The sequence below is a fragment of the Artibeus jamaicensis genome, unplaced genomic scaffold (assembly GCF_021234435.1).
Source record: "Artibeus jamaicensis isolate MK-2021 breed Jamaican fruit bat unplaced genomic scaffold, CSHL_Jam_final contig_1686, whole genome shotgun sequence".
Taxonomy (NCBI): domain Eukaryota; kingdom Metazoa; phylum Chordata; class Mammalia; order Chiroptera; family Phyllostomidae; genus Artibeus; species Artibeus jamaicensis.
Window position 1 is genome coordinate 577,089 of NW_026521327.1, and position 72,089 is coordinate 649,177.

Below are 72,089 nucleotides of genomic sequence, written 5' to 3' on the forward strand. Positions count from 1 at the left end.
CATTAACTGTTGAAAAACATGCTGCTACTACTACTACTACTACTACTACTCTCTTTAAAGAAATACTTTCTTTTTTCCCCTTCATAACTCTATATTACAACTCACTGACCAAGAATATAAGTTCATTACTATCAGTGAGAGTGAAGGACAGGATTTACATTTTAAGGAGGAAATGCTGTCTACTTAGATATGCCAGTACTATAGAGAAACCCATCAGGTGTTTTTTAAAAAGAATTAGACTATTTGGCATTTCATTGGAATGAGACCTAGAAATAATAGTAGGAAAGAAAAACCAACCAGCACCCTGTAAGACAAGGAAAGGAGACAGAGAGAGAAGAATGTAAATTGACATGAGATTTTAGAGGGTTATTTGGCAATATACATGTTAAAATTAACATACATACTCTGTCCTCCCTTTCCTTCCTGAAAAATTCCATTGTAAACCCATTAGGTGAGGCAGAGAAGGTAGGGATCTTGCCTACTTTAGTGGGGAATGTGGGGGGGGGGCTAGATTGGGGTGTCAAAGACCAAGCAGAGTGAAGAGGGTGTCCCTGTGGAGGGCAGCCTAGTACAAGGGACCAGAATGTAAGCAGCTTGATGAAAGAGTCTCCTGGATGGGCAACCTGGTGTGGAAAGTCAGAAACTGAAGGGGTTGACAAGGACATTCCCTGATGGAGTAGCAAGGTGGTGGTATCAGAGCCTGAGCAGGATAAAAAAAGAGTCTGTGTTGGAGGGGGCAACTGGTAGTGAGGAATGAGTGGCACCAAGCAGGGAGAACTGGCATAGTGTCAGGGAGAATGTCAATGGAAACAGGGGATTGGTTACTGTATTGCTTATCTCTTTCTGTGTAATAATTTACTGCACAACTCAGTGGCTTAGAACAACATTTATTACCTCAGTTTTTGTGTGTCAGGAGTCTGGGCACAGCCAGTCTGGCTCAGAGTCTCTCACACATTACAATTTGAAGACTCAGCTGAGAGTCTCTGCTTCCAAGCAAATTCATTTGGTTATTAAAAGAATTTTCACCCTGAAGAACGAAATCAAGGAAGACACAAACAAATGGAAACATATACCATGTTCATGGAGTGGAAGAATTAACATCATCAAAATGTCCATACTACCCAAAGCAATATACAGATTCAATGCAATACCTATTAAAGTACCAATGGCATATTTCACAGACATAGAACAAACACTTTGAAAATTTATATGGAACCATAAACGAGCCCGAATAGCAGCTGCTCTTTTGAGAAAGAAGAACAAAGTAGGGGGGATCACAATACCTGCTATCAAACTGTATTACAAGGGCACTGCAATCAAAACAGCCTGGTACTGGCATAAAAACAGGCACATAGACCAGTGGAACAGAACAGAGAGCCCAGAAATCAACCCAACTCTCTACAGTCAATTAATATTTGACAAAGGGGGCAGTAACATAAAATGGAGTAAAGATAGCCTCTTCAACAAATGGTGTTGGGAGAACTGGACAGCTACGTGCAAAAAAATGAAACTTGAGCACAGACTTACACCATACACCAAAATAAATTCAAGGTGGATAAAAGACTTAAATGTAAGTTGTGACACCATTAAAGTCCTAGAGGAGAACATTGGCAAGAAAATCTCAGATATTTCACGCAGCAACTTCTTTACTGATATGTCCCCTAGAGTAAGGAATATAAAGGAAAGAATAAACAAATGGGATCTCATCAAAATAAAAAGCTTCTGCATGGCTAAAGAAAACAGTATTAAATTAGCAAGACAACCAACTGTATGGGAAAACATATTTGCCAATGATACCTCAGACAAAGGTTTAATCTCCAAAATATACAAAGAACTTACACGACTCCACTCTAAGAACACACCCAACCCAATTAAAAAATGGGAAAAGGACTTGAATAAACACTTCTCCAAGGAGGACATACAGAACATTCAGAGACACATGAAGAGATGCTCAATATCGTTAGCTATCAGAGAGATGCAAATTAAAACCACAATGAGATACCACTTTACACCAGTCAGGATGGCTATAATAGACAAAGCAACAAACAACAAATGTTGGAGAGGTTGTGGGGAAAAGGGGACCTTAGTTCACTGTTGGTGGAATTGCAGACTGGTACAGCCATTATGGAAAATAGTATGGAATTTTCTCAGAAAAATAAAAATCGACCTGCCTTTTGACCCAGCAATTCCACTGCTGGGATTATATCCTAAGAATCCTAAAACATCAATATCAAAGAACCTATGCACCACAATGTTCATAGCAGCACAATTTACAATAGCCAAGAGTTGGAAGCAACCTAGGTGCCCATCAGTAAATGAATGGATCCAAAAATTGTGGTACATATACACAATGGAATTCTATGCTGCAGAGAGAAAGAAGGAGCTACTACCTTTTGCAACAACATGGATGGAACTGGAAAGCATTATGCTGAGTGAAATAGGCCAGGTGCTGAAAGACAAATACCATATGATCTCACCTTTAACAGGAAGCTAAACAACAAAACAAACAAGCAAGCAGAAAAAAAAAACAAAGACACTGAAATAGAGAACAAGGGGATAGTGACCAGAGGGGAGAAGGAAGGGAAGTTAAGGGGAAAAAGGGGGAGGGATTTGGAGGAACAAATAGGAAGGACACAGGGACGAGAACTAAGGGGGGTGGAAAAGGGAGGGAGGGGGGGAGCAAGGGGCGGGGGAGGCTGGGATGGGAAAAATAGACAAAAAACTGTACTTGAAAAATAACTAAATAAAATTTTTAAAAAAAGATTAAATTTAAATAAATAAATAAATAAATAAATAAATAAATAAATAAATAACAACAAAAAAAAGAATTTTCAGGTCCTCATAGGATGTTGGCTGAGGGCCTCAGTTTCTTAGAGACTGTTGTCCAGAAGCATCCCTCAGCTCCTTTGCACGTGGGCCTTTCCATAGGACAGGCAGCGAGGGAGGGAGAGAGAGAGAGAGAGAGAGAGAGAGAGAGAGAGAGAACTAGACAAAAGCCAGAGTCTTCTTATAACCTAATCTTGGAAGTGACATACATCATACAACTTTTGCCAAATTCTGTCATTAGAACTGATTCAATAGATCCAGCTCACACTCAAGGAAAGGTGATTTATACAAGTGGATTAATACCACTAGGCATAGATCATTGAGGGCCATCTTACAAAAATGTTCATACTACCCAAAGTGACTTATAGGTTCTATGCAATCCCTATCAAAATCTTAATGCTGTTTTTTTTTTACCAAAATGGAAAAAGTCATTCTCAAATTCATATGAAAACATAACAGACCCCAAATAGCCAGAACAATTTTGAGAAAGAATAAAAATTTGGAGGTGTGACATTTACTGATTTCAAAATATATTACCAAGTAACAGTAATTAAAATAGTATGACATTGGCATGAAAACAGACATATAGACCAATGGAACAGATAAGAAAACCCAGAAATAAACCCACAAATGTACAGTCCATAAAAGTGCCAAGAATACATAAGGAGGAAAGAATAGTCTCTTTAACTAATAGTGCTGGGAAAAGTAGATATCCACATACAAAAGAATTAAATTGGACTCATATAATACACAAAACCCATACAAAATAGATTAGAAATTTAAACATAAGACCAGAAAAAATACATTGAAAGCATGTATTTGCAAAGATATGTGCAGCCTTGTTTATTGCATCATTATTCATGGGGGCCAAGACATAGAAACCACTGAATTTTCCTTTGCTACATAATTGTATAAAAAAGAGGCAGTGCATACATACAACAGAATACTTACTCCTCAGCCATAAGAAAAGATGAAATACTGCCATTTGCGACAACATGGATGGATATTGAGAATACCATGCTAACAGAAATAAGTCAGAGAGAAAAATTATAAACCTTAAGATTTTACTCATATGTGGGATTTAAAACTGAAAGTAACAAGTAAACAAACAAGAAAAATAAAACCTCATAGACACAGACAACAGTATCATGGTTAACAAAGGGAAGGTGGTAAGAGTAGAAGTGGGTATAGGGGGAATAAGTGGTGATGGAAGAAGACTTGACTTTGGGTGGTGGGCACAACAATGCAATATATGGATGATGTATTATAGAAATGTACACCTGAAAACTATATGATCTTATTGATCAGTGTCCTCTCAATAAATTTAATTAGCCCTGGCTGGTGTAGCTCAGTGGATTGAGCGCGGGCCTGCGAACCAGAGTATCGCGGTTTGATTCCCAGTCAGGGCACATGCCTGGGTTGCAGGCCATTTCCCAGCAGGGGACGCATGAGAGGCAACCATACATTGATATTTCTCTCCTACTCTTTCTCCTTCCCTTCCCCTCTCTCAAAAAATAAATAAATAAAATATTTTAAAAAAGTAAATAAATAAATTTAATTAAAACTTTTAATCCAAAATTTTAAAATAAAAAAATATTGCCTTTATTCATCCAAAAAGAGCAGCTTGTTAACCCTTTGATATATGACCATCCAATCTATTATATACAGTATTTGCTAGTCTAGTTGAGATTATATTATACACATAATTTAGTATTCTGTTTTTCTTCCTTTCCATATGTCATTTCCTTTTAAAACATCTTTTTTCAACTCCTTTTAGAAATAGCCCGAGGTTCATTTTAGAGAGGAAGCAAAGTCATAAAACCCTTGGAAAAGAAAAGCATGGGGAAAAAAGATTGGAAGAGGAAAGTATGGATCTGCAATTACTAATAAATGGCTTACATATACTTACTTAAAACTCTAAAAATCTAAAGTCTATTTTTTCCTATTTTCTGTATCTGTATTATATTTGTCCTTATTCATATTTGGACAGTTTCGTTGGGGTCAGTGTGCTTAAGTGACTGTGTCTGGGGAACAGTGGGACATTTGGGAAAATTTTCCAAAAACCCAATTTTAGGGAAACCAAAAGTCAATTATTCCTGTTTTAAGTTACAAAAAAAGGATACAATAATGTTGAGTAGAGTATTAGAATGTTAAACCCAAAGTATAGAGATTATCCGGCCTAATTCCTCTTAATTTTATGGATGGAGAAACTGAGCCTCAGAGATGTAAAATAAATCACTGTAGGCCACGCAGTTTTTAATGACAGAGTCTGGACTAAATGTAGGTTTTCTGATTCCTAGATCACTCCTTTATAAAACTTCTGAAACCCTTAAAATCCATTAATTAGTCCCCATAAAAATTGAGTGAAGTAGGTTAATGTTATTTATTCTGACTTTAGAGCCATTTACTCAGAAAGTGATTAAATATCTGTAAGCCAAAATGATTCTATTGCAATTATGTTATTAACCACTCCAAAAAGCACAGACTTTTAATTGGGCTTATCATCTTAGGAATCAGCTTTTAGTTTCTTGGTAACCAGTTTAAAGATCACCACTTCTACCCTGGCTGGTGTGGCTCAGTGGTTTGAGTGGCGGCCTATGAACCAAAGGGTTGCCAGTTCAATTCCCAGTCAGGGCACATGCCTGAGTTGCGGGCTAGGTCCGCAGTAGGGGGCATGTGAGAGGCAATTGATCAAGGTTTCTCTCACACACTGATGTTCTCTCCCTCTCTTTCTCCCTCCCTTCCCCTCTCTCTAAAAGTAAATATATAAAACCTTAAAAAAAGATCACTACTTATCACCTAGCATCTTAAATCCCTCTTATATTAGGCATAAAGCCAGTATTTACTTACTAAAATAAAGGAAATACTGACTCATTATATTAGCTATCTCTCAGTACTCCTCCAAATGAATGAATGAGAATGGGGAGTGTGTCACCACTGGACTTGCATAAATTGTTAGAATGCATCCATTTTCCTATTTGTTTTCCTTCCAAATAACTTCCATAGGCTGCAGTTTTTTCTTTTAAATTATATTTTATTGATTATGCTGTTATACTTGTTCCAATTTTTCCCCTTTGCCCCGCTCCACCCAGCACCCCCACTCTCTCAGGCAATCCCTGCACCATTGTTCATGTCCATGGGTCATGTGTATAGGTTCTTTGGCTGCTCCATTTCCTATACTGTACTTTACTTCCCCATGGCTATTCTAAAACTATTTGTACTTCTTAATTCCCTCACCTCTTCACTCATTCCCCTCACCCACTCCCATATGGTAACCATCAAAACTCTCTCCATATCCATGATTCTATATCTTCTTTTTTTTTCCAAAAACAACTTTAGTCATGACACATATTTAAAAAAACCTCCACCTGCTGAAAATGAGCTAACGAAATAAACAAAATTCACCTCCCACCTCCCTGTGCCTACTTTCTTCCATTCCCTCTAAATAAAAGGGAGTAAAGGCAAAAAAAAACTGAAAAACAACCCTCCAACCGCCCAACAAGGTAGTGAATTTCCCCAGGGGGTAGGGGAATTTACACTGGAGCCCTGGGAGCAGAATGGAGATCTTCCTGCTACAGAAATCTGCAAAAAAGACACTAAAAACAGAAAAAAAAGGACACAAAATAGATCACCAGGCAATCTGGAGGAACCTGGGGCCAGAAAAGAGGAGTGGGGTGCATGGTTGACCTGGCAGGACAAGAGCAGGAAGAAGGGCACTGCGAAAGTGAGGGAGAGGATGGAGGGAAAAACAAAAACAAAAACCTTCCTACCATCCGTGCCTACCTAGCCTTGAGCAGCCCCCAAGAGGGTGAAGTGTGAGCACAGTTGAGTCGAGTCCATGGTGAATCCTCAGAGTGAATGAGCAGCCCCCTGCCCCAATCCCTGGGCCTTCCTCTATTCCCCAAAGCAGGTCTCTCCTCAGCAATTATTTATAGGATTCTCCCTGCTTCCACAGTGTATCTTTCTTAAAAATATTTTTTCCACCAAGGTCATCTTCTGTTTTTCTTTTTTTTAATTCTTTTTTTCCTCTTCTTTACTCTTTTTTTTCCTCTCCTAATACACATTTTTTTCCCTCACATTAGAAAGAGCTGCTTTGACTCCCTGTCTTGGTAGTGTGGACTAATGTAGTAGGTGTCCTGTAAGGTCCACTGGCACAGCCTCCCCTATCACCCAAGCTGGGTACTTGAGGTGCACCCTTAGTGTGGGCTGAGTACACCCTCCCCCTGTATTTGAGCCTTGGTTGCTGTTGGCAGATCAGTGGGAGGGATTTACCCAGGGCAGTCAGCTGCAAGGACACGCTGTGACCAGGAACCACCAACCTCCATCCTTAATGGAGGGTCAGCTGTTCAGGGGCAAAGTGGTAGTGCTCCAATATGGTCTGTAGCTGCCCACTGGGTGCACAGACTCTGGGGTTTCCTGGATGGTGCAGGACAGGGTCAGCCCCGACCTGTGTTCCACCCAGTACCACCCAGCATGAGCTACAAAGCAATCTGCAGATGGCTGCTACTTGTTTTGGGCCTGGAGGTTCCCCAGGTGAAGCCAAATGTGATCCAAAGCTGGCTGCTGCTAGTCTGGGCCTGGGGCCACTTAGACAGAAATATGAGGCTGGGGGTTCACTGAGGCTGGTTGTTGCTTGTTTCAGAGGATTTAGGAAGATATGAAGCCTAATCTGAGACCAGCTATTCCTATAGAAAAGCCACTGTTACCAATCTGAGTGGGCTATAAATTGGATGGGGTAGAACCTTAAGGATTCCCCAGGGTGGAACAAAGAATGCGAGCCAGGTTGATGAACTCTCAGATATGACACCCAACTCCTGGCTCTAGCTCTACTGGAGGAAGGCTCAGAAAAGGAACAATGGCCTCTGCCCAGCTCTCTCCCTGATGCCAGACACTTCCTTTCTTCCCCTTATGCTATTGGTGCCTTTCAAGCTGGTATCCTGGTGCTGGAGCTCAGAGGGAGTGAATATGAGTAAGTCCACGTGTAGGTTCTTTAAGAGGAACTGCTTGGGACTCCAGTAGTGCCTTTCACCAAATCACACCTCACAGGTTTTTATGTCCAGAAGTTATGAGGGTTTATCTTCCTGGCACTGGAACTCTGCACTGGGGGACCTGATATGGGGCTGGATCCCCTAGTTCCTGAGACATCCCTCTCTTATTTTTATTCACCACACATGGGTGTGGGATTAGCTTGTTCTATGTCTCTGTGTCTCCTACTACTCTAGATGGATGTGGTTTCTTTAGTTCTGTATTTGTTGGAATTCCATTCAACTTGATTTTGGAAGGTTCTGAGTGATGGTTGTTCTGTAGTTTATTTGTAAGTTGATGTGGTTGTGCAAGGGGGCGACCCATGTTTACCTACACCTCCATCTTGACCGGAAGTCTAGGCTGCAGTTTCTTATCTACCTTTTTGATATATGGAATAAGCAGGGTGCACAGTAGATTTCCTTATGCATTTTTGTGGTAATTATTGTCTGAATATGATAAAATACTTTGTCAAAGCAGATTTTAATTAAAGTGTGCATAGAAGATTCTTTAATCATTAAAGCAAATGAGTTGAAATTTTTAGTTCAAAATTTGAATTTAAGTGATTGTACTGTAGACCTAGGGAATTGGTAAGTTTGGAGTTCAGAGCTTCTTGAATTTCCTCTCTTGAATTGTCTTCCTTCTAGTATTCCCTGCTATCATGCTATCTGCTTTGGCATCAAAGAGAGTTTATCCATTCCAAAAAGCGCCTATAGTGCCTAAATTAGTTCCTGTTACCATGAAAATACCCAGATCCCCAGTGCCCTGGTCTCAGCCAGCAAGAGTAGAGGGATTGTAGACAGAGCATATAATTTGATTTTATTGACAGGGAAACTGAGGCCTAGACTGGCAAGGTCACTTGCTCAAGGTGAATGACAGAGCTGGAATTCAAGTATCCTGAGTAATGGTTTAACCTACATGAGTCTTAGCTTCCTCCCCTGGAAGATGGAAATCAAGATACATATTCAAGTTATTATGAGAACCAAGTATGACAAAAATAAGTGAAAATACTTAGAAAACTGCAATTTGGTACAGGTACCTTCAATTTTTTATTAATCTATGCTGCTTTCCTTATGCAAAATGTTAATAACTAGTAAATGTTAACATATGGCTCTTCCAAGTGACATTTTTAAAAATGTATTTTTCTATTACAGTTAACATAGAAAATTATATTAGTTTCAGGTGTACAACATAGTGATTAGACATTTATATAACTTCAAAGTGACCACCTCAATAAATATAGTACCCACATGGCACCATACATAGTTATTACAATATTATTGACTATATTCCCTGTGCTGTACTTTACATCCTTGTGACTATTTTTATAAGTGGCAATTTGTACTTCTTAATCCCTGTCACCTTTTTTACTCACCCCCCCTCAGCCCCCATCCCATCTGGTGACAATAAATTTGTTCTGTGTATCAGTTTGTTTCTATTTTGCCTGTTTATTTTGTGTTTTCTAGATTCAACTAAAAGTGAAGTCCTATAGTATTTATCTTTCTCTAACTTATTTCACTTAGCATAATACCCTCTAGGTCCAACCATGTTGTCACAAATGGCAAGATTACATTCTTTTCTGTGGCTGCGTAATATTTTATTGTACATATGTACTACATCTTCTTTATCTAATCGTCTATTAATGGGCACCTTGGGTTGCTTCCAGATATTGGCTATTGTAAATTGCATTGCAATGAACATAGGGTTGTGTGTATCTTTTTGAATTAGTGGTTTGGATTTCTTTGGATGAATACTCAGAATTGATTTTCTGAGCCATATGGTATTTCTTTTTTTATTTTCCTCCCTCCCTCCCTCCCTCCCTCCCTCCCTCCCTCCCTCCCTCCCTCCCTCCCTTTCTTCTTTACTTCTTTCCTTTTTGAATTCCTATTTCTTCATTTTCTTCTGGTTGAATGTTTCTTTCTTTCTTCTGCTCCAAACCTTTCATTGGAGTCCCAGTTTCCTTCCCATCACTGTTAGTTCCCTGTATATTTTTCTTTATTTCACATAATGCAACCTTTATTGCTGCTTGGGTCTTTTTTGTGCTGTTGAAGTACCCAGTGAGTTCTTGGAGTATCCTGATAACTAGTGTTTTGAACTGTGCATCTGATAGGTCGGTTATCTCTTCATTGCCTAGTTGTATTTTTTCTGGAGCTTTGAACTGTTCTTTCATTTGGGCCATTTTTTTTTTGTCTCGGTGCACCAGTTACATAGTAAGGGGTGGAACCTTAGGTGTTCACCAGGGTGGAGCAACTCACATTGCTGCATTGTGATGCTCTCTGTGAGAGAGGAGTTCGAGAGGGAACAATGGCTCTTGCTCCACTCTCTGCGGGTTTTCTGTCACTTCCCTGGCTACCCACAAACAAATTGGGCCTTTCTGATGCTGATTCCTGGGTGGGTGGGTGGGTATGTGTACATTCTAACACCCTGTGGGTCTCTCCCAGGAACTTTCCTGTGAGGCTGGGAGTTTCTCCCACTGCCACTTCAACCCCCACAGGTGTTTTCAGTCAGAGGTTTTGAGACTTTATTTCCCCACACTGGAATCCTGGGTTGTGTGGACTCTCTCACTTCTCAGTTGTTCCTCCTGGTTTATCTGCACACAAATGTGGGACTGCCCAGTTTGCAAGCCACCACCTCACCCAGTCCACCACCCACCACCTTGCCGCGAGTCCTCTCCACTCAGCTGCCCATCTCTGCCCTTCTACTAGTCTGGATGAATATTTCTTCTATAACTCTTTGTTTGTCAGACTTCTGTAACTCTTTGTTTCTTCTATAACTCTTTGTTTGACAGTTCAACTTTCTGTCAGTTCTGGTTGTTTTTTGTTTTTAAATTTGTTGTTGTCCTTCTTTTGGTTGTGCGAGGAAGCACAGTGTGTCTACCTATGCCTCCATGTTGGCCAGAAGTGTATTGTTTGTTTGGCTTTTTTGAGGAACTTTCATACTGTTTTCAATGGTGGCTGCAATTTACAAGCCCACCAACAGTGAACAAGGGTTCCATTTTCTCCACATCCTCACCAACACTTGTAGGTTGTTGATTTATTGATGATAATAGCCATTCTAACAGGTGTGAGGTGATAGGTTGTCATGGTTTTAAATTTTTTTGGTGAATTTATTTGGGTGATATTGTTTACTAAAATTATATTATATAGGTTCAAGTATACACTTCTATAATGCATCACCTTTAAATTGTATTCTGTGTTCACAATCCAAAGTCAAGTTTCCTTCTGTCACCACTTATCCCCCCCTTTACTCTCTTCTACCTGCCCCCACTTTCCTTTCCCTCTGGTAATCACCATACTGTTGTCTGTGTCTGTGAGCTGGTTATTTATTAATTTTTTCTTAATCCTCCCAATCCTTCTCTCCTCTGACAGCTATCACTTCGTTGTTTTTTTTTTGTATTTATGAGTCTGTTTCTATTTTCTTTGTTTATTTTGTTCATTAGATTCCACATATAAGTGAAATCATATGGTACAATATTTGTCTTTGTCTGACTGGCTTATTTCACTTAGTATAATGCTCTCTGGCCCTGGCTGGTGTGGCTCAGTGGACTGAGCTCAGGCCTGCAGAGCAAAGGGTCGCTGGTTCAATTTCCAGTCAAGGCACATGCCTGGGTTGCTGGCCCAGTCCCTGGTATGGGGTGCTCATGAGGCAACCAACATTGATGTTTCTTTCTCTCTCTTTTTCCCTCTCTTCACCTCTCTCTAGAAATAAATAAATAAATAAATAAATACATTAAAAATACTCTCCAGATCCATCCATGCTGTCACAAAAGGTACAATCTTCTTCTTTTTTTTAATGACTGAGTAGTATTCAATTGTGTAAATGGACCACATCATTTTATCCACTCATCTAATGGTGGACACTGGGGCTGCATCCAAATCTTGGCTATTGTAAATAATGCTGCAATGAACATGGAGATGCATATATTCTTTCAAATCAGTGTTTTGAGTTTCTTCAGATATATTCCCAAAAGTGGAATTGCTAGGTCATAAGGCAGTTTCATTTTTAATTTTTTGAGGAAACTTCATATTGTTTTCCACAGCAGCTGCACCAGTCTGCATTCCCACCAAGAGTGCATGAGGGTTTCATTTCCCCCACGTCCTCTCCAAAACTTGTTTGTTGATATATTGATGATAACCATTCTGACAGGCGTGACATGGTATCTCATTGTGGTTTTAATTTGCATTTCTCTGATGATTAGTGATGTTGAGCATCTTTTCATATGTCTATTGGCCATCTGCATTTCCTCTTTGGAGAAATATATATTCAGGTGCTCTGCTCATTTTTAAATTGGATTGCTTTAGGTTTTTTGATGTTCTGTTGTATGAGCTTTTCTTATAGTTTGGATATTAACCTCTTATTAGATGTATCATTGGTGAATATTTTCCCACAATTGGAAGGGTATCTTTTCATTGTTGATGGTTTCCTTTGCTGTGCAAAAACTTTTTAGTTTGATGTAGTCCCATTTCTTTTTTTCCCCCATTGCCTAAGGAGACATATACAAAATAATATTGCTAAGAGAGATGTCAAAGAGTTTACTGCCTATGCTTCTTGGATTTTCATTTTGAAAGAGGAGATCCTAAAGACACATTTAACCCTAGAGGAAAGAAAATGTAGGGATGGCTGGGGTGGGGAGGAGTGGTGGGGGGAAATGGAGACAAATGTACTTGAACAACATTAAAAAAATAATTTCAAAACAATGGACAAAGACTCATTCTGGCTACCCCTTAAATCACTTGACCATGTAGAGCTATATATCTTAACAGTAAGAACAAAGTCTGCTTTCAGAAACCAGTGAGCTAAAAACATTGTAAAGAGCCTGAAAAACTTTCCATGCAGTAGTTCTAAGCATTTGGGGTAGGGTTTCATGAAATAAACCTTAAAGTCCCTTTTAACAATGAAGTCCTGTAATTGTGTCATTCCAATTGCATGATAACATACAGTTCTGTTCATGTGTTTTATCTTCAGATCCCAGAACTATTAATGCCATAATATGCTACAAATTTCTATCCTGGTCTTCTTGTTTATAATATATATTTTGGTTGAAATATAATTGACATATAACACTACGTAAGTTTGAGGTGTACGTTGTGTTGGTTTGATTTATCCTGACCTTAAAAAGAAAAGTAAAAAGGAAAGAGAACCCAACACACTCACAAAATAAGGACATACTTTCACACATGCAGAATCTTTTGATAAGTTGGGTTTTAATAACTTAAAGTAAATGTGAAGGAAAAGAGTCATAACTTTTAGCCTTTGAACTGCCAAACTTAATGGAATGAGTCTGAATATTATTTAATGATACTTGTACAGAAGAGAAAAAATTAATTTTCCTTCTACCTTTCTAAGTTTGTTTGGCTGGTCTAATAATTAACTTAATTTGAGACAGATTAGCATAAGAGAATAATCAAATTCACTACATATGTACGTTCATATTTGGCTTCCCTAAGAATAAGGGACCCCAGGATAAAACAGGCAGTTGAGGCTTATATGCCATTCTGGACTAAAGAAGAGGCAGGGGTTTGGGACTTCAAAGGGAAAGCAGTCAATTCATAGGTAGATGAGAGGGAGCAATCATTTGATAAACATTCTTGCCCAGAATCCAGAAACAATGGGACACACCTTGTTTCTAGATTCCCCATGTGTCTGCCACACTTAGTTTTAATTATGCTTGCATGGTACTTCCCTTCCTTTAAGAAGGTTTTTTAATCTGAATCTCTTTAGGCAGATAAAGTGTGAGGTAAAAGGCTGTTCTTGAGTCTTTTGTTTCTTAAATAACTAGCTTAAAACAATCATTATGCCAAAAAGGCATATTTTAGGGTGGTAAACTCTGCTTCCCTTCACTTGACAAGGAAGAAAATCCCAATGTCAGTTTTCCCCAACTTTTTAGTTATTTGGATGAATCTGATGTCCAAACTGATCATTCCAATTGGCTGCCTGATGTGGCAATGGGAATGGAAGCAGAATTATTACACTCTACTTGGATGGAAGGACCAAATCAAAAATTTAAAAGTCACATTTTTATACCTCCAGTACTTAATGCATAGTGGCTGTTAAGTTAGATGTGTTCAATGACTAAATAAAGTACATGACTGTTGTAGGTCAGGACTAGGAGGGTAAGGAGCAGCTTACTCCAGACTTCGTATCAAAGGCTTAGAAGTGTGGAAGACCACACCTCATTTGAAAAACAACAGGGACTTTAGTTGAGCTGAAGTTAGAGTGCTCTGTGGTGGATGTGTAACAGCTAGAAATGAGGCTGAGCAGGTAAAACCAGATCATGAAGGGTTTTATATCCCATGCCATGGGTTTGGGATCTTATTCTGAAAGCAAAGGAGGAAGGGGTGACAGAAAGGGAGTAGAAAAGGCTTTGAAGCTATGGTCAGCTCTTTAGTTGGAGCATAATGACATGATTATATTTGTGTTTTAGAGATGATTCTTACTTCTGATGTAACATGGATGAGGAGAGGAGCATTGGGAAGCTAGCCAGGAGGGTGCGAACAAGATGAGGACCTGTGCAAGGCAGTTGTACCAAGCAGAGATGGAAAGATGTTTAGGACAGAATGAGGGGCAAAAAGGTGCTAGAAGGCAAAAGCTACCACCTTGACAGAAGAGAGCAAAATTACCACCCCTCATACAAACAAAACCCGATGACATTTGTCACTAACCAAGTAAAAAACAGCCCTGTGATAGTGGCTGTGGTGAGAAATAGCCTAGAGGTGAGTTGACAGTAAATCTGTGTCAGCCACATGATATGGCAGTGAAGAAAGCAAATGTCATCTTAGGGAGCTCAAGTAGAAAAGTCTAGTGTCTAGACAAGGGATGTGCCAGTCCTGGTGTGCTCTGTACAGAGGGGCCTTTGCCCTGGGGTTGGGAGCATGGGGAGGCGGTAGGATAGACTAACTTTCCACCTTCCATTTTCTGGTTGTAAACTCAGAGGAGAAATTTGAACCCAGGTCTTTGGAACAACACACTTTTCAACCATCCTGCCTCAGGGATGAGGTGAACAACAGCTCTCTGTTAGCTTTCTTTAAAAAAAAAAAGATTTTATTTATTTACTTTTAGAGAGAGGGGGAGGGAAGGAGAGAGGGAGAGAAACATCCGTATGTGGTTGCCTCTCATGCGTCCCCTGCTAGAGACCTAGCCCACAACCCAGGCATGTGGCCCAGCTGGGAATTAAACTGATGACCCTTTGGTTCACAGACCCAAGCTCAATCCACTGAGCTACACCAGGGCTCTGCCTTTTTATACTCGTTTATTCAAAGGTAATAGGGCGTGTGGAAATCTGCAGGCTAGGTATGTTGAAGCCTTTAAATGATTGTTACTTTCTGCGAGGGTTAGGGATGGGGGGAGCCCAGACAAACTCTGGCCATCACTGAGAGCAACCGCGCAGTAGCATAAACTTTGGCTCTGCCTTTGCTGTACGATGGAGGTGGGGCTACTTGAATGGTGTCTCAGGAGAAGGTGATTGGCCCTGTGGGAAATAGAAGGGGCGGGACTAGTCCATTGTTGCCATTGGTTCTTAGAGCAAGTTGAGGGTTGGCAGTGAGGGGGTGCGGCCTGTGCGGGGCCTCAGCTGGGTGAGGGGCGCACAGGACGTTGGCATCAGGGTGCGGGCTTGCGCTGCTGACTTGGATGCACTGAACGCTTGTGTCATTCAACAGCTCCCCTCGCAGACCATAGTCTCACTGAGCAACGGGAGCATCGCCGGTGCAACTGCAGCGGCCGGAAAGAGGTGACAGAGGCGGCGGCAGACCTGCTACCCCAGTGGTAACCTGAGTGGAGACGCAGTGGTTTCTTGAGGCTCCCGGTAAATGCCCTCAGCTCTGCTTGCAAAGAAAGCGGCCACGGCCCGCTACGCTGCCCGCCCTGGCTTACGGGAGCTGTGGGGCCTTGCAGACAGGGCTATCCTGGACTTTCGATGGGGATTAGGGAGGAGATGTGCAGGAGACCAGGCCACCCTGCTGGCTCCTGCAGAGTCAGGTTCTCCAGAGATGTGGTCAGGCTCTTCCCCTGGTCTTCTCCCTTCACCCTAGACCTTGCCTAACCTCCTCTGGCCCTGGAGCTGTACTAAGGGGTGCTTAGGCTGCTGCTCCAGCCGAGGTCACTCAGGGCACCCACCTGGGGTACACTGGCAGTGGTATGCCCTTAGTGGGAACTGAAGGTGCCCTCTCCTGTTTGATCCACAAGCCAGAGATGGGGGTGGGGGGCATTCACTATGCTACGGGGACCTTGACTACAAGGACACCTCAAGAGTCTCAGCTGGAGGTTTCTGGTACAGGTGTGCAATCAGACCTTTCTCCATCTGACTAAGGGAACACGTTTCACCCACGACCTGGGGTTCTGACTTGGGTTGCCGGTGAGCAGTGGAGCTAGGGGAAGAAGCAAGTTGGAGAGGCCCACACTGTAGGAGAAACTGCCATCCCTGCATGTGGAGGAATTGTGGAGTACTTGGGACACGCATCTTCTTTACTACGTTTGGGCTACTGTGTTTTGCAATTTTATTTAAAGCCCACAGCTATGGGAGAACTTTGCAATGCTGCTAATTCCGAGGAGTGACTTGTATTGGAAAATCAGGTTCTAGCACGAGAGACTGGTTACCCTTTGGGCCTTTTCATTTTCTCTTTCTTTTTTAGATTAGGAATGAGGTCTCAACTATCATCCCCATTTTGTACTGTTTTCCTGCCTACCTCTGATCTAACTTTGTAACTTCATGCTGTTGACACTGTAAATTTATATAGCACAACAGGTAGAGAAAACCACTCTATAGGACAACATAGTTGGCCCTTTCGATTTCTGTTTTTTCTTAAAAAATAAGGCATTCCAGTAATCACACTTTTTTTCTGTGTTTTGTTTGGGAGGGAGAGAATCACTCAAAACATGGGGTAACTTGAAGCGGGAAGTAACCTACACGAAGGTATTTTTACTCTGATTTTTGTTAAGCACAGAGAAGACGTGACAAGGGAAATAGGCCTGCTGGCACTGGTGCCCAAGGGATCCCAGCTGTGCCTATGAGAGGATGGGTGGGGCTGATTTGAGGTGGAGTTAACATTTAGGAGACTGGGCCAGCAGAGACCATCTTAGCTCTGGTGGGTCATGCACTTTCCATATAGTCCAAGCCAAAGATTACATCTGCAGTTGGCCCATTTATCTGGGTTCCTTATCATACACTTGTGTGAAGAGAATGGCCTTTTACTGGTTTTATGTGTCATTTCCAGCATCAGAAGGAAAGGTGAGGTACAGAGGTTTGGAAATGTGGAGATAATGGTGGTGGTGGTGGTAGTGGTGGTGGTGGTGGTGGTGGTGTGTGGGAAGGAGGGAGGGAGGGAGGGAGAGATTTCCTTCAAACGTTGAAGCAGCTCTGTGCCACAGACACTTGCCACATGTTTATCTTCCCAGCATGCATTCCTGCCTTTGCTAGGAAGAGGGACTTTTGCTGAGTTGTTTCAGAGGCAGGGTGGTGGTATGTGTGCAATTCTGATTTAGTGTCCACTTGGGTCTATATGAGGACTATGTTATATCCAATGTGCTCCTGGAACTTTAAGAAGCTTTAAAGCCAAGCTGGGGGCTGATGTAGACTAATGCCTGGGGCCCAGTCTGAGCAAACATGGACCGCATGGAATCCAGTCGTGCTTTGCTCAGAAAAGACAGTAAAAGGGCTGACCCACTTAAAGGAGGAGAAGAAGGTCACCCATAGTAATAACAAAGCTCATATTAATCGAGAACTTATTGGGGATTAAGTACTTTACTTGCATAATTTCCCTTAGTTCTTCAAAAATTCTATAATGTAGACCTTATTGTCATCTTCTGAAGCTCAAGGAAGTTAGATAAATCACCTAGCTAGTCAATGGCAGAGGTGGGACTTGAACCTAGGTCTGCCTGACATCAGCTCTTGAACTCGAAAGCATTTTACTAATTACTGTTGCAGAGAAGGTTTTGTAAAAGAGGTGGGAGAGGCCCTGAATCGAGTTCAGCCTTGGATGAGTGTGCTTCAGCCTGCACAGTGTTTTAAAAAGCCCTTCAATTAGGGGTAAACACTGAAAAACCAAAAGATTCTTTTTTAACATCAGGATTTCCACCTTCTGTTGAAATGCCAGAGGGCCTGGTCTATATTTCACCTGAGGAAAGTAGAGCTGTGTACTATTGACCTGTTTAGTTGGGGTCTGAGCTAAGGTCATGGCCCCAGAGTCTTGAAACCTACCTGACCCTGTAGGCTCCAGACCCCTACTCTGGGGAAACAAGACCCCACTTGCAAGGATTCTAATTCAGGATTAGCTTTTTGTCTTACTTTGTAATTAGGGAATTGTTGGAAATGCGGTAGAACTGACTGTGAAATATGAATAGTCTTTACACAGGATGCTGTGGACATCACTGGGGAAGGGCTGATGGCTAAAAACTAAGCATTATCCATAAGTGGTACCTGTCCTCTGGGCTGGGGTTTTGAAGCCTGCTGTGCTTGGGCTCCAAAGAGACATTCTGGCAAACCTTGCTGTTCCCCTTTATCCTTCATTTGGACTCAGTTTTTCTTTCTGCTGAAAACTTGGTGTGTATAGTATGTGGGTCAAAATGATAATAGTTTAGGGAAAGAAAACAACTCAGAAATGACTACCTAAAAAGTAGCCTGTTAAAAAAGGTTAATCTGGAAGTCCCTGAAATTTCTCCATATGTTCTTGATGGACAGAGAAAAGGCATTTCTGTATTGGTCTTTGGGGTGAATTCTTCATCATGCAGATGTGACTGGTGCTGTAGGTCATTTAGCATCTCTGGCCATCTGCCCACCAAATGGCAGCAATACCCCCTCTACACCAGTTATTGCGACAACTACAACCAGCTCTCTTTGTGCATGTCCCCAGACTCTTGAAGGTGTACTACTAGCACATTGAAAAGTACTGAAACATATTCCCAAAAAATTCCAGCACTCTTTTCATGTGGAGTGTTAAAATCATTATCAATTTTCTGTGGCTCACAGTATCCTGTGCTTCTGATGGCATTCACCATTTATTTCCTCAGGTTCCAGTTAATTGTGTTAACTTCTTTCTCTTTCTAGTCTTGGTTCTTTGAGAGTGACTCATCATTGTATCCCCTGAAGAGTCTTACATTGAGTAGATGCTTGGTATGTACACCTGATTGATCTCCAAGTTCACTGATTAATGTTGATAGCTCTCGGAGCCTGAAAGAACAAAGAGGCCTGCATTAGCATTGCACAATTCATCTTTATGTTCTATTATTACTATTTTCGCAACTATGTGCCAGGCACTGTTCTAGACTCTGAAGATAAAATGGTAAACCAGGCAGATGCAGTCCCTGCCGTGATGGAATTTTCAGATTGGGGGTGGAGAGGGTAGAGATAAAAGACATGAACAAGTACCCATGTTAATTTGATCGTTTCATTATTACGGTGAAAGTGAAATGGGTTGATATGCTGCAACATACAATATGGCAAGGGTGGCAGCAGTGCTGTTTAAGAGAGTGTTCAGGGAAGACTTCTCTGGGCCATGTGTGAAACATGAGAAGAAACCAGCCATGAGAAAATCTTGGGGGAGAGAGCATTTCAGCTGGAAGGAACCATAAGTGCAAAGGCCCTGAGGAGTGATGCTTTTAAAGAACAGTAAAAAGGCCAGTGTGACTGGGATGGACAGAACAGGGCAGTAGGGAGCAAAATGAGTTGAAAGAGATGGGTAGCGGACCACATTTTGAGGATAAGCAGTTTGGATTCAGTTCAAAGCATGGTGGGAAGCCACTGGAGGATTTTGAACAGAAGAGTGGCACAATCTGAATTAAGGTGTTCAGAAAAAGCATTGAACTGTTGTGTAGCATAGACTCTCTGGGGGCAAGGATGAAAAAAGAAGAAAGAGTAGTGTGGGAGGCTGTTGCAGTAATCCAGGTTAGAGATGATAGTGGCTTACAGCTGGAGAGTAGCAGTGAAGACGGAGGTGGATTTGGAATGTGTGGTAAAGGTGGAGTCAAATGGACTTGCTGAAGGATTGAATCTCGGGAAAGGGAGCAAAACTCCTGGCTTTGAGCTTGAGCACGTGGGTGGAAGGTGGGTCTGTTGGGGAGATAGGAATCACTGGGTGACTTCCAAGAGTTCTGTTGCACTTGTTAGGTTGAGATGTGAATGAAACATTTGTCTTGGAGATGTTGAAGAAGCAGTTGAATATCAATGTAATGGTTGGCTGGAGCTTCACCCTATATAAAAATTAAATGCAAATTAAAGCCACTTTAAGTTGCCATTATATACTAATAAAAGTAGCAGAAATAGAAATGATAGTGATCCAATGTCAGCAAGGCTGCACGGGCTGCATGGGAATTGGGCATTTTAATACTGCTGATACCATAAGTTAACTGAATCCTTCAGGAGAACAATTTGATAATATGTAATAAGCCATGTATACTTATTCCTACCCTTTGACATGGTAATATATGTTGACATGGAAATCATTTTTTTAATCCTCACCCAGGGATATATTTGTTGATTTTAGAGAGAGAGGAGGAGGAGAGAGATACCGATCAGTTTTTTCCTGTATGTGTCCTGACTGGGGATTGAACCCATAATCTAGGTATGTGTCCTGACTAGGGATGGAATCCCAACTTTGTAACTTTTTGGTGTACAAGGTGATTCTCCAACTAACTAAACCAGGGCTAGAAATTGTTTTTTTTAATTTGGACAAATATTTTCATAGTGGTATCCTTTCTTTTACTAGTGTAGAGTAGTAGTGGTACTCTTTTGGAAAGAGAAGTGCTCTTTCAAAATAAAGAATTGGAGCCCTGGCCAGCATGGCTCTGTTGGTTGGAGCATCTTCCCATAGTATCTGAAAGGGTTGGTGGTTTAATTCCCAGTCAGGGCACATGCCCAGGTTGTGGGCTCAATCCCCCTTTACGGCACACGCGTTGATGTTTCCCTCTCTTCTTCTCCTTTCTCTGCAATGAGAATAAAATAAACCTTTAAAAAGTCATCGGAAAATGCAAATCCCTATGAAGATGGAATATCTAACCAAGTATATAGTACCTACAGAGTTTCTGTAGCATTCTCTCTATATAGAATTTATACAGAAGTTTGTTATAGTCATGAAAAATGAGAAATGTATTCATGATATCAATATCTGAATTTATCAAACAGGTACAAAAACAAATCATGATCTATAACCACAGTGTGTAAATGTCAATGCTGTTCGTACAGAAAATTATAAATATATAGTTGTCTTATTTTTTAAACCACTTCATCCACTGCTTTTTAAACACAGCAAAGCAATACAATATTTATTCACCATCTCCAGCAACAAAGCTTTGGAACTGGGAAACAACCCTTTTGTGGAAAGCAGTCTCCTTCCCACCCACACCTGGTTATTGTTTATAAATACAAAGTATGCAGAACATCTGCTTTATGTGAGCAAATTTTAAAACATAGGTAGAGATATACTCCATTCTGTAAAGTATTTTAGTCAGTTAAGAAGGCTCATACTATCAAGCCTGTTAAATAAGATTCTTCCTGTATTATCTTTTGGATAAACTGCCAATATATATCTATATGTATAAAAATCCCCTCCTAGGAAGAATGAACTTGATTGTCCTCCAGTACAGGACAAAATAAATAAATAAGTGTAACCTAGGAACTTACAGGAATTTTAAACTATCTCTGAATATAAAACAAAATGAAGCAAAGCAAAGGGGAATTACAGCTTTTTAACCCTGAGCACCACTGCTCCACCTCTGGCACAGCAAACAACAAGGCTGTACTGTGCAGAGAAAAAAGGTGAAAGTGGCATCAATGGCAAGGATAGAAGCTCAAACCAGAGAAGAAAACAAAGAGAAAGTTAATAAAATGTGCTTTGAGTGCTTCTGGAGATACAAATGGCACAAGGTTCACAGGTCCTTCTTCAATACAATACTTCCAAACTCCAAGGAAGCAACATTTTTAGAAATACCTGGATTTTCCCCAAGTCCACCCTCAAAGTATCTGTAGCCAACACACATGGAAATTATTTACATCTCGCTACACTGAGGATACACTGCCAATACGTGGTCCTGAGATATGCAACTATATACTCATAATGGGAGTTCACATTCCAATTCAGTGACATTATCCTGTTCATCTTCAAAGTTATTCTCTACCAGTGCCTCAGTTCTATTTCAATACTAGAGCTATCCCTGGGGCTAGAGGTGCACTGATTGACAGCTCTCCTTTGGCTCAGATCAGGAAAGAAAATAATTGCTCTAGATGTCTATAGTGAACTATATGGAACACACCAGCCTCTAGACAGACTATTTCTATAACCTTACAAGTACAGGCTACATACACAGTACACTTTGAATAGGTAGGAACCAGTACATTTTCACAGGTAATGTATCCTCTTTTTCAGGTTAATCTTCTCCAGTTCTGACCTTAAAAGGCCATTTCTTACAATTCTGAATCCAGAAGCACAATGTTCCCCATGCCCTTAAACACACTGATTCGTTCACCACTAGTCCAGCAAAATCATGTTCCAAACCTCAGCTCAAGAACTTGGTAAGAAAAGCTTCCTTGACCCCTCTAGATAGACCTCTGTTTTGTTCCAACTTCACCACAGGCATTCCTCTACACAGAATAATTACATTGTATTGGTATTGCTTTATCTTAAGAGACTATACCATCCTTTAACTCCCAATATTCCTAGACCTTCCTCAGTACCTGCTTGCACATGGAAAGTATTGAAAAAGATGTTTGATGAATGAAAAGATTATTGTTTCCAACAGTGACACAAAAATTACAAAATACTGTCCATCAATAATCATATGCAGCCCTGGCTGGTGTGGCTCAGTAAATTGAGCACCAGCCTGCAAATCAAGGAGTAGCCAGTTCAATTCTCAGTCAGGGCACATGCCTGGGTTGCAGGCCAGGTCCCCAAGTAGGGGGCAAGCAAGAGACAACCACACATTGATGTTTCTCTCCCTCTCTTTCTCTCTCCCTTCCCCTCTCTAGATATAAGTAAGTAAAATCTTTAAAAAAATTATATACACAAGCCTGGACAGTATAGCTTGGTTGGGCGTTGTCCTGCAAACCAAAGGGTCACCAGTTCGAATCCAGGTCAGAGCACATGCCTGGGTTGTGGGTTCAGTCCACCATAGGGGCATGTACAAGAAGCAACCGATCAATGTTTCTCTCTCACGTTGATGTTTGTCTCCCTCTCCTCTCTCCTCCCCCCTCTCTAGAATCAATAAAAAGAAAAAAACCATACACACATATCTACACATCCTAGCTCTTCATTCTACATTGTCTTTATTTTTTCTTATTTATTGCATTTCATCTACTTTTGACTTTGTTACTCATTTCTCTAGTAGTGTTCTTTTGCCAAGATGCCATAACAGCAGTACACCATGAAGAGTTGACATGAATTGTGACTTCTCCAGTCTTTTCTCCCTTGACCACATTTTCACCATAAGGTATTGGGTAATATCTTATTCTGCAGGACTTGCATTCAAATAAGTTTACCTTGAGATTTTAAAAAGGTTGGGAAATATTCTTTCAGAAACGTCTTAATAGTGCTAAGCATGGCCCCATGTAAACGCTGCTTTTGCCCTATAGGTGGCGACTTGTGGGCAGGAAGTTTGCTGGTAATTTTCAGACTGGGAAGATAAAACAGAAGTAACGCTGATGACTTCATGATATACATTTCCCACAAATTACATTCTGACTCTTGAGTGAGTGAAGCAAAAGTATGGAATATAGTTAGCCACATTGTTTTAATTCCCTGATAGCTTTTGTGTTTTTAATGTGAAGAAAAGAAAACAATGAGTCTACTTCGGTAATATTGTAGTAAATTACTCCAAGTTATAAAGTGATATCCCTGGTTGGAAGTGTCTGAAGAGACATATTCTACAATAAAAGTCCCAGTGCTAACAAAAGGGCCAAAGACCAAAATGTTAGTCAGCCAGGTCTGCAACTGCCCTGTGTATATTTTAAAAATTGCTCCCTCCCTTGCCATCATGCAGTGACTCCCATACTCACCAGCAGACTTATATAAGTGCATTTGTACATAAAGGCCTAACACCTTTCTTTAGGTTAATTTATTTTTAAGCATTTTAAAGTTTTTTTTTTTATTTTTTAGAAACAGGGGAAGGGTCTAGAGAGAGAGGGGGAAAAAGGTAAATGTGTGGTTGCCTCTTGCGTACCCCCTACTGGGGACCAGGCCAGCAACCCAGGCATGTGTCCTGACAGGGCATTGAACTGGAGACCCTTTGCTTTGCAGTCCAGCACTCAATCCACTGAGCCACACCAGTCAGGGCTATTTTTATTAGCCCTGGAAACACTTAGCTTTCACAAACATAATCAATAAAGGAAACATTAGTATTATCTTTTAAAATAGGGCCCTGGCTGGTGTAGCTCAGTGGATTGAGCGAGGGCCTGCAAACCAAAAGATCGAGGTTCGATTCCCCATCAGGGCACATGCCTGGGTTGCAGGCCAGTTCCCAGCAGTGGACTCACCAGAAGCAACCATACATTGATATTTCTCTCCTTCTCTCCTTCCCTTCCCTCCTAAAGATAAATAAATAGATAAATAAATAAATAAATAGATAAACAAATAAATAAATAAAATAAGGAAGTAAAAACTGAAAATAAGTTGCTCAGAGATGAATTAACATGATTCTGGTTTTCTGCATTTCAAGATAAAAATTTCCCATTCTAAATTCTACTTTAGAGCAGGTTTTCTTTGAACGGTGGTAGAAGAGGTTTGCTCTCAGTAGGACATTCATATTTCATGGTCACAAATTCATCATTGCTAAATGGCTGCAGATCTCCAAAAGTCCCTTGCTTTCTGTTTCCAAAGCCCACAGTGTCCCAATAAGCCCTTTAGGACCATCTTAATTAGGGAATTTAGTCATATCATGGGTCCTGCCTTGGCTATATCATATTATCACAATACTGAGAGGGCCACTCATTTTAATAATGTGATTTCAAATTTTTTCAAGATCAGAGTATATGGTCAGCCTCGGTTTTAAAATTGTTTTTAAGGTTAATGGTGTGTCAGAATACATGAATGTTTATGCAAGACTTGTTAACTGAAGAGCCAGAGAATAGTTCTGTTTGGTCAAGACTTCTTGGGATTCTGTACTAGCAAAGAATTTGACAATTGGCTAGGTAGTTTTGACCAAAATACACCTTGGCTGCCCCACTAATTATAAAAATATGTTGATATAATTTTATATGTCTTAAATGCTTACATGACTAATTTTAAGGTTCAAAGGCCTGGAGAAAAAGGAAGTTAGGAAAGAACTACTTTGAAAGATGATGTTGAGTTGTGCAGGTAGGTTGTCCTGTTTTTCACTGGTTTTTAAAAAGAGCCTTATTCAAAAGTCCTTTCTAGCACTCTGACAACACATTTTTTTCTCTCTTTTTAAATATCGTTCAAGTACACTTGTCTCCATTCTCACCCCACCACAGGCATACCCACCTCCCACCCTCAATCCTTACCCCATTTGGCTTTCTCCATGTGTCTTTTATACACGTTCCTTAATGACTCCTTCCCTTCTTTCCACTATTTTCTCCCCCCCTCCCCTCTGGTTACTGTCTGTTTGTTATTTATTTCTATGTCTCTGGTTATATTTTGCTTGTTTGGTTTGTTGATTAGGTTCCACTTACAGGTGAGATCATATGGTATTTGACAACACATATTTTTTTATGAAAGTGAGAAAAAGGGAGAGAGAATGAATGGTGGGTATTTTACTTATAACTCAAATATTTTTAAAGTTTTAAGGTTATATTTCTGATAGTAAAAAACTCAGATATATCAGGAATTTCTGTAATATCTCCTGAAAAGAAAGAAGATATTGGAGTAACCTTGGATGCAGACTCTACAGAATGTGTTGAATTTTTACGGCAGCTTAAGACAACCATTTTAGGTTTATGAGAACATCTCAAGACTGTTTTCTTTTCTCTCTTCTCTTATTCTACTGTTATTGAAGTCAGCTATGCTACTAGATATAGAGGCAAAGAAGATGAGGTAGAGAGATGACTAGAGGAAGCAGACATATTCTCTGAAAATCTGTTAGAAAAGTTCTGGCATGGGGAGCATGTTGAGTGAAATGTTTTCATAAAGCTGTGTACACAAGATACTGCTGGAATGTGTACTGTAAACATTATTGAATAACTATAATGTTTTAAGGTTGGAGAAACTTTCATTTGCCTCTGCAAAGGTATGAAAGAATAAGTGATTTCAATAGTGTTGTTTTAATCAGGTGAGAAGAAGGATGTGTATACAGTGATGGTGGGGGATTGGGGAGGTCATAGAACATAATAGAACAGAGGAATAGTTAAACATTTTAAATTAAAAATCTAAGTTTTTGGCCGTAGCTGGTGTGGCTCAGTGGATTAAGTGCCAGCCTGCAAACCAAAGGGTCACAAACCAGTCAGGGCACATGCCTGGGTTGCAGGCCAGGTCCCCAAGTAGGAGACATGCAAGAGGCAACCACATATTGATGTTTTTCTCCCTGTCTTTCTCCCTCCCTTCCCCTCTCTCTAAAAATAAATAAATAAAATATTTTAAAAAAATAAAATAAAATTTAAGTTTTTGATAATATATGGAGGCTAAACTTTGGTTTTTGGCATTCTTTGCCATCAGGGCTTGGTTTATACTAGGCTCTTAAACCGTTGTTGAATAATCAATGTATATGACCATGATTGGTGAAAATGATGAGGAAATGTTTAATGAATCCTTCCATTGCTCCCAACTGAAGCACAGACGTATTAAAAGGGAATTTAGAGGGTTACTTAGGTTGTTTTAAGGAATCAGTTTTAAGTCATAGCATAATAACTTGATGTCACTGATTCCACCTCTTTTGGCATATGTATCTACTAAATAATATAGCTAATTTTAAAAAATATTTAAAATATGTTTATTTTGTTTAAATGAGGTTAAAAACAGGGATTGTGTGGGGATAAGAGCACATACCTTTTAAAATCTATTTTCAAGAGCAAAGTAAGGCCCTATGCAGCTTTAACTACATTCAAGGATTAGTACACTGGAACTTGGAGTTAAGAAAGGATCCTTATTTAGAATAAAGCATATATTGAAGTTGGGTATTGGATGTCACTGAGTATTTCCAGAAACATCTGTCTGTTTTTACTATAAGATAAATCAGCTATGACTTAAACATTCTGCCACCAGATCAGTGATCGCTGAGAGTGGGAGAAGGATTGCAAAGAGGCATGAAGAAAACTTTTGTGGGTGATGAGCATTTTCATTACCTTCACTGTGGTGATGGTTTCATAGATGTGTATTCATATGTCAGAATTCATCCAAATGTACACTTTTGGTACATGTACACTTTATGTGACTATATATCAATTATGTTTCAATTAAGCAGTTCTTAAAAATAACTTTATGCATCTAGTATTAAACTGGCCAACTGCTTTTTTGTTATTGAAAATCCTATTTGAATCTCACAGGGTTCAGTCATGACTCACACAATCTGTGGTTATGGGTTCAGATGCCTCTCAGCATTTACAATGATGGCAGATAGAGGGGATATCTAATGGTGGAGGGAGATGCTATTGTGTTACTCAGTTTTGATCCTTTTTTGTGCAAGTATATATTAGCAGTTGTGAATTGTTTCTTTTTAATAGTTTGCTGTTATATAAGTTAACCTTTTCAATAGAAGAAATCAATACAAAATTAACATGTTTATTGTAAACATTCAAAAACTGAAGCAACAAGATGTGTACAAGGTAAAATGGGAAAGTCCATTCCTCTTATACTTCCATTCCATTTCCCAGGGGAAATATTGTTGACAATTTGATGTACATCTTTCCAGACTTTGCATTTAGAGGGGTGTCTGTGTGTGCATGTGTGCACACACATGCACGGGGGCTAAAAATAATTTTCCTCCCACTTTCTAAATTCTTCTTGCTGGGTTAATAGTGAAATTAACATGAGACAGATTAACAGGAGAAAATGTCCAAATTTAGTTATAGATTTACATTCAGGGCCCTCATAAGCTACGAGACCAGAAAACACATTGGGCAGTTGAGGTTTACATGCTTTTTTGGACAAAGAAGGGGAACAAAACAGAGATATGGCACTTCAAAGGAAAAGTAAGCAATTTATAGGTAGACAAAGAGCAAATATGTGGTAAACAAATTCTTGCTGGGCCACTCAGAAACAATACACAAAGGAAAGTCTACCAAACAGGCTTTGCCAGAATTCTCCCTGTGCGCCACATTTAGTTTATATTATGATGTTAAGGCAATGCTCCCTTCCTTTAAGCAGGATTTTCTGTCTCTATTCCCATAGACAGGTAAGGGGGGGAGGGTCAAAAGTTATTTCTGAGTCTTTCATTTTTTAATAACCAGCTTAAAATCAGTATCCCAAATGGCACATTTTGGGGTGGAAAAGCTTTGGTCCTCCTCATATGTTTTATATTGCCTATATTTATTATAATACATTTACAAGAGCAAGATCTTATTACACATTATTATTATGCAACATTTTTCCCCTCTAAAAATACCGTGGGTACCCTTCTCTATCAGTAAGCACAGATCTGCCCTATCTTCTCTTCCCCCTTACCTTTCTTCCTTCTTTTCTTCTTTGTTCTCGCCTACTTCTCCTCCCTCTCCCACACCTTCTTCTTCATTTTATTTGTTTGTTTTGGGCCGAGGTCTTAAGGCAAAAGCACTGCAATGGGAATTATCACTACTGTGCACCTATATGTCAGGTACTGTCAAGTTGATGTTTAATGACCTGGCAGAAGTTGCCAATGATATTGCTATAGTATTGAAGCCATGGCATATGTAAAAAGCTTACTTCTTAGTACAGACTGAATCCTCAGTAATTTTTAAAAATAAGATGAGAAAATTAGGTCTTTATTCTAGAAGAGTATTTTAAGATGAAATATTGATAAACATTTAATTTTAAGATCTAAAGCCCATGAACAACTGGGGAAGATATCAAAAGAACAAATATTTATTTTGTTATTGTTGCTGCTGTTGGGAATCAGGAATTTGAGTTGAATATTTTAAGGGAGGCCAGCTTTTTTGTTTTTAAAAACAATTGGGTCCTTTTGAGAAAGTCAGAAAATAATGTTTCCTAATTGAGGTGTAGAGTCCTCTCACTGGAGAAATGACTGTGAAAACATAAACTATAAAGCAGAGGTTATGGACTGGCAAGCCAATGAGGCCTGCAGTTATGTTTATTCACACTTCACAGTGCTTTTAAATTGTGGTGATTGCTAACATCTCAAAATCAAATTTCACCTAAAGACACTTATCTTGGTCTTCTCTGAAATAATAGAACTATCTGGCCACACTAGGCCCTCCTTCCCTCATTGCAGCTAGAGCTGAGGAGCAATGCCCCTTTAGATGTGACATGTCCCTCAGTCTCTGTCAGCATTTTTTGCCCACCGAGACCATCTTGTTGTTCATGTGGTCATTAAGTTGTGACTTTTGCTGTAGAATTTACTGCTTATTTTTGCTTCCATGTGAAATGGAAATGATAGCTAACTTTTAATGTAAAAAAATATAGTAGTACGTCAAACACTGTAAAATGGTATTTGACTTATTTCTGTACACATTTGATAAGAACTTCATTTATACACTTCAGGAAAGCAGAGAGAGCTGGCTAAAATAGAGAAACTTCTTCTATTGCATAGAAGCCAACCTTGTGAAGGATATAAGGCATATCTTCAATCTCAAAAAATTGATTTTCAGTAGTCTTTGTGAATTTAATCTTAAGTAGAATAAGAAATTGAAGTTTTTTGTAAAATTTCTTTTCTTTTTTAGAGAGGGGTGGAGGGAGGGATAAAGAGAGGAAGAGAAACATCCATGTGTGAGAGAAACATCCATCAGCTACCTCTTGCACACCTCCAACCAGGGCCCTGGCCTACAATCCAGGCAGGTGCCCTGACCAGGAATTGATCTGGCACCTCTTCGGTTTGCAGGCTGGTGCTCAATACACTGAGCCAAACCAGCCAGGATGAAATGAAATCAATTTATATTGAGGATAACTTTATTTTATTTTTAAGTATATTTTATTGATTACACTATTATAGTTGTCCCAGTTTTTTCCCATTTGCCCCCCTTTTCCCAGTACCCCCATACCCTCCAGCAATTCACCCCTTAGTTCATGTCCATGGGTCATGCATATAAGTTCTTTGGCTTCTCCATTTCCTATACTATTCTTAACCTCTCCCTGTCTATTTTGTACCTACTACTTATGCTTTTTAACCCCTGTGCCTTTTTCCCCATTTGCTCCCTCCCCCTCCCCGCTAGTAACCTTCGTGTCATCTCCATATCTGTGATTCTGTTCCTGTTCTAGTTTGCTTAGTTTTTTTTCTTTTAAGGTTTGGTTGTTGATAGTTGTGAATTTGTTGTCATTTTACTGTTCATGTTTTTTATCTTCTTTTTCTTAGAGAAGTCCCTTTAACATTTCATATAATAAGGACTTGGTGATGATGAACTCCTTTAACTTTACCTTATCTGGGATCACTTTATCTGCCCTTCAATTCTAAATAATAGCTTTGCTGGATAGAGTAATTTTGGTTATAGGTCCTTGCTTTTCATGACTTTGAATACTTCTTGCCAGTCCCATCTAGCCTGCAAAATTTCCTCTGAGAAATTGGCTATTAGTCTTATGAGAACTCCTCTGTAGGTAACTCTCTGCTTTTCTCTTGCTGCTTTCTAGATTCTCTCTTTATCTTTAACCTTTGACATTTTAATTATGATGTGTCTTGCTAGGCCCTCCTTGAGTCCAACTTGTTTGGTACTCTCGGGGCTTCCTGGATGTGTATGTCTATTTCCTTTGCCAAATTAGAAAAGTTTTCTTTCATTATCTTTTCAAATAAATTTTCAATTTCTTGCTCTTCCTCTTCTCCTTCTGTCATCTCTATAATTCGGATGTTGGCACTTTTGGAGATGTCCCAGAGGCTTCTTATTCTCTCTTGTTTTGTTTCTTTTTTAAATTCATTTCTTCATTCTGTTGTGCTTGACTGTTTATTTCTTCTTCATGTTCCAAATCATTGATTTGAATCCTGGCTTCCTTCCCTTCACTGTTGGTTTCCCATAGATTTTTTTCTTAAATTTCACTTAGTGTAGCCTCCATTTCTTCCTTGATACTTTTGCCATACTCAATGAGTTCTCTGAGCATCCTGATCACCAGTATTTTGAACTCTGCATCTGATAGATTGGCTATCTCTGTTTCACTCAGTTATTTTTCTAGAGTTTTGACCTGTTTTTTCATTTAGGCCATATTTCTTTCTCTCCTCAATTTGGCAGCCTCCCTGTGTTTATTTTTGTGTATTAGGTAGAGCTGTTCTGACTTCCTGTCTTAGTAGCATGGCCTACTGTAGAAAAGGCACCTATAAATTGTGTGGGGCAGAGCCTTAGTTAATCACCAGGGTGGGGTAACCCACTTCACTACTTTACGGCTCTATGAAGGGTACAGCTCAGAGAGGGGACTTTGCAGCTGCCTGGCTTCTGAGGGTTTGCCCAGCACTTGCCCCATTTCTAGCCACTTCACCCACTCCCTGTATGCAACTGGCACCATTCCAACTATTGCCCTGGTGGTGAATCCCAGAGTGTGTGAGTTTGCATACATTTTAAGACCATGCTGGCCCTTTAAGCAAAGTTTGCTGAAAATCTAGTAGTTTTGTCTGCTGTCCCAACCCCCACTGGTTTTTAAAGCTAGAAGTTATGGGGATTTATCTTCCATGCGCTAGAACCCTGGACTGTGTGGTTGGGCCTGGGATTGAGATTGCTTGCCCCTATGGTACGCCTCCCAATTTTTATCCACAATGCATGAACATGGGACCACCCATGTCTATTCTGCTACTGCCACCACCTCCCCATACCACACCTGTGTCCTCACCTCTCTGCCCCATCTGCACATCTCCACCCTTCCTACCCATCTGGATGAATGTTACTTCTTTAAATCCTTGGTTGTCGAACTTCCATACAGTTCAATTCTCTGGCAGTTTTGGTTGTTATTTGTTTTGAGATTTAGTTGTAATTCCTTTTTGTAGTTGCACAAGAGGCAAAGTGTGTCTACCTCCACCTCCTTCTTAACAGGAAGTCCTAAATTCATTCTTTAGTCATGCATTTTGTCCAACATTGTTGATTCTAGATAATTTTTGTTGATTTCTAAACATCAAATCCATAATAAAAGAATTTTGAAACTGACCTCTATCAAAACTATTTAAAAGAAATGTAACCCAGACTTTGAAATCAATCCAAGGGAGGTATTCAGAAATGTTTAAAACAAAAGCAGTATCACTGAAATAAATGGATAGCATGACAAACATGATTACTTTGAGATGATTTACTATTTTGTGTGTGCTTTTGCTGGAATATTTTAAAACACTGCTTTCAATTAGATTATATAAATGCCTATTGACTATAGATAAATTTGTGGGTTCAGTACATCTTAACTGTATTCCAAATGAAATTTTCTCCTAAAGAACCTTAGTGTCAATTTTCACTTATGCTGCAAATTGCAGCAAACTTACTAGATTTTTTCTCTATTTTGCTGTTTAGATAATGCATTTGGAGAAAGAGAATACGTCTGTGCTCATATTGTGTCACTTCAATATTGCTATCATAAGGATTTCTAGAATCTAGTATCTTAAATACACTTTTGGTAACCTTTTAAAAATCAGTTTATGCAAACTCTGTCTCCTAAATAAAGTTGGCTTGGATTGTCCTTCAAAGATAGTTATTAAAGAAATATGTACATGTAATTTTAACCAAGATTCAGTAGTAAATTTGTGTTAGAAATTCCATCATGTAGCTTTATATATTTGGGTCTAAATGTCCCCAAAGTTGATATTAATGAGGAAATCAGTCGATGTAGATTCTGAATACATCCACTTTTAAGGGGGAAACAAAGTTCTTTTATTGGGAAGTGCTACTTCAAGTTAGCAAATAGAAGCAGAAATTTCTACTTCTGGCCAGGATGGAGGCATAGGAAGACACATTTTGCCTCCTCACACAACCAAAAGGACAATAACAAATTTAAAAACAAAAACAACCAGAGCTGCCAGAAAATTGAACTATATGGAAGTCCAACAATCAAGGTGTTAAAGAAGAAACATTCACTCAGATTGATTGGAGGGGTTGAGACAGGCAGCCAGATTGGAGAGGAAGTGTGCCAAGGTGGCAGCTGGAGGACCAAGCAGGCAAGGCAGGAGCTGATGGACCTCTGGGCAGTCCTACATTTGCTTGTAGATAAACCAGAAGGAACAACTGGAGAGTGAGACAGACTGTGCAACCCAGGGTTCCAGTATAGGGAAATAAAGTCTCAAAACTTCTGGCTGGAAAAATCTGTGAAGGTTGCAGTGGTAGGAGAAACTCCCGGCCTCACAAGAATGTTTATTGGAGAGACTCACAGGGTCTTAGAGCGTATACAAATCCGCCCACCTGGGAATTAGCACCAGAAAGGCCCAATTTGCTTGTGGGTAGCAGAGAAAGTGACTAAAAGCCAGCTGAGAGCTGAACAAGTGGCATTGTTCCCTCTCTGACCCCTCCCCCACATACAGTGCCACATTGCAGTGATGTGGATTGGCCCACCCTGGCAAATACCTGAGGTTCTGCCTCTTACAATGTAACAGGTGCACTGAGACAGAAAAATGGCCCAAATGAGAGCAAATCAAAACTCCAAAAATAGAACTAAGTGATGAAGAGATAGCCAACCTATTAGATGCACAGTTGAAAACACTGGTAATCAGGATACTCACAGAAATGGTTGAGTACGGTTGCAAAATGGAGGAAAATGTGAAGGCTGTGCAAAGTGAAATAAAGAAGAATATACAGGGAACCAACAGTGAAGGGAAGGAAACTGGGACTTAAATGAACAATTTGGGGCAGAAGGAAGAAATAAACATTCAACCAGAACAGAATGATGAAACAAGAATTCAAAAAAATGAGGAGAGGCTTAAGAACCTCCAGGATAACCTTGAACATTCCAACATCTGAATCACAGGGGTGCCAGAAGGAAAAGAGGAAGAGCAAGAAATGGAAAACTTATTTGGAAAAATAATGAAAGAAAACTTCCCTAATCTGGCAAAGGAAATAAACTTCCAAGAAGCTCAGAGTCCTAAAGAAGTTAGACCCAAGGAAGCACACACCAAGGTACATCTTAATGACATTACCCAAGATTGAAGATAAGGAAAGAATCTTAAAAGCAGCAAGAAAAAAGGAGACAGTTACCTACAAAGGAGCTCCCATAAGATTCAGCTAATTTCTCAAAAGAAACCTTATAGGCAAGAAGGGGCTGGAAAGAAGTATTCCAAATCATGAAAGTCAAGGACCTCTATCCAGCAAAGCTGTCATTTAGAATGGAAGGGCAGATAAAGAACTTCCCAGATAAGGTCAAGTTAAAGGAGTTCATCATCGCCAAGCCCTTATTATAGGAAATGTTAAAGGGACTTACCTAAGAAAAAGATGATGATAAAACTATGACCAGTAAAATGACAACAAACTCACAATTATCAACAACTGAACCTTAAAACAAAATGAAAAACAAACTAAGTAAACAACTAAAACAGGAACAGAATCACAGAAATGGAGATCATATGGAGGGTTATCAGTGGGAGGTGGAGGGGACGAATGGGGGGAAAGGTACAGGGAATAAGAAGCATACATGGTAGGTACAAAATAGACAGGGGGAGGTTAAGAATAGTATAGGGAGTGGAGAAGCCAAAGAACTTATATGTATGACCCATGGACATGAACTATCGGGTGAGAGGGAATACTGATGGGAGCAGGGTGCAGGTAGAGGGGAATAAAGGGGAGAAAAAATGGGACAACTGTGACAGCATAATCCATAAAAATATACTTTAAGAGAAAAGAAGCAGAAATTCCTAAGTCCCAGTATTAGTGAATATTATTTACCTTGGGATGGCTTAAAAGAGTTTGTTAATATGAAATGACTGCAAGCAATCATGTTTTGGGGATTTTCTAGTTCCAAAGTAGAAAACAAATTGACTTTGACACTTCTTAGAAGAGGTTCAATTTAGTTAAAATCAGTAGATTGGAGAAGTACAAATCAGTATGTGCATGTAAGACTTAAAAACCAACCTGGACAAAGGATGCTAAATTAGGTTCATGGGTTAGAAAAATCAGCTGGGTGCATGTTCAAGAATGTGCTTCATGTGTTTTACCTTTACCCTGTTTCTCTGCCACCTCCAGCAGGTTTTATGGGACTTTGCATTTGAGCTCTATTCTATATTAGATTGGAGATTTGGAATCTTAGGTTCTCAGTGTATGGGCAACTCATTTAGTTTTCCTGAATCTATCTGAATTTCCCTGTCAGTAAAACAGGCATGAAAATACCTACTCACAGGTTGCTTCACTAATCAAATGAGATAAAGTAGAATAAATAATAGTCATATCGTACATTGAGAACTTCCTGTCTGCCAGGCACTGTTCTAAAAATTTCTCATGTACTCGCCCATTTCATCCTCCCTGATATCCTATTATTTCTATTTTATAGTTGAAACTGATAGAGTATATGGAAAATCTTTGAAACATCTAAAACACATTAAAAATATAAGGTATTATTATTTTTAAAGATTTTATTTATTTATTTTTAGGAAGAGGGGAAGGGGGTAAGAAAGAAGCAGAGAAACATCCATGTGCGAGAGATAGATGGATTGGTTGCCTCTCGCGTGCCTGCAACCTGGGACCTGGCCTGCAACCCAGGCAGGTGCCCTGACTAGGAATCTAACTAGTGACCTTTTGGTTTGTGGGAAGACACTCAACCTACTGAGCCATACCAGCCAGGGCTAAGCTATTGTCTTAAGTCTCCCTATAGTGTGTTTTTTCCTCTCAATTTGACCTAAGTCCAGCAAATGGTGGCATCAAAGTCCAAATTTCTGTTATTGCTACATTTGTTTGAAAATGTTCCCTTTCACCCTCCAGGGTTTCCTGAGGATACAATGACAGTCACAGTGGTATATGATAACTCTGAGGCAACAGAGCTCTGTGCAGCTCAGCACCTCTACCTCAAGCCCATAGCAAAACTGATTATCAATGTGCTGCTCCCAGAGAGTATTGAACCTACAAGGCCTTTCTCAAACTGGGAAGTTCTTGACCAGCTGAAGAGCCTGATTTGCCCTGATCAGTTCACCACAGTTAGGCTCTCCAAGAGTACAAAGAACTTCATCCGATTTGAGGGGGAAGCTGAAACGCAAAGTTTGGTTCAGATCCTGAAGGAAAAATTACATGGGAAGATCATCAAGCTAAATGGTTTGAAAACAGACTTAAAAGTAGTGGCTACAGATGCCCAGGGAGAGTGGGAGCACTTACCCCAGGAACAGGAGGCCCCATCAAGTGATGGGGCTGATGAGCTGGACTGCAATAAGAGCCCACATTCCATACATTTCCAAGGATTGCCCTGCAAGTGGTTTGCACCTAAAGGTTCCAGTGGGGAGAAACCATGTGAAGAGATTCTTCGGGTGGTCTTTGAAAGTTTTGGGAAGATCAAGAATGTGGATATCCCTATGCTTGACCCCTATAGAGAGGTAATGACTGGTGGAAGCTTTGGGGGTTTTAGCTTTGGCTTGCAGACATTTGAGGCCTTTATACAGTACCAGGAGTCAACAGACTTCATAAAAGCCATGGAGTCCCTTCGAGGGATGAAGCTGATGCTTAAAGGGGATGATGGAAAAGCTCTGGCATGTAACATTAAGGTAAGAAGTAGCCAGAGTTTCTTTTATTTCCCACTGTTCAGGTGGTCCTAAGTAAAAGCTAGAAGGAAACATCTAGAATAAATTTCCTTAGATGCCACTAGGCTCTGATCAATAGCTATGTAAAGATTTGTGTTGTCATTAATAAATGGATGTTTAGGCAAGAAAATAATCCTTATTTGAATTTTTTTTTGCTGGCAGCATGCTGCCAACTGGGCTTTAAAGTGATTGTTGTTATAATCTGGGGCTCTGCCCTAAATTCTTGAGGGCATGAAAGGATGCTTCATGGCTCTTATGGAAGTATCTCACGTGCTTATTCTACTTGACAAGTTGCTGAGAGAGAAGAATGCATGCAGTTTGAAATCAATTGTAAAGAAAACAATTTACTTTCTCCTTATTATTGGGATCACAATTTATATTTTCATGCTGTCTGTCAGGTAAATTGCTCAAACATATTCCCAACAAACTTTGATTCTTCCCTTTCAAAATCAGCTTGACTATGCAGTCATGTCACCTCACTGATGTCAGGCTGTGTAGTCATCTCCTTGAAATCTTAATCCAGCAGAGGAAAAGATGCTACTAAACCTTCCTTTCTCTCTAAATTAATCTTTAGCATGAAGTTGGACTTTTAGCTTAAGTAGCTTCCTATGTATGAGTGTGTGTGTGTGTGTGTGTGTGTGTGTGTGTGTGTGTGTGTGGAGCTACTTGTGTTAAAATGTAATTTTAAAATTATGAGCTATTCCGTCAGGCAAAAGATATGACATACACTATAATGACCACCCACTGCCCAGCTTGTGCCTATCAGAACCTGTGCCTGTAATGGCATTGTGATGTCACCTATGACTGTGATGTCAGCTCCTCAAGGCTCAGCCAAAGAAATTTCTGAGAGAATTTCAGGGGAAAAGGGGAAGGATTTACAGGAACAAGTAGAAAGGACACATAGACAAAAACTAAGGGGGGTAGAAATGGGAGGGAGGTGGGGAGCACTGGGGAGGTGTGCTGGGATGGGAGTAAAAGACAGAAACCTGTACTTGAACAATTATTAAATTAAAAAATGCTTAAAAAAAGAAATTTCTGAAGCCCACAGGACTGTTTGGAAGCCTACTGAGAAGCAGTTGAACAGTATGGGTACTAGGATACAGGGTGAACATTCTACATTTATTTGGTTTTGAATTGACTATGCCCATATTAGTTTTATTTCTCTGGTCTGAGACACACTGGCAAACTTGTCTAATGAAACTGAAATATTTGAGGGCAGGTTACATTTGATACAACCAAGCACTTCAGTGAAGGAGCTATAAGGAGGAGAAATCAAGAAAGGCTAAAATTACAAGAACTGGAGGAAGAAAGAAGAAAAGAAAAGAAGAGAGAAGAAGAAGCTGAAAGGTAAGGAGACCAACTTTAACAAGAGGGTTTTTAAACTTTTGATTTATGGATTTCTGCCTTTGAGTGAATGGCTACACTTGATAGATTGCATGGAGGTGGGGAGGAGGACAGGAATTGGTTCAGATTGGAGAACTCCCTGAAAGCCTGAAAGTCTTTCAACTGTGCTGTTACAAAACCAAAATGACAACAAACAAACAAACAGTTGAAAACAAGAGACTTTAAAAGAAAGTATCCTTGTTAGGGAGAACAAGTAATGAAAACTAATGGTACTAGCCAGATTAAGCTGTCTAGAAAGTGATTTTGAAAAAAGGACCAGGAACTTTTATAGTGAAAATTCTAGCCTCCCAAATGTTTAAAAATTACCCATTTACCTAAAATTTACCAACTTTTACATAGCCTGCCAATGTAAAATGTTTTTATTAAATCCTCTTTTTAGTTCTAGAGAAGGTTTTCTTCCATAGGATGGTCAATATTTAAACTAACCCATAGGCAAGAAAGCATTGACTGATTTGTTGGGATTATTTTTCTTATTGACCTAAATTCTGTGAATTTAAGGAGACTCCACCTTTATTTCTTTGAGCTTATCATTGTTTCCCAATTTAGGAGCTTGAGTCTAGAAAGGGCTATTAGATTGTGAAGGGTTTTCCAAGAAGGTACAAATGGGCCTTCAGGATTCTGAAAACCAGTTTTGCCTCCTGGCCACTCCACTTGCATGTTTATTCTTCCAGTTTTTCATGTAAATTACAGCCATTTAAGAAGGGGGATAAAGAGTATTCTTCCTTGTTGTGCCTCTCACTTTTTTAGCTGGCAAGGTAATAGGAGTTACTGGAGGTCATGTCTGTGAAACTTGGCCAGAAGTTATGCCTCATCAATGTAATTCTTCCCCCTTCTCAAATTTCTGGACTGAACATGCAGTTGAGATAATCCTCTGACTTTTGGCTAAGTTCTTACTCAGATAATTGTCCCTTTTTGGCCTTTCCATGTTTCCAGAAGGGCTTGACCAAAACAGTTTAAATTTTCAGAAAACAGTAGTAAAGAAAAAGCCCATATTCTTCTAAACCAGTATGTTTTTATGATAGTATACTGTGTTGGATAACATGTACAAAGGATCAGTTTTCACACTTAAGATTTTCTGAGTGCCTTGACTTAACCTTTATTTGCCTACGTGAAACCAGCTTATGGAAGGTTTTGATGTCAAGAAAAACTGAAATCATAACTGTGAAAGCTGCTCCAGTAGTCCCTGCTTGTGGTTTGAGAAAGTGGGAGCTAGAGGCCCCTCCTTTGAACTCTGTAGTCTTTTTTTGAAATTCTCTGTGTAAGGTTTCTTGTACATGCTTCTAGTTGATCAACTGAATCATGTGTCTTTCTCCTTTGATGGACATGTCCATTGTTTTTTATCCTGAGTTGTGTCTGTCAGGCCCTGGGGTGAGCAGTGAAAGATTCCTGGAAACCTAAATAATCTATTGTTTGTCCATGTTATCTCCCTCCTCTCCCCACCCACAGTGGTGAAGGAGTGGGGAAGAGAGCAAATACCGAATAAATACCTTCTGAATGGTTGACCTTTAATCATTGTCCAGAAAAAAAAAGGAGGAGGAGAGGAAAGCCCAGGAAAAGACGAAGAAGGCCAGGGTCAGGAGGCGAGTCCTGAAGGAAAGGGACAGACAACGGCAAAGGAAGCGGGACAGAGCCAAAGCTGAGGCGACTCGGGAGCCCAACTCTTCAGAGGAATGGGAGGAGAGAAAGTTCCTTCTGGCTCAGAGGCGGGTGGAGGCCGTTTGGTTGCTACTGGTGCTCCTGAGGAAAATTGCAGTAAGGCTCTTTCCCATTTGTTCATTGTTCAGTTTCATTCTGAGACACAACCACTTTAGTTAAAAAGTCACCTATTTAAAACTGATTCCATGGAAGACACATTGCATTCATTGAGGTTTATTTTCAATAGGCTCATTGATCTCTAATAACCCCAACTGTGGGTTTACATTACAGGTACCCAAATTTTCTCAAGTAGTTATGTCTCACCTTTGCCATCTGTCACACACGCTTTGTGCTGCTAAACTTCAGGCTGGTTTTACCCAGGGCATTATAGCTAGCATATCTACTTCTCTAAGTTCCTAATGGATGTAACCGAAAAATACCAGGAGGAAGAAATGGATAGTGTGGGTGTTAGTTTTGTAGTCTTCCATTAAGTTTATTTGTCCATTTTCCTGCATCAGATTTGAATAAGAAGGGAGGGTTTTGAACAGAAAACTTTGTGTAGCAAGCTCACATTAGTTTAGTCTTTGAGTATTTGCTAAGGAATTTTTCACATTGCAGAGCAATTGTTTTGTTTGAAAAGTTCCAATTTTAGAAGTTCTTTTTTCCCCACTTACTGACCTCCTAAAGATAACCAGACTCAGCAGATGTTCCCGAGTAAAGGTCAGAAAGGCTTTCAAACTGTTCATTTAAAAATCCATATTCAGTGTTTCTTAAATACTGTACAAAGAGTAAATGGATGGCATTAGTAGATAGAGCTCATTTAATGTATATTTGTAGTGTCAGTCTTTTTCTCATTAGTGTGGACAAACAGTGAAATCAGGATCAGAAAAATATTATATTTTCATTTATAATAAGGCTAGCTGGATCTTTTTTAGTTTACCTTAATGACTACCAAGGGTGATTCCTTTGAAAGAATTTATCTATTTAAATATGTGTGATGCCTAGTTCTTGGTCCCATTGATACCTTATACTGATTACACAGTCTCCACATTCTAACCCTAAATAATGGATAAGCACTGTGCCCTGATTTGCACCAGTTATCAACAGAAGTACACTCCAAACTTTTCCAGCAGGGTGGGACTGTGGGCAGCACTTTTCACCTGCCCTGTGGTTGTGCAGAACAGATGGCACCACAGACAGAACCACTGCCATGGCCACATTTTTACTTGCTGTGTTGTCTCTGACTGAGGGTGGGCAGAGACACTCTGACCTGCAATCCAGCGAAAGAAGCCAGAATGAAAAACAGAAAGATAGGTTATCTTTTAGGCCGGTTGACTATCTTGCAAACCCATATTTTACCCACCAGCCTTTTCTTGTTTTAGGGTTTTCTGGGAGGGCTATAGACCATTTCTTATTCTCCATGTTCCCAGTTTGTGAAAAAATGAAAAAAGGGTCATGTGCTTTGAAGGTATGTAAACCATGGTGCCTTGTAACATAAGGATGGGCACAGACCTAGTCAAAGCAGCTCATATTAGATGGAGACATTTAGTTTTGTATCTTCTGTTTCCTCAGTGCAATATTCTTCCTAATTTGAATCTATGCTATGTGTTATTAGAAACCTCTTATAACAATGTCAGAATTCCCAATATTCTTTGAAATTTTAAATCTGTTTTGTTTTTTTATGTCAGATTTTTAACCTTTTTTTTAAAGGAATCCACACAGTTTAACCCACAGGAGGTAGAAGTTGCCGGCCATAAAGCTAAGTATAGACTGAGGAACACATTGGAAACTCTGAAGAAAAAAGAGTTAAACACTCAGTATCTTCAAAATCAGGAGGAAATGCCCAGATATCAAGTTTCCAATACACGAAAACCAAAAAAAAAGAAAAGAACTCAATTACATAAATCTTCCCACTATCACTGGAGGAAAAAAAGAGAATATTCAGTTAGAAAAGAGAAAACGGGAAAATTATTAACCAATGAATACAGTGACAGTGTCTCTGACCAGAATACTTTGCAAGCTTCGTTAATTAAAGATCAACCTCTTGAGAAAGAAGACCACCTTAATTCTAATGAATACTATCCTTCCAAATTCTCTGAAAGAGACCATGACAGAAAAGATAAAATCTATGAAACATATGACTTTATTGACTTTCCATTAAACCATTATTATCAGACTCCAGAATATGCCTCTATCTGCCTAGAACTAAGTCACCCAACAAGCACATGTCAGTGGCAGAGGTCTGTGCATGCTAAGGGAAATGGATTTCAAGTCAATTTGACAAAGTATAATTGTCACTCAACCACACTGAGCCAAACACAAAAGCTGCAAAGGAGAGAACGGGTTCAAGAAGATGATTACTGGGCAAATAGTCATACTCGGGATCTTGTGCATAAACCACAAAAAAGAGCAAAAGTGGATTATGCCAAAGAATGTTCTAAAGAGTTTAAAAATCATCACAAGGATACAGTCAGTGAAGCTCATGATCAGCTGACCCCAACTGATGGAAAGGGCCATCTGTTGGAAAAGACCCATGCTTACCAGGTCAGAGATTCCAAATCCAGAAGTCAAAGTCAAGTTTCCTCATTCAAAAGGCAGAACTTAAACTTGGAGTTTACAGATTTCCTAGAGGAAATTAGTAGTGATTCTGAATGGTTCAGTGAAACCCTTACCATAAACAAAGAGGAGAAAGAGAAATCTGTGGCCTCACATGAAAGTACTCCAGAAGGAGGATCTCTTGATACTGATGAAGTCATCACTTACAATCAACAAATTAAATCAAGTCAGCCTACCTTGTATTCAAAGTGGAAACATTCTGGAGAGGAGAAATTCTCTAAGTACCAGCTTGGGAAACCCAGTAAGAGTTCCAAGTATGAACAGAGATGTTTGTGGCTTGAGGATGAAAATAACTCCACGCAAGCCAAGAACAGAAACAGCAAAAAAAAGGAAAAGCTAGCTCCCAAATACTTGTTTTATCAGGGCAACTACCACAAATCCAGTTCCGGTGACATGTTAGATGACAGCACAAGAAAGAAGAGTAAGTTTAGTGATAATACATTTGACCAGAAAATTAACTACAGGCCCTTTTATGTGCCAACAACATCATCACAATGTGCTAATGCTTTCTATTCAAGGTGTTTTCCTCAAAGAAAAGAGTTTCTGCAGAAGTTGGAATATAACCAAGATGTAAGAATGTTCAAGAGACATGAGAATTCCACAGATTTCATGCCGACTTTGGATAATTATCCTATTAGACATAACAGTCAGGAGCACATTGACTGTGGAAGCTATAATTTAGGAAACAACTACACTAGCTCTATATATTTTCAAATGTTTTGAAGGTCTCTTAGATCAGGAAAACCCTTATTCATGATAAACAATTTGCAAGAAGTGCATTTAAAATTAAACATAGCTATGTAGTTAGCAACAAGATCTAGAGAGCAACATTTAAAAGCTTGAGCAAGGTCAAATGAAAAACCTTATTTCTTTTCTCAAACTATAAAATATAGGTCAAAATCACTACAGGCATATTGGCAAGCTTTAGAAATACAAAACATCCAGTTTCTGAAGCTCAGTAAAACAATGTACTTGCAAAAGTTCTTCATCCCCAAACCAACATTTCTACAGTTCAACTGCAACTTTAATTTGGTGCTAGTGAAGGACCAAACTAACATTGAGAGGTATTGTAATCAAGCCTCTTTGGCCCTTTAGCTATCCATAAGTTCATCATTTAGCACCATTTATCTTCAAAGAGGACAACATTGGATAAGGATCTTTTTACATGTTCTTTGATTTGGTCAGAAGAACCATGTACAACAAACTTTCCTCACTTCATCTATCTAGGAACAACTATAGATAAAAGAAATGAGACAATGGCTAGAACATAGACTTCTTCATGACATGAGAGGGTTTCATGAGCATCCATTAGAAAGAAATTAATCAGCCTGGCACAGCTACAGAAGTGGAGAGTATGAGCCTCTGTATACTGTGAGGGCAGTAGACTGGGTACAGTACCCCTGAAATTATTTAAAGCCAGATTGAAGGGACTGTTTGTTGTTTTCATAGAGCTTGTTTCCTTTCATGTCTGTTCTCACTAATGTCCTGGTCCTCACAGCGGTGGCCTTGATAGCAGCAGAGGCCCCCGTGACTGCTCACCTGCTGCACCCTGTGCTTCTGAACACGTTGGGGCCGGTCTCACAGGCCTCGCCTCCCATGTGAGCCATGAAAAACCCACCTGTAGGAATTGGCCCTTCAGCAGTACAGAGCTGGCAGCAGAACTTTCAACTGGGAGAGCATTCAGACTCTAAGGATTTAGGTTCTTCAGGGAAGATGGCGGTGGAGTAGGACAGAGAGGATTCTGCTTCTCCTCACACATGGGAGAAAAACCTGCCCTAGCTATGGAGGAACACAGCAAATAGCCAATAGTGCCCCAGCCTATAGGAAGACAGGAGACCAAAAATTGTAGCAGACACTGAAAGACCAGATGGTGAGGAGATGGCTACAGGACAGTAAGGTCCGAGGGACTAGCTCGGCAGCCTCAGCCTGTGCCTGGGTCCAGGGGCCTGGCGCCAGTCTGCTGCGGACTCTTTGGGAGCAGAGGGCCGGCAGCAGGGTTCTTGGGAGAGAGCCAGGTCATCAGCTCCCTCCCTCTCCAGCTGGTGGGCGGCTGAGCTGTGGGGCAAGATTGAGTAGGAGAAATTTCTTGAAAAATAAACTGCTTAAGGGATCCTCCTGCGACAACTGCTCAGCCTGCTCCCCACCCAGCCTGGCAGTGATCCTGAGGTTGGGCAGAAGGTCTGGCGTTCCCCGAAGCACTGGGAAAGGTTCGCGCCCAAGACTGCGGGACCAGGGAAACCGGGCCTGCTCATGAGCCCACACCTCGGCCATGACTCCTGGGTGAAGTGGACCTGGATTCCCTGAGAGGGGGACTGGGGAGAGGCGCTGGTCTGGATCTTGGGAGAGTGCTCACAAGACTGGTTGAGTACACCTAGAAGGGAGAAAGGCCACGCCAATCACCCCTTAGCCTGCTGCAGCCAGTGAGACCAGAAAAAAAACAGTTTGGGCTGCTGGAAACCATCAAGAGATGGTTTTGGTTTTTTTTTTTAAGTAATTTTTTATTTTTAACTTTATTATTGTTTTATCTTTCAATATCTTTTTCCTTTCTTTCTTTCATTCTTGTTTTATTCCTTCTTCCTTTCTTTCCAAACTTATCACTTCTTCCTCCCTTCTCCTGCCTTTTTTTCCCCACAAGTGAGACAAAAAACTTGGAACTGTGAAAAGACCAGAATTGGACACAAAGAGGGGGCATCCCAACAGTAGAGACAGAGAGACAAATTTCACATTGCTATAGCAGAGAAACAACAAGTTACTGCATATTTGTATTATTTTTCACTATTCTTACATCTTTTATTTCAATAGTATCTTTGCATTCCTCCTCTTTCTGTACACTCTTCTTTGCCTTGGCTGATTATATTGTACCATTTGACAGTTTTCCCCTGTCCTCTCATTCATAGTGTATTGATAATTTACTGTCGTTCACTTCACCCGTGATCCATTAGCACACTATTGAAGGTCCAATACTCCCTATTCTTGCTATCTCATAGATTCTGTCATATGATTGTTGCTCTAATATTATTGTAAATAATAGCTGCTCCATACTATTGTAAATACTACACAACACTCCTCCCAGATCTTTGCCCACTTCATTGTTTCCTGAACTATATTACTGTAGAGGTTAATTCTATTCTCTCACACACTACACCTACTTACTATCCTTTATTCTCACCTTACCTCAGATTCTGACCTCCCACAACCTCACTGCTTTCTAGATCCAACTCACAACCCTTGCCTCCCCAACAATACTCTTATCTTCTTTCCATCCTTTGTAAAAAGTGGCTACTTGGGTTGAAGATTACGGTTATCACTATACATAGCCAAAGGATCTCCTATGTCTTTTCTACCAGCTGCTACTGTAAATATCACAGAATACTCTCCTGCTGTCATAAACCATTTTGCCTTCCCCTTCAACTGAACACACAAAAAAGAGTAAGTGAAAGTGGTGAACACCAGGATACCCACTGGAAGAGGAAACCCAACACCAAAGGAACCACCAACAGATAACAATAGAAGAAGGTGAAGGAGGGAGTGGAAACCACACAAACCTCAATCCAGGACCTATCTGAAAATACAACTAAACAGTGGAGAAACTACCCAGGGCAAACAACTGAACAAGAGCAAAAGAGAATCCTCAAACCCTGTACACACAGAAGAACTAGCTTCAACACAACCTGCCCTCACAAGCACAACAAATTAAAATGGGTGGTGGACAGAGGGACCATCAGTTAACCAGCTAGTGGGAAAGACCCACAAAAGAAAGACCCCAAAACAACCAAAACCCAAAGACAAACTCAGAGCCATTGTAAAGGACAGCCTAGGACCAGTGAGCTCGGGAGATCAAGGAGACTACACCACTGAATCTCACAGGTATTATACCACAGAACTTCACCCCATAAACCTAGGAAGCCAGAACAAATCAATTTAAGAAGCTGAAGCTAACAAGAAGAGTGTCACAAACAATGGGAAGACAAAGAAACAATCCCCAAATGAAAGGAAAGGAGGAAGTGTCAGAAAGAATGCTATATGAAATAGAGGCAAGTCAGCTATCAGATATTGAATTTGAAGCACTGGTTATCAGGAAGTTCAAAGAGCTCACAATGAGCTACCAGAAACTATAGGGGAATTACAATGAACTCACCGCAAACTATATCAACATAAACAAGGAAATACAAACTATCAGCAAGGAACAGGAGGAAATGAAGAATACAATTTCTGAACTGAAGAACACAGTGGAAAAAAATCAAAAGCAGGATTGATGAAGCAGAAGATCAGATCAATGAGTTGGAGGACAAAGTAGAAAAAAACTCCCAGAAAGAGCAAAAAGAGGAAAAGAGGCTTGGAAAGAATGAAGAGGGATTAAGGGAAATGCAAGAAAATATGAAACGTAATAATATCTGAATAATAGGCATACCGGAAGGAGAACAAGAAGAGCAAGGGATAGAAAGTCTATTTGAAAAAGTAATGATGGAAAACTTCACTAATTTGATGAGAGAAAAAGTCACACAAATCGAGGAAACACAGAGAGCCCCAATGAAGAGGAACCCAAAGAGGCCCACTTCAAGACACATCATCATTAAAATGGCAAAATTCCAACACAAACAGAGAATCTTAAAGGCAGCAAGGGAGAAAAAGGAAGTAACATACAAGAGAGCCCCAATAAGCTCAGCTGCTGGCTTCTCAATGGAAATGCTCCAAGCAAGAAGAGAATGGCAAGAAATATTCCAAGTAATGAGAACCAGAGGCCTGCAACCAAGGTTACTTTTCCCAGCAAGAGTCTCAATCAAGATAGAAGGCCAAATAAAGAGCTTCCAAGACAAAAGAAGTCTAAAAGAATACGCCTCTACCAAACCAGCTCTGCAAGAAATACTAAAAGGACTGCTTTAAGGAAAGGAAGGAAAAGAGAGAGACAAAGAGAAACACAAGTATAAAAATAACAATGAATAACTACCTATCAATAATAACCTTAAACATAAATGGATTAAATGCTGCAATCAAAAGACATAGAATAGCCAAATGGATAAGAAAGCATGACCCACACATATGCTGCCTACAAGAGTCCCACCTCAGGACAAAAGACTTACACAGGCTAAAAGCGAAGGACTGGAAACAAATTTTCCAAGCAAATGGACACACACAAAAAAAGCCAAGATAGCAATACTCATATCAGACAAAATAGTCTTTAAAAAAGGGCCATAAAAAGAGACCCAGAAGGTCACTTCATAATACTCAAGGGAAGAATCCACCAAGAAGACATTAACATCGTAAATATATATGCATCCAGCACAGGAGCACCCAAATATATAAAGAAAATCTTAGAGGATTTTAAGAAAGATATTGACAGCAACAGAATTATAGTAGAAGATTTTAACACCCCACTGTCAAAAATGGACAGATCTTCGAAACAAAATATCAACAAAGATATTTGTTGTGGCATTGAACAACGCCCTAGATGAAATGAACTTAACTGATATATATAAAGCCCTTTATCCCAAAGAAGCTAAATACACATTCTTTTCAAATGTGCATGGAACATTTTCAAAGATAGACCACATGATGGGACGCAAAACAAGCCTCAACAAATTTAAGAAAATGGAAATCATGCCAAGCATTTTCTCCAACCAAAAGGGAATGAAACTGGAAACCAACCCCAAGAGAAAAGACCCAAAACACTCAAAATCATGGAGATTGAATAACATGCTATTAAAGAACAAATGGGTCAGGAATGAAATTAGGGAAGAAATCAAAAAGTTTCTGGAAATAAATGAAAATGAACTCAGTACAACCCAAAACTTATGGGACACAGTGAAGGCAGTCCTGAGAGGGAAGTTCATAGCAATACAGGCCTACCTAAATAAGATACAAACATTTCAAACAAATAGCCTAACCCTACTCCTACAAGAACTCAAGGAACAACAACAAAGACAGCCCAGAGCAAGTAGAAGGAAGGAAATAACCAAGATCAGAGAAGAATTAAATGACATAGAGACTTAAAGCACAATACTAAGGATCAATGAATCCAGGAGCTGGTTTTTTGAAAAGATAAACAAAATGGACAAGCCTTTAAACAGGCTCATCAAGAAAAGGAGAGAGAAGACCCAAACAAACATAATCAGAAATGAAAGAGGAGAGATTACAAGTGACACAGAAATACAAAGGCCTGTAAGAAATTACTATGAAGAACTATATGCCAAGAAATTTGAAAACTTAGGTGAAATGGACAAATTTCTAGAAAAATATAATCTTCCAAAACTTAATGAAATAGAAGGAGAAAGCCTGGATTGACCAATAACAGCAAATGAAATTGAAGCAGTAATCAAAAATCTCCCAAAGCACAAAAGCCCTGGACCAGATGGTTTCACAGAATTCTACAAAGCATTTAAGGAAGAGATAAACCCTGTTCTTCACAGACTATTCCAAAAAATCCAAAATGATGGAAGACTCCCAAACTCTTTTTATGAAGCCAGCATCATCCTTATCCCAAAACCAGATGAAGATACAACAAAGAAAGAAAACTTCAGGCCAATATTGCTGATGAACACAGATGCTAAAATCCTCAACAAAATGTTGGCAAACCACATCCAACAATACATTAAAAAGATCATACACCATGACCAAGTGGGATTCATCCCAGGGATGCAAGGATGGTTAAATATTGGCAAATAAGTAAATGTAATACATCATATAAACAAAAGCAAAGACAAAAATCACATGATCATATCAACAGATGCAGAAAAAGCTTTTGATAAGGTACAACACCCATTTATGGTAAAAACACTCAGCAAAGTGGGAATAGAGGGAGCATTCCTCAATATAATAAAGGCCATATATGAGAGACCTACAGCCAACATCATACTCAATGGGCAAAAACTAAAATCTTTTCCACTAAGATTAGGAACAAAACAAGGTTGTCCACTGTCATCACTTCTATTCAATATAGTACTGGAAGTTTTAGCCACAGCGATCAGATAAGAAAAGGAAATAAAGGGCATCCAAATCAAAAATGAGGAAACACAACTGTCACTGTTTGCAGATGACATGATAGTGTACATGGAAAATCCTATAGACTCCACCCCAAAACTGCTCGATCTAATAAATGAATTTGGCAAAACAGCAGGATACAAAGTCAATATCCAGAAATCAAAGGCATTTTTGTATACCAAAAATGAAAAGGCAGAAGCAGAAATCAAGAAAAACATTCCATTCGATAGAGCAAAAAGAAAAATAAAATACCTAGGAATAAACCTAACCAAGGAGGTCAAAGACCTGTATGCAGAAAACTACACAACACTGAAGAAAGAAATCAAGGAAGATACAAACAAATGGAAACATATACCATGTTCATGGATTGGAAGAATTAACATCATCAAAATGTCCATACTACCCAAAGCAATTTACACATTCAATGCAATACCTATTAAAGTACCAACTGCATACTTCACAGACATAGAAGAAAGATTTCAAAAATTTATATGGAACCATAAATGACCCCGACTAGCAGCTGCAATTTTGAGAAAGAAGAACAAAGTAGGAGGGATCACAATACCTGATACCAAACTGTATTACAAGGCCACTGTAATCAAAACAGCCTGGTACTGGCATAAAAACAGGCACATGGACCAGTGGAACAGAACAGAGAGCCCAGAAATAAACCCATGTCTGTACGGTCAATTAATATTCAACAAAGGGGACAGCAACATAAAATGGAGTAAAAATAGCCTCTTCAACAAATGGTGTTGGGAGAACTAAACAGATACGTGCAAAAAAAAAAGCAACTCGAGCACCAACTTACACCATACACCAAAATAAATTCAAGGTAGATAAAAGACTTAAATGTAAGCTGTAACACCATTAAAGTCCTAGAGGAGGACATTGGCAAGAAAATCTCAGATATTTCATGCAGCAACTTTTTTACTGATATGTCCCCTAGAGTGATGGACAAAAGGAAAGAATAAACAAATGGGATATCATCAAAATTAAAAGCTTTTGCATGGCTAAAGAAAACAGTATTAAAATAAAAAGAGAACCAATTGTATGGGAAAACATATTTGCCAATGATACCTCGGACAAGGGTTTAATCTCCAAAATATACGAATAACTTACAAGCAACCCAATGAAAAAGTGGGCAAAGGACTTTAACAGACACTTCTCCAAGGAGAACATACAGAAGATCCAGAGACACATGAAAAGATGCTCAATATCGCTATCAGAGAAATGCAAATTAAAACCACAATGAGATACCACTTCACACTGGTCAGAATGACCATCATAAACAAAGCAACAAACAACAAATGTTGGAGAGGTTGTGGGGAAAAGGAGAGCCTAATCCATTGTTGGTGGGATTTCAGACTGGTACAACCACTGTGGAAAACAGTATGGAATTTTCTCAGAAAACTAAAAATCGACCTGCCTTTTGACCCAGCAATTCCACTGCTAGGATTATATCCTAAGAACCCTAAAACACCAATCCAGAAGAACCTATGCACCCCAATGTTCATAGCCGCACAATTTACAATAGCCAAGAGGTGGAAGCAACCTAGGTGCCTGTCAGTAAATGAATGGATCAAAAAACTATGGTACATATACAGAATGGAATTTTATGCAGCAGAAAGAAAGAAGGAGCTCCTACCCTTTGCAACAGCATAGATGGAAATGGAAAACCTTATGCTGAGTGAAATAAGCCAGGTGTTGAAAGGCAAATACCATATGATCTCACCTTTAACAGGAAACTAAACAACAAAACGAACAAGCAAGCAAAATATAACCAAAGACACTGAAATAGAGACAGGCTGACAGTGACCAGAGGGGAGAGGGGAGGGAATGTCAGGGGGAAAAGGGGAAGGATTTACAGGAACTAGTACAAAGGACACATGGACAACAACTAAGGGGGGTGGAAATGGGAGGGAGGTTGGAGCACTGGGGGGTGGGCTTGGATGGGAGTAAAAGACAGAAAACTGTACTTGAACAACAATTAAATTTAAAAAAATTAAATAAAAAAGAAATTAATCTTGTTAATATGTTCATACTAGTCAAGGAATTGTCCTTTTAGAAACAAAGTCTTCAAAGAAGGATCTAAAAGAGGCTCAGACAGCTCTTCGAGGGACAGGGGACAATTAGCAGAGTTTTTTGTTTTTTTTTTTGAAGAACCTCATGTCATTCCAACCTAGAAAGGCAACAGGATTGAAGTGATGCACCAGTGGGATTTGCAAAAGAAAACATTGAAAGATCATTGGGCACCAACAATGGCACTTGGAAAGAGAGGAGATGACAGTATTCCATTTCAGGTTATCTAATCCTTTCACTCAGGGTTGAGTGATATCATTTTGTAAAAAACCACTGAATATCCCCAATATGACTTTTATTAAACAGTAACAAGTGCCTCCTAAATATTCAGTAATGCCACGGGGTTAGGAAGAGTCGATGGCAATGCCCATAGTTTTCTAGCCAGGGCAAGACATATATGTGCAGGATTTGTAAACTCTTAAACAATTTATCTTTTTACTTACTGGTTTTGGACTTCTTGAATATGTTTTTAAATTGAAATATTTTATAGATTCATAAAGACTTCATCTTAATGCAGCGCATGTTCTATTGAAAACTTGGCTGATTCATTCTGCCTTATATTGGATTTAGGACTTCAGGGGCAGTAGATGACCTTTTTTCCCTAACAAAGCTATACCAGACTTGGCAATTGAAAACATTAATGGGATTAGACAATCAGTAGCAGAAAAAGGTAATTTTAATTCACAGAAGTATTGGAAGGCAACATTTTCATATCCCGTGATTTACTTCCAATAGTCCTAACATGATAGAAAAGTACCAGCTGGTAAAGCCAAGGTAGAATGCCAGTCAGTGTGGTTGCCCAGAATGACGAGGCACAATGTGTGCTCCTACCCTCTTGAGCAACCCGATACCTGAGGGGGGCTACACAATCTTGTAATTTATGTAAAGCAAGAGCCATGGTTTGTTTCATTGATCTCTTCTAATCACATTCAACAGACATATGCTAGTACATGAAAAAGTGCAGGAATAAATGTAACAAAGCAGATTATGTTTACTATCAAGATAATAAGCAACAAGTAAGTTGGCTCTCGTCTTCAGTTCCACTTTCAAGCCAGTGACTCTGCCATCAAAACTAGGTTTGGCTTGTCAAATCTGAAAAATTGCTAATGCAGGCGAATGCCTTTTCTCTTCTCAAGACTAGCAATGACTATTAACGTTCAAAGTATTGTTGTCCAAGCAGCCTTTTAAACTATTAACGACTTGTATTTTGTCAGACAGCTATCAGAAATTAGATATTATTCTCCTCCACTGGGACTCTGCCTCCTTATTTTTTGGTGTGTCTCATGCCATTAAAGCAAAGAATGTTATAGAAAGCACTTGTGCTTGTTTTGAAAAAAAAATCAAATTCTTGTTATGTGATAATTTTTTCTTTGTTGGGATTTCAGCCACAGAAACAATTTGCTGTTCACAAAGACATAAAATAATAAAAAATAAATTGCCTAAATCAGCATGTGCATTTTTTTGTATAATATAACTGGTGCTAAGTTTCGTCTATATATTGTTTTTGTCTTGCTTTGTTTTGTTTGCTAACTACATACCACCCTGGGACCTAAAAGAAAGTAATATACTAGTTTTATGTTTACTTTCTATACAATCTTGGATTTTTATGTCTTCTGGTAACACATTCTAGATTTCAGTAACCCTCTTTTTTTTTGTGTGTAGGACTTAAATGAGAAAGAATCATTGAACTTTTCAACTGAATGGCTTAGCAAGGAATGAAATAGAACTGAAAATATTGTCATCACTTTCTATTAATTAACATTGTTCTTTGCTGCACTGTTATTTAATTAACCGGGGCAAAAGTATTTTTTCATATCTTTTTTCTATGTCCTATTAAGTAAGGCCTGAACTTTATTTAAACTGTCATTTTAAATACGCGTTCCCATGTTTTTCTTTGTATGTGCCATGGATAGTGTTTTAAGAAAGCTCAAAATGTGTCCATGTGTTTTTGTTCAATTTGTTTGAATTTCTCAGGTAGAAAGCCATGCACACTGGTAGTTTTGAAAATATCAACCAAATAAATGTATTTTTGTTTGTTGAGAGACAGTTTAAAAATATTAATTTTTACATAAATGCTGATGATTCCAAGATGGGGGGTAAGTTTCTACCTATAGTATGCTGCCTTGCACTTAATGTTGCTGATCTTTTCTCATTTCTGTTGTTAGAGAAATAATACATTTAATTTTCAGATAAATTAAAAATAAAATTGTCATAGTGAATAGAGTCTTGATTCATTCACTATACTATTGGCTGGAATGTTGGACATCTACAATAACATTTTCTTGGAAAATATACATGTGTAGTTTCAATGTTGTTTCTTTGCAACTTTTCCCTTTACGATGCTAGTTTATGGGACTTGCCTCTCAGAGATGACAAAACCACAGCTTTATTCTGGATAAGTTGAAATCATGATATGGGAATTTTTGACTCTTCTCCCTTCAGCCAAGGTTTTATCAGTGCTACGGAAGAGTAAGAAATGGACTCCACAGTAGCTAATTTCATCCCTTCAGCCCTTGGTGGAAGTGTTAGTTACACAATGCCCCAAAACAAGTGTGGCTGTGGGGTGTGGAGTCTAGTCTGAGAAGTTAGGGGCCTAATCACTCTTTGTCCATCCATGAGTTAACTGTATTTTGACATGAAATGTATAGCAAACTGCCTCTAAGTATTACTTATATAAGGAAGGCAGACTATAACTTAGAGTTCAATCCAGGCACTTGAGAAGTGAAAGGGTCCTTGTTAGGTTCGAAGAGCTCCTTCTGAGACAGAAAAAGCTGTAGGGATTTTTGTTTGATCTTGGGTTTGCGTAAGTTTGGCCCTCCGAGGTAAGGTGCATGTGACATAATTTAGAGAAGTTGCAGATTTGGATAGATACTAAAAACACTTAAAGAATGCTGCTTAGGACCCAGAGACACTGGTATTAAGAACAGTGTCTCTGCAGGAGTTTGATGAAAGCAGGTGGAATGCAAACATGTTCGCCTGAAATTTTCCCCACTGGTCCATGGTGGTTCCCTCATCTTGAATAGAGTCTTTTACATAAAATGGTTTATGAATATGTGAACTGGATTCGTGAAGTTTTTAGATCAGTCCTGCCTTATGGTAGTATCCTTTCATATGTGATCAAATGGTGTTGATTTAGTTTTGAATGGAGGAAAATCAGGCTGTTTGGGATTGAAGCTTTAACCAGGCTCTGGATGTTATCCTCTTGGCCTCAGACAAACATGGAGGTATAACAGGTTGTTGGGCACATAACAGGCAACTCGATTATTTGCTGACTGAAACCTAGTTGGGGAAAGCACATTTAAAAACAAAGCCAGGCAATAATACGGCTTAACAATATAAAACATGCAAAGCTGTGTGCCCTCTTTGGTTCGGGAAGTACATATCTTGGAATAAAACTGCCAACATTCAGAGTAATCAGTTGTTTGTTTATACAACTGACTATATATGTAAATCTGATATCCCCCTTTTTACATGAGGTGAATTAACTTTGCTACTCTAAGGATTCCTGACTACTTTCCTGATCAGATAGTACATTAAAACAAAACTATGCCTTGGCACTTAGTAACAATGCCTTCAGTAAAATTACCCTTTTAAAACGTTTAAAAAATCCTCATTAATTTTAGAGAGAGGAAGAGAGATATAGAAACATCAACAGGAGAAATATTGGCTGCCTCCTGACAAGGGACTGAACCCACAATGTTTTGGTGTGCAGGGAATGCTCCAAACGAGCCATCCAACCACTGCTAAAATTATTCCTTTATATCCTTGCTATGCATAGACCTAAATGGAGGTCTGTTTGAGTTTAGAAAATTTCTTATTTAAAGAGGCAAAATTTGACAAGTCACAAAAACTCAATTGAATCCATTTTTAAAAGATTTTATTTTTAGAGAGTAAAGGAGGGAGAAACATCAGTGTGAGAATCATTGATCCGTGGCCTCTCTTCCTCTCATATGCACCCCCATTGGGGTCTGAACCCACAACCCGGGCATGTAAGTTGACCAGGAATTGAACCAATGACCATCCTTTCACTTTACAGGACAATGCCCCCAACCCAACCTAGTCACACCAGTCAGGGCCCAATCTACCATTTCTAACAGCTGGTACTGAGTTCGTAGTAGAGAGTTCTATGATGTTTTTCCCAGTTAACTTGTTTCTTTTGGAATACCCCCCCCCAAAATCTACTCAAAAGCTAAACTCTTAGTATTTGGCTAAAATTAAATGATTTAGCCCTGGCTGGCGTAGCTCGGTGGATTGAGCCCGGGCCTGTAAACCAAAGGATCGATGTTTGATTCCCAGTCAGGGCACATGCCTGGGTTGCAGGCCAGTTCCCAGCAGGGGATGGACAAGAGGCACCATACATTGATATTTCTCTCTCCTTCCCTTCCCCTCTAAAGATAAATAAAATCTTTAAAAAAATTAATGATTTAATCTGGTTCATGAGATTGTTAAAAAAAGAAACTCACCACAATATATTGGGTAAAACCATTTTATTAACTGACCAAAGCACTTCATTTTGTTTTGATTTGAGGTAAAACCATTAAACATGGTTCACAAGAAAATACAAGGAAAAGACTATTTAACAAGTTTGAAACCTCACTAGTTGTTCACACAACACTTACAAATTCATACAACTTTACAGTCTACTTAAGCTAAGTTTATTGTTAATAAGACCAGTATCAAGGACCTAGACACTTGACTACTACTCTTGCAGTGGCTCTAGTTTTGCAACACGAGTTAACTGTTACCTTATGAATATACTTTACTTCAAAAACCACTTGGCTAGTGATGTGTATTGTTTCCTCATTATTCAGGAGTGGGTACAGGCTCTTAGGGGAGCAAACACCTGTTCTATATGCCCCTCATGTCAAATCCCATAAACTAACCATTGCCCCAGCATGAACATGGATTTTGGGAAGATAGTCCTATGGTCTTCATGTACTTGGGTTTTTAGGCAGGCCAGCTGATTTTTCCCAAAGCTTCTTTTGAATGTTCAAATCGTGTCCTAATCCTCACTGTAAAGAACTGTTAGTGAGGGTGTCCAAGTGTCTGAAGAAGAACAATGCCATCTAGAAACAACTAAACCGAGATTTGAGATTTCCATTTTCTTCCTGGACAGCTCTATTTAATGAACATCAAAGCCTCTGGGACACAGCAGATTTGCTTTAATTCAATTAAGAATAACCATGACTAAAAGTTGATCCTTTGTTCTTGGTGCTTGCAGGACTTTGCAAATTTTACATTTCTACCTGTTTGGGACAAGTACCCAAGTCTTAACCTGTCTTTAAGGAAAAACAAATTTAAATTCAGCCTGTAACTACATAGAGAAGGAAAACAGTACTCACGTTTGTATTACAGCACTGTAGCTCACTTTCTGGATTTATGACACACAATTATCATGCAGTCTAAGTTAATTTTATCAGTGTACTAGTGATGTTAATTAAAAAAAATTTACAGCAAGTTCAAAACTTTTCTAAATATTGAAATCACCACATTTTAAGACAGACTGGAATGTTACAAATGGTTCTGCAAAATACAAAAATAGATATGCTTCCACTGAATGCTTTAATCATTTTTCCGAGTATTCTCATCTTTTGGTTCTTCGTCATCGGAGTACACAGTAGGCTCCTCCCCCTCCTTTAGCAGTTTGCCCACATGATGATACTTGACTGGAGGTAAAGAAAAAACACAGATGGTCATTTTCATGCTTAATATTAAATTAGTATCATAGTTCATATTAAAAGTTTTGATCAAAGGCCAACAATCTACTCAGCAATGTGTTGGGCTTCTCAAGAGTTTTGTTCAGAAAAAATATGAAACTGGTAGTGATGTGTGACAATGAGTGTTCAAATGCATTGCAAAAGGGTTTAGAAGGCTTGTTGAGTTAGAATATGCTTTAGAAAATGGGCACAAGGATTTAGGGAGGGATTTCCAGAAAATGAAACCACCACGTACAAAAGCATACAAGTGAGAATCAACATATCTGGGATGCAGTAAAGAGACTAGGTCAGCAGGAGTAGGAGTAAGGTTGGCTAAGCAGTGTGGGAAAATATTATAAAGGGTGTGGAAAGCCAGCTTGAGGAGTTTGGACTTATCCTATAGGGGGCAAAGGGCACTGGAGGTTTATGACAAAGGTATCACTAAGTAAAATAGTGCTTTGGCAACAACAACGGTATCAGTGTGGTGTTGTGGGCAGATTACAGCAAGGAGAGACCAGGAGGCCAGCAGGCACATGGGGCAACAAGAGCCAGGAGTAGTGGGGTGTGTCTGTGTGGGAGTGGAAAGGGAAGAATATGAAATAATTTAAAGGAGAACTGGAAACATGAGTTAATGAAGTGAAAACTGGAGATTCCATGGATTGAAATGGGGACTTTGGAGGGGAATATGACATTACAAGGGCTGGAGGAGTTAGTATTGGCAAGAAGCAGGTCCTTGGAAATCTCAGAGAAAGTTCAATCACATTGTGGGGATAGAAATCACACTTCTGGGAGCAAGGAGGTATAGAGAGGAAATGAGGCAGTGATTAGGAACAACCACTTACTAGACAGTTGTCTGACAGTGGAGGGAATGAATGATAATCTAGGAGATGGAGACAATAATAGATAGAAATTTTCCCCAACACAAGGAAAAACTATACGCTGTTAAAGGTAGTGGTAAAGAAGGCAGAGCACTAGTGATGGAGAAAACAGATTTAAGAGGACAAACTGGAATGCAAGACTTGGGAAGGAATGGAGTCAACAAACCACCACCATAATGGCTGTATCACTGTGGTCAAGCTAACGCAGGGTTAATCATCTCAATGTCAGAGGACAAAAGGACAGAGCCTCCTCTTTCTGAATATGGGCAAGAATTAAAGGAATACCCAACCTGTCTAACCAGGTAACCAGACCTGCTTTTGTGTGAAATAATCACCAGGAACAATGGGAACTTCCCTATATAAATATATTATAAAGGTTCTTAGGGTGCTTGGGACTGTGCAAGACAAAAGCTGAGTGGTACTTGAGAAACCTGCCTCAAGGGAAATCTACATACACCCTAGGTATAGCTGAACTTTCACAACAGTATTAGGGGCTAGCCTTAGTTCAAGAGGGGAAAACCCATACTTTTTACGCTACCAGTGAAAGGAAGCCCTAGAACACAGAGCTTCCTTGGTTGTAAATTACAGCTCATTGGTTTCATATAGAAGAATCTATTGGTACAAAGGCATCTTGAGGATGCAAAAAATGAGGGACTATTTTAGATAGCTGAATTATGTTTTTTAAGTAAAATGACATGTCTCTAGAACTGAAAGCTATACTTCGTCTGCTTGGGAACCAAACTCTAACGGTAGAGCCACATCTGGCTAATTATTAACCAAGAACTCTCTCTGAAGTCAGCTTTGGTTTCAAAGAAAATGGTTGGATTTAGCCAAAAAACCCAGTAATATTTAACTGATTATAGGGAACAGCAAATAGAAAAACCACATTTTAAATGAAAAAAAAATCTTCTTTAAAAGAAATGATCATAGTCTTCATATACTACTTCAAAGCTGGGAAAGATTATTCTTCAAATTCTTAATGAAACATTGCTAACAGAATAATTAGATACTTAGATTTGATAAAAAAAAAACCCATGTCTCAGTGCTCAAAATTTGACGTGAACCTCCAACCTTACTTCTCCCCAAGGACTGCGGCGGCCCTTAGCATTAGACAGGAAACAAGTGTCTCCTTTTCTTTTTTTCAAAATGCAGACACCATTGTTGCCGGGCACATTATAAGCATCATTTGTAGAGATGAGGCCTACAGTTAGGCTCAATCAGATTCAAAGAGAAGCTGTTTTGTATAATACAAGTCTCCCATTCTTCAACAGAAATGTGGGCTGCTTTTAAACAGCAAGCTCTATAAATGAGGACTTATGAAAACCCCCTTCTGTAGTCAAGGTGGCCGCTCTCCTCTCTCTTCACACCAACCACCAAATCCTAGTGTGGAATCGATGCAAACCTCTCAGAAACTGAAAAACCAGAAACTCAAGTTTCCATAGAGAATGAGGCTAAAAGTTGATATGCAACCATGGCAAGTGACTCAGCACTGCTGCAATTACTTCAAGCCATGAACTTGATCCATCCAAGGTTCAGGAGCCTATCAAAATGCTCCCAAGTTTCAGGCTGTTTAGCAATACCTATTGGACTGCCCTGAATCCTATTACTGGTTGAAATTTGATCCAGGCACAATTTTGAAAAAAAAATGCTTACAAGTGAACTGAGAGTCCCAGTCATTCAGGGTCTCCTGCTGGGCAAGAGTGAGGTCAGAGAGGTCATCATACTCGTCCTTCAGAGCTTCCTTATCCAGGCAAAATGTGGCGAGGCCCCTGGATGCATCTCTTCCGGCAAAGACCCCATATGGCCCCTCTTTAAAAACAAAACCAAACCAAAGACCAATTCTTTATTACAATTCATTTCTCTGTGGTTCACACACAGAAAATGGCTTCCTTACCATCGACATAGAAAGCCCCATTTTGCAATATACAATTCCATTCGGAAACCATAAGTGATATTGATACTTTGAATCATTATGTAGTGGAGACTAAAAGGCCTGTCATTAACCTTTTAAACTAAAACAATCAAAATATGCTATACATTATCATCTAATTCCTATGATTTTCAAGTAGCTAATAAAAAAGCCATAAATAATTATCTCCCGGCGAGGAGGCTGGTAGGGACTGATCCAAGATAATCTGAGTATGCAGGTCAGAATTCAGCTTTAGGAGACTGAACCCAGAGTCTGGCTCTGCTCTAAGTACCTGGGCTATACACCAGTGAAAGTCAGTTTCTTAAGATAATATACACTAAGGTTTTCATAAGTGAGAACAAACACTTCCTTATAATTGTCCAAAGTATCTTCGTTTACAAGACTGCATTAAATATTAACATTTGGCATCTGCAAGAGAAATTCTTTTATGAGTATCAGTGGTTCAGAATTTATCCACATTACATAATCTTCACTGTCAATAAATAGCTGGCAGAGGCCAGCTGTCACTATTTTTGGTGGGCTTGAAAAGAACAAAGAAAATCCTAAAACTTTCACAGAAAATAGAGGCTGAATCAATACCACAAAATTATTCCATAAAACATTAGATTACATATACTGTGAACTTTACCTTTGAGAGGTGAGTCATTCTGTAGATAAGGTAGGTGTTTAGACTCATTTAAATATTGTGCAAGTAAATGAAAAGAATCCAGTGTACTTTAAAGTGTTTCCCCAAAGGGTGATTGAGTAGCAACCCTGACATTAAAGTTTGTAGGTGGCCCCATTGAAAAGCACTCATTGGGCCTTTCGCTAATGACCCACTGAGCCATCAAGAAAGGGCAAAGTAAAAACACCACTTTTGGGTAAAGTGGCAGCATGTCATGTTTCGCTTCAGTTAGTGGTGTGACAAGGGGGGAAAATAAATAAAGTTCATAGGTAACCACTATGCCAAGTATGAGTCATTTCAATATAGCCTGATCAGCTGAAAGTACAATCCATTAGGATTTTTAAAAGAATGAAATTTATGATCAACTTTAAATGCAAATAAGATTCCAAAAATTAAAAAAAAATCATTATATGCTATTTCCACCGAGAAAACAGGAAAAACCCTTCAGTTTTCCAGTGGAAATGGTAGCATTTAGTGCTTGAAAATAGGCCAATTGTACTGGCTTGGACCTCACCATTTCAGAAATTATGGTCACAGAATACTTAGTATGAGGGGAACATTAAAAGACTTTGGAAAATATTCATCAGAATGTATATTAATTGTAATGTAAACTCCACAAGCAGGGGCAGGGGTTCACTGCCACAGCCCCAGCACCTACATAAATGCCATGCAGAGAATAGGCACCGTAACATGTAATTCTTCGGAATCCTTTGTGACATTAAGTATCCTTTCCACACATTGTCACATATTCATGGGCTCACAGGATGACAATGCAGGATAGACTTAGAGAGATCCCACAGAGGCCATCCTTATCATTTTAAAGAGGGACAACTAAGGCCCAGAGAGAACAATGTTTGACACTGGGTCACATAGCTGGTCAATGATCCACCCAGGGCCAGAACCCATGTTACCTGTTTTGTGCTTTTTGCACAGGCCTACACAATGACTTTACAAACTAAAATTATTTGATGATGCCTCACATGCATGTGTTTTTTTACTTCTTTATGGTGTAGCTCAGTAATAACAGGTATTTGCATGATTGTTCATTGATAATGCCTCTTGGTGTGCCACCCGAGTGACAAATAATATAGGTGTCATTTTCAAATTATTCTGACAATTATACATCTGCAGAAGGTAGGTCTTCTAAATGACCCACAAAGAAAAACTGCTAAGTGGGAAAGTTCCTTAAGAATCATAACACATCTGATTTGGATTAGTTGGACTGGGAGAGTAAAACAAACTGGAGGTGGGGATGGCTGGACTGCTGCCTTCTACCCTCTTCCTTCTCTCCAGAGCAGCATGGAAAAGAGCATGGTCAGTGTGTACATACTTGCTGAGCTCCATGGCTTCAGAGGAGTCCATATTGGAAGAGCTAAAATCTCTTCCTCCTCTACTGCAAATATGTATTCTATTTAACAGGACTTTCCAAACCTAGCTGCATCTGGAACTGGCCTCTTCCCCACCTTGAGTCTTCCGTTGTTATGGTGATTAGGCCGGAAATCTGTATTTTCCTCAGATGCATCAGGTGATTCTGATCCAGCTCAGCTCGAAGAGCCTTAGCTCAGAGGCCCCCTTCAAAGCCTGCCCCTTCCAACAGCTCAGCAGTCTTCCACCCCTCATTTCCCTTCTGGTTGGCTTTTTCTGTGTCTCCACACCCAGCAGCCTTTATAGCCCTATCCCCTTTGTTTGTCAGGATCCTCCCACTTCTCCCTCCCTCCATTTTCAGTATTTTTGGTTTCTAGTCCTTTCTCTCCTACTATAGACTAAAATACTGTATTACCTTTTCATTTTCCTACATTTCCATTGTCCACCACATTCAGCTTTTATTCCTCCCTCAACCAGTTTCTTTCTCCCTATGGAACCGCCCTTGTTCACCTTACAGCTTTCCCCCATCTGCCAAACGTAGTGCGCGCACGCGCGCGCGCGCACACACACACACCAAACACATGCCACACACATACCTGACACATGCCAAACTCCAAGCACCCGCACGCGCAGGCACACACACACGCCTGACAAGCCACATACACTGACTACACGCAAACAGCACACTCATATCACTCATCCCCCCCCCCACACACGATGCTTATACCTGCTGCTAATCCCATCTCCTTTTCCTTCTCCCACACCCTCACATTCCATCAGGGCTACTCCTGGCGTCATCGGCCTTCACGTCGTCTCCCAGGCTGGGCCTCCCTCCTTCCCTAACCCCCCATGCCGCCCTAAACACCACCCCCCCTTTCAGAAATCCCCCAAACCCGACACCTTCGAAACTCCCCTAACACTGCATTCTGCTGTGTGTCCCCCACACTCCTTTTCCAGCCTGGCGATTTCACGCACCTACCCCCACCCCCCGGCTTAAGACATCAGCCTCTCCGCACACACCCCCAACCCGGCGCCGGCCGCACGGGGCAAGGAATCTGCGTCCCCATGGCCCACAGCCCTTCTAGAGCGCCCCTTGTACCCCCGCCCACCGGGAAAGCCTCAACGCCAACTCCGCACGGCTCTCTGCCTGCCCACCCTCACTGGTTCGGTCTCCATTCCCCCCCTCGAGGGCGCCCCGCTCCCCTCGTGCCCCTCCCGGATTCGTCCTCGTGCTGGGGCCCCATCTTTTGTTTTCGCATCCCCAGGGCCAGCAGCCGTACCGGGCCCGTAGAACTTGCGGCCTTTGGTCACGTCGAACACCTTGCCGTTGATGGCCATGAGTATGCGCGGGTCCTGGATGCCGTCGAAGCGCCGCAGCTCAGCAGGGGTGAAGTCGCGCCGCTTAAGGCGGGGCAGTGGGGGCGGCTCATCGTCGTCGCTGTCGCTGCTGGCCGCTGGCTGATCTCCGCGCACGATCTTGTAGAGCAGGAAGATGCAGAGGCCAAGAAGCAGCAGGTTGAGCGGCGACGTGAAAATCTCGTTCAGTAGCCCGCCCTCCAACTCGCTTGGGTCGGCGCCCGTCGCCACCACATCCTCGGCAGCCATGATCACTGAAGCAAAGATTGGGCCGGATTTGGGAAGGCTCCGGAACTTGCTGCTCTCTCCTCCCTCTCCGCGCGAGCTAGTGGCGCGCTCCGCTAGGCGAACGGAGACTAATCAGGAGAGGAGGCGGAGCCACGAGGGGAGGAGGCGGGGCTGAAATACGCGGAGTCTCCCAGCCTCGTACCTCCCGTAGCGGCGGCTGCGCTCGGCTGGGCTGAGTCTGTCCCTGCCCAGTTTAGGCCCCCTACCTTCCTGCGGGTCGTGGGTCCCCTCCTCCACCCGGATCCCGCCTTCCCTGCAGCTGAGAGAGCTGAGTCCACTCCTCAGTTTCACCTGCGTGGCCCCGGCCCTTCCTGGCGCCATTCTCGCGCATCCTCCAGCTCACCCAGACGCTCTCGCGCAGCCCGCTACCTCCAGACACCGGAGAGGTTTGGCTCTGCTGGCTCTGAGGCCCCCGTTCCGCCACCTGATGCGTGCCAGACACAGACTCCATTTCTCTTGCTTTAGGATTCTCCCCCGCCTCCCATTCTAAAGCCACATTTTCCGCCTGCCATCCCCCAGGACCATGAGGCTCTCACAGGAGACAGAAAACTTAACTCTTCGATCTCCGTTTTCCACCTTCAAGACCCACCTTAACCATTCTCACCTTTGGGAACCCCCATTTGCCCTCTTTGACAACCTTTCTCAAAACTTACCCCCTGTACAGTGGGGTGGACACCCCTAGGATAGGTGAAGTCACGCATAAGCCCCCTTCTGACAATTCTCGTAATATCTGGGGAAACTGACCGGATCGCCCAATTTACTCTGGGCTCATTCTCAGTTCTAAACTCTGCGATCCCCAATTTTCTCAGTCCCAACGCATCAGCAAGCAATGTTCTGTTGCTGCTCTTTAGTTTTTTTAGGGGGAGGTGCTTAGAATAATAAGCAAACTTTCTTTGTTTGGCAGCGTTCTTCTGTTTGAATTCTGTCCAGCTACCCTTGCCAGTCACAATAACCCTGTACTGAAGCCCAGACGAAGGCAGGAGGTTTGGTTCCTTTTTCTAGGTATTTCACCCGGCCTTTGATGTGCCTAACTGTCTGCACAGGAGCAGGCCTTATGGAGGCTGTCTATACCCTTTAGAGTCTTAATCTGGCCTCCTTTATGGTGGCAGGGGGAGGGGAACGGAAGAAAGGATTGGGGGAAATAATTAAAACCAAGCCAAGCCCACATCTGCAGCCCAGAGCTGTACTTTTCCATCAGGAATTCTGTTCACTTGCTCATAGTTTATTCCCCGTCCCAACATGCAGGAGACTTGAGAGAATTGGCTTCTTACCTCAGAATTCTAAAAATTTCTGGCACAAACTGCTTCCATCCCTGCCCCCACCCCATCTTATTAAATTATTTAAAGTGCATGTGAGCTGAACAGTCTTTATGTCGGCCCATGCATTTTTTTCACAGGTCTAAATTTAGGATTAGCTGAAATAGTCCTCTCAGATCTTTTGTCAAACTTCTTCAATTTAAGCAAAGGGAAACAGACTCAAACTCTGCTGTACTTAGACTCTAATTACCTTTTTTAAAAAAAAACTGTGTGGCCAAGACAATTCGCAGACCAACAAACCTGGGAAAAAATATTTTCGTTTGCAATCAATGTACAAAATGCAGGTAGATATCTTTTAAGAGCTCATTTTAATTGATAAGAAAATCCAGACGGTTCTAGTCAATAAGTGGGCAAAAGTAGAAATAGGTAGCTCACAGAAAAAGGGATATGAAAGATGAATAATCACATGATAAATGTTCATTCTCTTTAGTAATGAAAAAATGGTGATACCACTTTCACCAATCACTTTCTCATAGGTAAGATAAAAGGAAAAAAAGGATGATATGTAATGCTGGCAAGAGTGGTAAGAATCTTGTCACACTTTTGGGGACAGTAAAAATTGGTATAACCTCTTGTTATTCATAAAAAATATTTTCTATCCATTACTCTCACTTCTAGAAATCTACTCTTTGTTCCAGTAATTCCATCCCTGGGACTCCATCCCCAGGAAATATTCAGAAATGCAAACAAAGATTCTACTGCTAAGATGCTCACCAGAGAATTGTTTTTAATGTGAAAAAACTGGAAAGAACCTGAATGTTCGACTTTAACAAATAGATAATTAAGTGGCTTGAATTGTGACAAAACCATAAAATAATGTATGACACAGCCAAGTAAATATTATCATGACATGGGAAAATGCTTATGTTTTAACCTTAGAGAGCAAAACAGGATACGAAACTATATACAGTATAAAGTCAACTGTATAAAAACTGCATAAAAGGAAGCCTGAAAGGAAACATGCTAAAATGTTAACTGTTTTGATTGTTAGTTTCTTCTTTATATTCTTCTACTTTTCACAATGAACATATGTCATTTTTAACCTCAGAGTGGGGGGATAGTTTATTATTTTCTGAAAAAAAAAGTAGAATGGCGATACATGTTCACTATAACTAACTTAAATAATATGTATGTGCATAAAGTAAAAAAATGACACATGTCTCCCTGTTCTACTCCCCAGTAATCTTTAAATCAGGCCCACACATTAGCAGTTTGGTTTATATTCTTGCAGACATACAAAAGGCACATACACACAGATTTTTGTATTAGCAAATTAGGAAATTCTTAAAATAAATGATTTGTCAGTTTTTATTCTAATAGAGATGCAAAGTAAAAAATAAGAACAAATCATTAGCTCTACCCAGATAACCCTGTTGGTACTTTTTAAGTCACATTTATTTAAGGTAATAAAAAGAAACTATAGAAAAATCCAAAAGATAAATTGAAGCCCCTCTGCCGAAACTTGATTGCCTCTAGTCAAATGTAACCACTATTAAAAATGGAGAAAAGTGGTCAGGGAAATACAAATACTGTATGGTATCTCTTATATATGGAATCTAAAAAAAAAACTGAATTCAAAAGATCAGAGAGTGGAATGATGGTTACCAGGGGCTGAAGGTTGGGGGAATTGGACAGATGTTGTTCAAGGCTACAAATTTACAACTAGTTGATAAGTCCTGAAGCTCTAATGCATGGTACAATGAATATAGACAACAAAACTTGCTAAGAAGCTAGATTTCAATCGTTCACACCAGGAGAAGAAATGGTAATTATATGACACTAACAGACGTGTTAGCTAACTGTACAATGGCAACCATATTGCAATCTAAATTTATCAAATCAATATATTGTACACCTTAAACTTACACAATGTTATATATCATTCTAAAATTATGTCTCAATTTTTTAAAGATATTATTTATTTATCTTCAGAGGGGAAGGGAAGGAGAGAGGGAGAGAAACATCAATGTATGGTTGCCTTTCATGCGTCCCCTGCTGGAAATTGGCCTGCAGGGAACTGGTCTGCAACCCAGGTATGTGCCCTGACTGGGAATCGAACTGCGATTGTCTGGTTCACAGGCCCGTGCTCAATCCACTGAGCTACACCAGCCAGGGCTGTCTTAATTTTTTAAAAGCAAGGGAAAATCTTTTTATGGTGGGCTACAGGGGATTTGTAATTTTCATTTGTCACAGTCTAGAGTACATTCTGGTATAATCTGTAGTCCTTTGGAGGGGTAGGGGTAAAGGTAAAGGAATCCTGATTCATACAGAGGGTAGAAAATGTGTGCAATTTAAAACCTCAAGAAGAGATACAGCTTGCAGATGAATGCTTTCAAACCAGATCTGAAGTTAAATAAAGTGAGCTCTTAGGTAACACTGGGATGCTGAGATTGTTAAGGAAAAGTATCCCACCATTCTGCCATATGTCACAATACTGGATGGAAATGTCTTGTCCAGAGTGGCAGTTCTCAAGTTCTTGGGAAGTAAGCAAGGTGCTCCTGACCAAAAGTCCTCTCCAGAACATGGGAGTTGCATTATGTATGTTCTTTGGCTTCAAATTAATTTGTAAAGCCCATGTACTTGACCTGAGGGCCACTTATTTCCCAAGATATATGTTGCCTTCTAATGTTTCCAAACTTCCTGCCTCCCTTAGAATTATTTTCAAAGGTTTTTAAGAGCTTTTAAAGGGGAATAAGACAATTGGCTGATTAGCTACAAAATGTGTGGGAAGTAATTCAACCTCACTAGTAATCAAACAAACCCAAAGGAAAAACATTAACAGCATACCATTTTTCATCATTCAAATTACTAGGACATTCTTGTTTGCCTTTTGTTTCTTAAAGCTTTTTAAAAATGGTAATACTCAGTATTGGTAAGCATGTAGCAAGAGAAGCATTCTAATACAATGCTCTTTAGGATAAAAGATTGGCTTTGTTCACCAATGTGTTTAAGCCCCTAGACCAGTCTGCCATGTATTAGGTGATCACTAAATATTTGTTGAATTAAAGTATATTGTAAGTGGGTACAGATCTTTTAGAAAGCTCCTCTTGCAATATACATCAAGAGCTTCAAGTTATTCATAACCTGTGACCAAGAAATCTAACTTCTACAAACTTTTCCTAGGGAAGTACTCAGAGATGTAAAGAGATTTGTATGCAAAAATCACAAAATATAATATATATATTTAAAGGCTTTATTTATTTATTTTTAGAGAGAGGAGCAGGGAGGTAGAAAGGAAAAGAAACACCAATGTGTGGTTATCTCTCGTGCACCCCCTACTGGGGACCTGGCCCACAACCCAGGCATGTGCCCTGACTGGGAATCAAATCAGTGACCCTTTGGTTCACAGGTTGGCGTTCAATCCACTGAGCCACACCAGCCAGGGAGGCAAAGCATATTGTTTAGTAGTAAAAAAATGGAAACAACTTAAGTATCTGGAGGTGTTCACCATGTCACTTAGAGTAAAAGCCCAAAGTCCTTATAGTGGCCTACGAAGCCCTGCAGGATTTGCACCGCCCCACACTACCCTTACCTGTAGGACTTTAGGAGCTTGGTTTCCCACTTCCTTCCCTTGTCACTCTACTACAGCCACAGTGGCCTTCTTGCTGACCCTCAATCAGGCATATTCCAATTCCTCTGTATCTGTGATTCCTTTTGTTGGAATGATCTTCCCCAGATGTCCTCATGGCTCATTCCCTCACTGCTTTTAAATCTCAATACATCCGCCTTCAACTTTCCATCCCTTTCCCTGGCTTTGTTGTTCTCCATTGCATTTACTACTTCCTAATATATAGTATCATTTATTTATCTTTGGGCTATCTCCTCCAATTTCTCCTCCAATTTCTTTTGGGTTATTTCTCCTCCAACAGAGAACAGAGACTTCATCTATTTCCCTCATTGCTGTACCCCCTGTATTAGAATAGTGGTTGGCATATAGTAGGTGCTCAATAAATATTTGACTTGATTTGTATATGGAAACCCATTTTTTACATATTTATTTACAAATTTATTTTTTACATATTTACATATGTATTTTTATTTTTATTGTATTTTTTCATTACCATTTATCACCATTATACTCCCTTCCCCTTGGAAACCCATTATTCTAAATATACATGGCCAGATTATGCATAATTTTTGCTTTCATTTTTATACAGTGAGCATAAACTACTTTTATTATTGTAAAAAGCAATACAAAGTTCAAATTTTTAAAGCATAAAAAACAAAGCACTGAAGTCCTGAGTAATAGAAGTATATGGATTCCATTTTTTAAATTCTTACCCAAGGACATTTTTTATTGCTTTTAGAGAAAAAGGAGAGGAGAGAGGAAGGTAGGGAGAGGAACATCGATGTGAGGGGGAAACATCGATTGGTAGCCTCTTCTACTCACCCTGACTGGGCACAGAATCTTCAACCTAGGTATGTGCCTTGAGTAGGAATTGAACCTGCAACCTTTTGGTTATGGAACATGCTCCAACCAACTGAGCCACACCAGCTAGGGCTGGATTCCATATTTTTAATTTCAGATAGTAGAGTAGACAATACTTGGTAATGAGATTCTGAAGAAACTCAAAATGGCCCTGTTCATCCACATCCATTTGACCATCCTCTATTGATACTTGATCTGTGCTAGGCTCTGTGGCAGATGCTAGGGGTGCAAAGTCTTGGCCCTCAAGGAAGGAGCTCACTGCCTAGCAAGAGGAGACAGTCAAAAGGTAATAGATGGTGTGGTTGAGGTCCACACATCATCAGAGGAAGATAGATAAAAGAAAGATGGAAGTCTGACCTAGGAAGATTCATACAGGAGCTGACATTTGAGCTGAGTCTTTAAGATATTCACTGGTAGATATAGAAGGGATAAGTTTTCTGGGGAAACCAATGGCTCTCAACTTTGGTGAGTATCAAAATAATCTGGAGGAGGCTGGGTACTTATTAAAATGTCTGTTCCTAGGATCAGCCCCCAAAGATTCTGATTCATTAAGTTTAAGGTAAAGCCTGAAAATCTGCATCTTTAGTGATAGCTGTCATTGTTTGAGCACTTATTATGTGCTATGGATTCATGCTAAGTGACATAAGTCAGACAGAAAGACAAATATGTATGGTCTGATTCCTGTGTGGAACTGGGGATAGGGAGATGGAGGGACAGAGCAGATGTTGTTTAAGGATATGAACTTGCAACAAGTACTAAATAAACCTTAGAGAGCTAATGCACAGTACTGTGAATATAGAAAACAACATTGTATTATAATCATCAAACTTCTATGAAACTATTCCTTAATTTTCCCAACCACTAAAACTCTTGGCTGCTCACTATTAAGCTATTTTACTTCCAGTTCCAACAAGTGCACAAGCACCCAAGGTGATTCCAATCCAGGTAAGAAACAGAGAGGTAGAGGAAGCAATCTGAGCAGAGGCACAGAGATACCAAACAGCATGCCTCATTCTGGGGAAACGCTTTAATGATTCATTATCAGTGAAATCAAGCCCAGGGTCTTTAGCATGGTTTACCACTGTAGTGGACTATCCAGACCCAAAGACTCACTCATTTCCCCTGCTTTCCAAGTGCTGAGATGTTAGTAGCTCACAGCTTGCAACAAATCTTCCTCCTGAGATTGCATTGGGCTGAAAAGAGCTTCTTAGCCCAAAATCACATCTCCCTCTCAAGACATCTTGAAGGCAATGAATGGTCAGTACAAATGCATAAAGGTCTGTCTTCATTGCCCCAAGTGAGAATGGCCCTGTGGGGCCAGCCCAGCCTCAGAGCGCCCTGTCAGATAGACTGAGCCTGTGTTGTGACTGCATCACAGCTCAAATTCTCCCTCTGACTGATTCTGATTCCTTGCCTTACCCTTCAGGAATAGATTCCAAGAGTACTCTCCAATAAATTTCCTGTATACTAACCTTCATCACAGAGTGTGTTTTCCCAGGGATCCTAACCCAAGACTCCAACCTTCCATGATCTGGCCATTGGCAACAGGTCCACGTTTATCTCTTTCTACTTGCTCATTCCCAGTACTCCAACTATCCTGAAGCTAGGAATGATGTAGTCAACATCACATCTAATGTGTAATTTATTGAGTGATACAAACACTTTGCATATATTGCCCTGTTTATCTCACAGTGAGTTAGGTTCTATTATGATCCTCTTTTTATAGAAGAGGAACCTGATACACAGAGAGGTTAAGTTACTTGCCCAAAGTCATAAAGTTAATAATAGGCAGAGCTGGGATTCAAACCCAGAAGTCTGGCTCCAGAGTCCCCGCTTTACATGAGATCATTTTCTTTTCTTTTTTTTAAATTAAATTTATTGGGCTGGCATTGGTTAATAAAATTATATGTTTCAGGTATACAATTATATAATACATTATATATATATTGTATTATGTGTTTACCACCCCATCAAGTCTTCTTGAATCACTATCATTTTGCTTTTTAAAAGTATCATGCTAGTAAGAACACAGAGAACACATTGGAAGGGTAGATACTGGAGCAGGGGCACCGATGACAAGCCTTACTGCAGGGGAAAACAAGGGCTTAAATCAAGGTTGTGACAGTGAGGACATAAAGGCAGGGGTAAATATGATATATGTCAAGGGGTTGGATGGGACAGGGCTTTGGATTCTACCACTACTTCTCCTATTCCTTCTATGCTCACTTTATGCCCAGCCCCTTGCTTGAGTAGTTGGGTGAACAGTGTATCATCCACCAAGAGGAGGTAAACAAGGGGAAGAGCAAACTTGCAGAAAGAACCTTGTATTCAGAAGAGGGTTGCGTCTTAAAGTGTGGCTCATGCATCAGCCGTGTCAACATTAACTGAGGGTTTGTTAAAAATACATGATTTGGGGCAGTATCCCAGACTTACAGAATCAGAATCTCCATTTTTAAAAGATTTTATTTATTTATTATTTGAGAGTGGAAAGGAGGGAGAAAGAGAGGGAAAGAAGCATCAATGTGTGGTTGCCTCTTGTGCAACCCCGTACTCGGGACCTAGCCTGCAACCCAGGCAAGTGCCCTGACTGGGAACTGAACCGGTGACCCTTTGGTTTACAGGCCAGCACTCAATCCACTGAGCCGCACCAGCCGGGGCACAATCTCCATTTTAACAAGACCCCCATGTGATTCACATGCACTTTCATGTTTGAAAAGGACAGTCATAATGAACATTCTGGTGGAGATATCCAGTAATGTGTCCAGTTGAATATTTGGGCTTGGATAGAGATCTGGGCTGGAATGATAAAGACAGAAAATATCAGCTCATGAGTGGTAGTTGAAATCATTGGCATTGAAGTAGATTACCAGGGAGAATATAGGACAGAGAGGTCTTTGCCAAGGCACATTGCACAATATGCT

General features: G+C 40.0%; 2 protein-coding genes and 1 non-coding gene across 3 annotated transcripts; 2 read left to right on the forward strand and 1 right to left on the reverse strand.

The window, feature by feature from the left end:
* The first annotated feature begins 15,572 nt into the window (after window positions 1–15,572).
* LOC128628072 (A-kinase anchor protein 17B-like) lies at window positions 15,573–43,024 on the forward strand. The gene is made up of 5 exons (XM_053669774.1): window positions 15,573–15,652; window positions 35,726–36,495; window positions 37,751–37,878; window positions 39,456–39,687; window positions 41,281–43,024. The coding sequence occupies exons 2-5, from the start codon at window positions 35,743–35,745 to the stop codon at window positions 42,907–42,909; spliced, it is 2,742 nt and encodes a 913-aa protein (XP_053525749.1). The 5' UTR covers window positions 15,573–15,652; window positions 35,726–35,742; the 3' UTR covers window positions 42,910–43,024.
* A 12,694-nt stretch (window positions 43,025–55,718) lies between these two features.
* Window positions 55,719–63,487, reverse strand: PGRMC1 (progesterone receptor membrane component 1). Its single transcript, XM_037164106.2, has 3 exons — window positions 63,060–63,487; window positions 59,474–59,629; window positions 55,719–56,912 (listed from the first exon to the last, which is right to left on the reverse strand). The coding sequence occupies exons 1-3, from the start codon at window positions 63,382–63,384 to the stop codon at window positions 56,809–56,811; spliced, it is 585 nt and encodes a 194-aa protein (XP_037020001.1). The 5' UTR covers window positions 63,385–63,487; the 3' UTR covers window positions 55,719–56,808.
* LOC119062999 (small nucleolar RNA SNORA21) lies at window positions 60,527–60,659 on the forward strand. The gene has a single exon (XR_005085084.2). It is a non-coding gene; the product is annotated as a small nucleolar RNA SNORA21 (small nucleolar RNA).
* Window positions 63,488–72,089: the final 8,602 nt, after the last annotated feature.

What these genes read in the sequence shown, in the direction of transcription:
- LOC128628072 (XM_053669774.1), top strand. Translation starts at nt 35,743, where the DNA reads ATGACAGTCACAGTGGTATATGATAACTCTGAGGCAACAGAGCTCTGT. An exon ending in CTCTGGCATGTAACATTAAG is followed by an intron (nt 36,496 to 37,750) that starts GTAAGAAGTAGC and finishes ATTTGAGGGCAG; the next exon opens with GTTACATTTGATACAACCAA. An exon ending in TGCTCCTGAGGAAAATTGCA is followed by an intron (nt 39,688 to 41,280) that starts GTAAGGCTCTTT and finishes TTTTTTTTAAAG; the next exon opens with GAATCCACACAGTTTAACCC.
- PGRMC1 (XM_037164106.2), bottom strand. Translation starts at nt 63,384, where the DNA reads ATGGCTGCCGAGGATGTGGTGGCGACGGGCGCCGACCCAAGCGAGTTG. An exon ending in CCGCAAGTTCTACGGGCCCG is followed by an intron (nt 59,630 to 63,059) that starts GTACGGCTGCTG and finishes TTGTTTTTAAAG; the next exon opens with AGGGGCCATATGGGGTCTTT. An exon ending in CTGGGACTCTCAGTTCACTT is followed by an intron (nt 56,913 to 59,473) that starts GTAAGCATTTTT and finishes CTTTACCTCCAG; the next exon opens with TCAAGTATCATCATGTGGGC.